At 39.5% G+C, this 72,089-nt stretch overlaps 2 long non-coding RNA genes across 2 annotated transcripts; one reads left to right on the forward strand and one right to left on the reverse strand.

The window, feature by feature from the left end:
• The first annotated feature begins 24,065 nt into the window (after positions 1–24,065).
• LOC148222638 (uncharacterized) lies at positions 24,066–45,098 on the forward strand. The gene is made up of 7 exons (XR_015805679.1): positions 24,066–26,985; positions 27,146–27,194; positions 30,292–30,386; positions 31,335–31,549; positions 37,100–37,194; positions 42,133–42,293; positions 42,424–45,098. It is a non-coding gene; the product is annotated as an uncharacterized LOC148222638 (long non-coding RNA).
• LOC148222639 (uncharacterized) lies at positions 29,126–32,702 on the reverse strand. Its single transcript, XR_015805680.1, has 2 exons — positions 32,098–32,702; positions 29,126–31,012 (listed from the first exon to the last, which is right to left on the reverse strand). It is a non-coding gene; the product is annotated as an uncharacterized LOC148222639 (long non-coding RNA).
• Positions 45,099–72,089: the final 26,991 nt, after the last annotated feature.

A 72,089-nucleotide genomic window follows, 5' to 3' on the forward strand; every position in this document is an offset into this window, starting at 1 on the left:
TGCCATAACGAGAAACACACAGTGTTTCCCAATTTGTGACTAATTGGGAAAAGAAAGTGGTTTCAGTGACTTACCAGGTGGACTTGACCCTGTTATGAGATATGGCAACAGCAAGACCTCTTGTCAAGGAGGGCCCAGGGTTTTATCCACAATAAAAACAAGATGTATATAAGGCTCAGAGGAGCAGAGAAAGAGCTGACATCTGTGGTCCTGAGGAAGCTCTGAACCACTTCCAGATATTAATTTTGTAAGCAAGAATCAATGAGTAGATCTTATTTTCACGAAGTGTTAGAGGAGTGACTTGGACCAAGGGTAAACACTCTGGAAATGGGCCTGGGGCAGCAAATCCCTAAAGGAACATAAAACAGGCTGGAAAAACAATATCCAGGTAAGAACTAGCCAAACAGTTTGCACTTAGATTTAAAAGGAATCTATATAAAATTGTCTGGCCCTCCTAGATTTCATCATGGTATCAGGCTTGCTGGACTAAGCAAGAATCCTTTTGTCACACACAACTTGGCGTGACTGAAATGCTGTAGCATTGCACACAGCACCCTAACAGACTATACTGACATGCAAAACAAAGGCATATACTATTTTTATCCTTAAGAAATTTAATTAATTAAATCTACACTCTTTGAATTTTGCTACTGATTGTATTATTAGATTACTTTCAAATATTGAGGCTGAAACAAGAATAAAAGTCTCGAAAGTTTTTCAGAGTGTGATAGAATTTCAGGCAATTTTTCAGTCAGATTGAAGGCAACAGCTCGATGTTTACCATTGTGAACACAATATTAATTCTTTGCCTTTTTGGGATCGTCTCTGAACTCAATGTATTTGAACTGTAACTGCTCAACACTAATTCATGTCATTGAACAAAAAATATGAAGTAGTTATTTTTTGAAAAAGAACAGTTCTCCCATCACTGGTTTTCTAGTGATGGAGTGTCTCTAATCTTTATTCTCCTTTATGTGAACTCAGCTAGAAGTTAACCGTTTTATGGCTCAAGATTTATTTTCCCTTTATTTTTAGTAGTGAGACAAGAGAAGTGACTGTCTGAAGTCATAATATACAAACACGAAGTGTAAGGGAAATTCAAAAATCCAAGATTGTTCTGTGCTGTGAATTTAATGATTATAGTATGAAAAACAAATTGCAGCTTTTTGATACTTTCCTTACAATTTTCCTTCCTATCCACTCACATTTTCTGTTCAAGTATAGACATTCTTAATTAATTATGGATTATTGTATTTACATGTTAAATTCATTGTATTGCTTAAGCCTGTAGCAGTTTGCTATTAAATTGAACATGAAGTGATAAATGGACAAGCAATTCCATTAAATTTCTCCAATGGAGATGTTATATTATGGAATGGAAATGATTCCTTCAGTTGATGACATTAAGGCTGGTGGTATGGACGAACACAATAGATATTTCTTCATTTTCCAAATATATTCAAATGTAAAAAAAATAGAGTAATCTTATCCACGAAGAAAAGAAGCTAGGGAGCTGAAAAGGTGTCTGAAAAAGATGAGACAGTAGCAATATGTGCAGGATTGCATTTCCTCTAGCCAACAGTACAGAACAGCCTCTGCTAGGCAGTGCTTCCCCAGGTGGGGCTGAGCCTGGCTTCTGCTGCAGTGACAGACACCTTCGGCAGCAGCTGGGTCCAGCCTCGTGTCATTCCCAGCTGCACCGCCCTTTGTTCCCTCTGCTGGTGGGTCTGGCCCCCAGAAATGGAGCCTTTCCTGGATGCACACCTCTCTAAAACCTCTGTGTGGCTCCTTTTTCAGGCTAAGTAACCCTAAACTGGTGTGGAGACAGGAGTGAGTTACCAGCAGCCTTGCTGTTTGATATGCACATTTTGTATCAGTGTGCTGCCATACATTGGAATAACAAACTCTCTTCAGCAAACTAAATTTTAACAACGATTTTTAAAGTTCAGTTATTGTTTTCCAATCTTTAAAGGCACAAATATTAGTAAAGCTATTACCTACTTGCTTGGCACCATCTTCCCTGATGATTAATGTATGCAATGTTTCTGCCACAGGCACAGCACAGCTTTCCAAGTAGCAGCAGGAGGTTGAAGCGAGATGTTAAAGAACATTTGTGCATGTAGCATTTAGTGACTACTTAGAAAAAAAACCCATTTTTTTCGTAATTGCAGAAAGTCCACTAAGGGGGAGGCCAGGAAATAAATGAAAGTAAGGATCGATCAATCTTTGGTTGAGCTGGAGTACAATTATTCATTCTTCTGACAGGATCTCTCCTGTGCATTTACAGGACTGTGTTTTAGGATGGTAGGCATGCATTAAACATGGGAAAAATATACTTAATTCTTTCTATAAAGCATTCAGTTCAGGAAAACATTAACTGCAATATTTTTTTTTAACAAAAAAGAGGCTGCATGGTGAGCATGAAAGGGAGTGAGAGGGCTGGGAAGCAAGATATGGCCTATAGCTGGGGTAGATGAGACAGAAGGTCAGGGCAGCAGCTCGGGAATAGGTAGAAAAACCCTGCTACAGCCTCAGGACAGGAGCTGGGGACCAGTCTAATCATCACCTAATGTCCACTGGACTCCCCATGTTTGCATTCCTCGTGCTGAGCAAGCAGTGAAGAGTAAATAAGGAGGGACTGCAGGCAGCTGCTTGTGGCAAATCCTTACTGATACTGGCATTCAGAGAGTATAGTGTGAATTTAGAACAATGCACTGAAAATACTAATCGTGCATTAAAAGTAATTATTTCTGTTTCTAGACACACTACTGAAAAAATACGTGTACTCTAAGCTATAGTAACAAAAGTACACAAGTACACATTCTCCAAACAGCAAGGCTCTCTGGTAGGTGCCTGGCTAGGTAATATGAAGGCACTCAAAGATGTATCTTACTCAAGCCTTAAATGTGACGTTGCAAAGGTGCAAGAGTTTCATGAGGCACACAGGCCTGAGGAAATTCAGTGCTAGGGAACATTGACCCATAGCATCACCATTTTATTACCTCCTCTCAACCCAAAAATGCAGCTCAAAAATCCTGCCAACAATTTGCAAAAATAATTGTCATGGACAGGACCATGCTCTGGCCCATTTTAAGTGATCATAAAAGCTGTGTTATTACAAACATGCCAGGAATTAACACATCAGCATTTTCCTGTATCTGCACAAGTTACCAATGTAATTGAGTGTTATTCAGTGGCTACCTGAACTAACTTGGTGTCATGGTTTAAGTGTCAGATACACAAAGTTTGCTGTTTCTGTTGCTTTTCACCTGTGATCACTCTTCTCTCTTGCACTGCTTCCAGCCTGACCTGGGATAGAAGCCACACCCCACCTGCAAGGTGCATCCCCTGCACACATCTGAAGGACATGAGGGGATTCAGACAGGACTGGAGATTTCTGTTAACAGTTCATGCTTGGAGACTCCTCTGGGCAGGTTTCTTACTTCCCTTCTACAGCAGGAGAGTTACATTTGGGCTCAGATGGTGGAAAATGAGCCCGTAGTGTTTGAATTGAGGCAGGTCCTTGTTGGCATGTTTGGATAGCTGTGTCTCCTGCTGGAAGTAGTTCCAGATAGGCTTGGACTAGAAAAAGCACAAAACTGCTTCAACCACAAGGAAAACGATTTATCAGTAATTCTTTGATATTTTCTTTCCAGATTGCTTCTACTTCAGGTCAAATAGACATAAGAGTCAAGCTCCAGTTCTGTCCCCCAGGAAGAGAGGGTGGTTGAGGGAGCTGTATTTTTGTGCGGGTCAGAAGCTGAGGAGTGACCAAGGCTTCTGTCCAGCTCTGTAGGAACGTGCCTTTATCGAGTGGAGAGCTGCAAGCTCCGAGCTTCCAGCACACACAAACAAGGGGTTTTAGCTTCCCTGGTAGGGAGCTGTGAGGACATTCCACGCCAACAGTGCCCTTGCTTTTTATTTCTGTTTGCTCACAAGCCTCTTAAAAGTGGCTGTGCTGGCAAGGCTTTGTGCAGGGCTAAGGGAGCAGAGAGGCAGGGCAGCAGTGCCAGCAGCACAGCTCTGCCCTGCCCAGCACAGCGTCTGCTCTGCTGCTGCCAGGACACCTGTAAAGCCCCAGGCACCTGTGGTGGGGCTGAAGGCTTCTGGCTCCTTTGACTGGCCCATAACCATGAGAGCAATCTCATATGTGCTGGATAGAAGCAGGCAGAGGTTGTTTATGTCTTCACAGGGAAAATAAAACAATGTGTCTGAAATTCAGTGCAACTAATGCACATTTGTGGGAGAATTTTTAAAATAATGATTCTGAACAGCATAAAATTAAATGTATTAAAATGAAATAACGTATTTTACTCTTCAAATTATAGTGCGTGACCTTAATAAGCATTTCATAAAAAGCATGTTTAAAATTAGTATTTTCATGTAAATTGCTCTGCTCCTTCACAATTAGCCAATTGAAAAATGAGTTAATAGCAGATTTTTAGTCATAAAAAATTCAGGTTTGTAAAAAGACTTGATGAATAACAAGTCTGTGGATCCCCTTTCTTTTACTCTGCACTCTGAGAGGATTGAGTTGAAGTTAGCAAATCCATTTCAACTTGGAGATAAGCCTTTCCATACCCTTTCATTCCTCCTTAATGATTAAAGGATTTCTCACTGATATGAACATTTCTTGTATGTTAAGTTGGTGAACTGTTATGTTACCTTTGATATGCATTTACGCTTCTTTAACTCACTCATATTTGTATCAAGATTATTTTAGTAGCAAAAGATAATTCATTGATATGTAGATGTGAATAAATGAAGAATTCTTAATAGCAAGAAAACAAGGAAATCTCATAAATTCAGTGGCATTCAATATCCTTTTGTGGGTCTTTTTACAAACATCATCCTTGACAAATATCTCATATTAGAAATTTTTTGGCTCAGAGACATTTGGGGTTCCTTTGGCAGAAAAGTTTCCCATTAATATGTTAAAATCTGATAGTAGAGACAGACTTTGTTTTGCAGAACTAATATAGACTTTTGTATAAGCTTTTTGTAGCATTGTCTTCAATATAAAATAGCAATATAAAATCATCTATGAAGGAGCTTCTTTGTTTTACCAGTCAGACTTTCAGACAGTTTCAAGAAGATGCCACAGAGGAACTGAACGTCAATTCTAAATGTATTGATATGATGGAAGATCCAGTTTGTTTTCTTGTCTAGAGCTACTGAGACTCTGATTCAGGTCATGCCTTCAGTGTTTCTCATTTTAAATAATGAAAACAGCAGTATTTTCAACCTAGCTCAAAATTTAACTCTTTCAAAAAAGTCTGTTTCAAAGGTCAGTGCTGAGATTTTCTGACCTGTCACAGTAAAAACAATTGAAAAATTTCAGGAGTATAGTGGACTATGAAGGTACTGCACAAATGGAAACCACTGCTGTAGGGCCTCCAAGACAAACATCTTGGCTTTGTTCTTACACACAGATAAGTCCAACATTCGGCTTTGCTCAGATTCTAAAAATGAACTGAGCAGCTAAATTTGACTGTATTTTATTTTCAGCCTAAATTGTGCAATGCCATTACAAAAGGAATTCCTACCTATGTGAAAAAAAACAAACCAAAACCACAAAAAGCCAAAACCTAAAATAAATTACTTGAAGTGAGACGAGAAAATGGATATATTTAAGAACTTTAGCAAAATGAGTCAGGGATGAATCAGCCACAATTCACTGATGTAGTTGTAAGAAAGATCTGCTGTTCCAGCTATGACACAGAAAGACAAAAGTTCCACATTAAAACTAAAAAAGTGAAAATAATAAGGATTTTAAAAAGCAAAATGAAAAGTACTTTCCATAGAAAATTATACTAGAATTTATTTCTAGAAGCAGTTTCCAAATGCAGATACTGAATTCCTGAGACAATTTGGTATCCTAAAAATAAGTTTAAATTCATACAGTTTCTGATGGGCACAGAACAGCTGAAGGCGTAGGACAAACCTATTTGTGTAGTCTGGGATGTTGGGATGGCAGCACCACTTTCTATATCTGTGCCATTTCAGCTGTGCCAGTGTAAGGCCTGAATGCTTCACATCCAAAGAAAAGTGTGGAAATAACTCTTATCATTGGCACACACATACTTGCTAGAGCACAACTGTCTTGTGGAAACATATTATTGCTGGAGGCTGTTTATTATTTCTTAATAAAATTGAAATGCCAGTACATTCCAGACGATTTCTTGCAGAATCATCTTGATTTATCATCAATCTTTTCAAATTTTCTTGTCTGCGGTTGAAAATATTCTAAGCCTGGTCATTGATTCTCTTTCTATGATGTTGGTTGACATCAGCAGTTGGGTAGTCAAAACAATGCCATAAATAAACTTGAATTATTTTTAGATATGAAAATAACAGTAGTTAGAGATCAGGCTGATGCTGCAAATGAACTTGAGTTATTTTAATGTACACTGGAAATAGATAGAGAAAATAGAAACCGAGCTAGGGACGATGCTGTGACAAGAGCCCTGCTCAGCAGCAGCTCTGGTTTATATCTGAACTGTGAAGTACAGAGGGAAAATAAACACAGCTTATCTAAATAATAACCAAGCCATTTGACGTGAGCCTGCCTCTCTCCTTAACTTATTTCCCTTCCTTGTCTGATGCTCAGTAAGAAGAATGAAACACAACTAATAGGTTTGGTCCAGAGGGCTGTGAGCTTTTTCCAGTTGGGGGCTCCCACACAGATATATGTGGGCAACCCACTGTTCCAACGTGTCTGCTCCTCTTCTATTGAAACAAAATACTTCTATCTGTCATTTTTCTAAGATTTTGTAGAAAGTCTTTAGTGGATCTTGCTTAACAGTTTCTATTGTATTTTAAACTGCTGGAGCAGGATGGGCAGCAATCACTTGTAGCTCTGGGCCAGAAGGTTTTCTCACTCAATCCAGACAGCTCAGTCAGTACATGTCTGCAGGGTCTATCATTTATTTCAATAGCTATGGAAGTCAGCCACCTTTAATGTTGTAGTTACTATTTCACTGCTGGCTATATTTCAAATCACACCTTTAGCTAGGTGGTTCCTCCTGCTGTGGAACTGAGGAGGTGGGTGAGGGGGGACATTGGTGGCAATAGACTGAGCTCTGAGGCTGCCACCCAGCCAGCCCTGACAGCTCTGCAGCTGCACAGCCTGGCACCAGGGCTGCCTTGGATCTGCTGCCTGCAGAGCTGGGAGCAGCCCTGGAAGAGCTCCCAACAGAGGCTTCATACAGGCACTTCTCTAACTCTGCTGCAAGTCTAGATTGTCCAGTAATGTTAGTACCTTTGGCATGATCTTCTGATTTATTTCATTCAGCACAGGCTGTATGATACTGGACTCTTTAAAATATAACAAACCTGTTTATTTAGGATATGCTGATAAAGAGCTCCAATTATCCCGATGTAACTCATGACAACACTTCTGGGAATGAAATCTCTATAAACACGTGCAGCAGTGTATGGCTCTTAGCTCAGTGCTGGTTTCAAGAGACTTAACAAAAGGTAACTACTGAACCTCATATCCTCATAGGAAAAGTTTGGTTATACTTCACTTTGAAAAAACAGATAATGTAAAGGAACAAAGATATCGTTTATTTTGGTGATATATAAAGGAAGAATGTTTCTACAAAATACTTTTTATAGAACATTGTGTATTTTTACCACAATTATGTGAACTGCTAAAATTAAACCTCTGCTTTGAGTGTTGTCTGTTCTAAATGGTTTGAAACTTTTTCTGTTTCCCTAGGAAATGGCAGTCTTTCCTACTTACTTTAATTTTTAAGCCATAAAGAAAGTTACTAAAATGCCTTTCAATCTGTAAAATTTTTAATGGCTCACTGACATTTTACAGCAAAATGGCAAGGAAGTATTCAGCCATTAGGATTTTTTTGCCTTTGTTTTGGGTTTTATTTTGAGTTTGTTTTGGGTTTTTTTTTAACATTAAGTGAACAGAAATAGCTAAGTTAAAGGGAGAAGTAAGAATTACATTCTTACCTACTGAGAAGCAAGGTTGCAATATTGGGAACCACTACAGATGCTAAGTTCAAAATACAGTAATTCCTCACTGTTGTTGTGGCGAATTGCAAATTTAATGATCTCAATCTAATCTTGCTTATTGAGGCAATGGAACTTCAGAACTCTGAATTTTTTCTCATGTCTAAATATCAGATCAGTTTATTTCTTTTTTACATATAGCTATTGAATGAAAAGCTAAAACCAAATTAGCAATATAACTTAACAAGTTTGAGAAGCTGGCCACCCTCATTGTCTTAGTTCTGCGTGGTTCATGTTTAGTTAGAGTTTCTGTTATTTGTTTTTATTCCCATTTCATCTGGGGATGAAAAGTCTAAGAATTTGTTCAGTTATGATGACCATTATTTGTGATGACAATAAAAGAAGATTATAAAAAGTAGAAAATAACAAAGAAATGCAAATTGGCCTTGGTGACTGGACAAATGTATTGAACTATTATATTCCGTATTCTAGAGATTTTAATGTCAGCTTTCTCTGAAGGTAAAATGGTAAAGTTAAAAGATATGTAATCTCCAGTAACAAGGAAAATCCTCAGAGCTTGTGTTACTGTTGCTTTTCATATAAGGACTTTTCTTACAATTAAATTATAGTCTTAAACATTTTTTATGTCTGTAGCTATTTGTCAACTCATCTTGTACCTGTAAATTGTTGATAAATTCTGAAAAGATTGGTCCACAACATAGTTCCACTGTTACTTTCAGTGAGTGGAGAATATTTTCTTTATAGTGGCAGTTGATTGAGCGTAGGAGACGTCTGGAATAGAATCAGTGTTCTCTGAAGGTTTACAGTCCAGTACTGTCTCACTCAAGTTTGTCATGACACAAATTTTTCCTGTATAAAAATTGTTGCATTTAAAAAAAATAGAATGTAGAGATCACTGGGGGGTTTTGGGTGGGAGGGATGTGTGTTGGAACCAGAATTCATGAAGGGTTTTTGTAAGACCCATTCAACATAGAACAACAGGTCCCAGTAGGGAATGCTCTTTGTGGAAGTGAACTGGTGTGCACATTGTTGTTCAATAGCAAGGGAGATTTAGCTGATACTATTTTTAAATGCCTGTGTATGTTGAAGACTGGAGGAAAGGTAATGGGCACTTCATATAAATCTTCAAACTTCACAACAAAGAAAGAAATATTACTCATTGTATTTGAAAGCAATCCCACTTTCCTGAGAGTTGAAATAAACGGAGAGTCCATTTTTGGTTTTGATTTGATGTATGTTATCCATGGTAACGCTAAGGATGGGGATGAAGTGAATTTTGTCACATAAAGGCTGATTGTGTGGTAACTGGCACAACTAAAAGACAGAAAGGCTAGATGATGAGGATTTAATTTTTTCCCCCTATCCTTTCAGAACATGGTTTGTCTTTTATTCCTACTGCAGTTTAGCCCCTCATGCCACCTTCCCAAGCAGCAGGTCAGACCAAGGGTGCTGAGAGGCTATCAGAAGGGCTGTACTAAAATAAAATGTCTACTTTAAAAAAGAGAAAAAAAAAGAAAAGAAATCTCTAACATTTCTCCAAGTTCTATAAGATAGCAGTAAGACAGATTGTTTAATTGAGATGTCCTAGATAGTTTTCTCCCCAAAGGGCTTTTGATACAGAGCTTCTGGATGAGAAACTGAATAAATAAATGGTTGAATTTTATCCATTAATCTCTGTAGAAGTTTTAATGTGCAATAGTCACTGGTGTAATATTTGCTGAATCCCAGTAACTGTTTAATCTATAGTCTTATAACGACCTGGATGTTAATTTTATTTTATGATTTTATTTTTGATTAGAGTTTCAGTCATCCAAAATTTCATCTGTGCAGGTTAACTGCTGAGTAGCAAGTCAAGGAAGGGAATGGTTCTCTATGAGCTCATTGCCTGAGATTTGTTTAAATAAATTGCTTGGTGATTATTAATGAGTTATTCATTTCCAAGAAAGGTCAGAATCTTTAACACTTTATTTGAGAGTCTAAAATGAACAAGAACCATATTTAGGAATCTAAAGAAGAAAGTATGTGCAGTTACAGAAAATGATCATTGAATTTCACTCTTGGTTTTTTGACAAGCATGTACCTTCAATTCTTCATTCCTATGAACATTAAAGATAAGATCTTCTAAGGGCTTAAAGTGAATATCTAAAAATTTCAAGAATGTATAATGATCTCCAAAGCATTTAAATTCATTATTAGCAAAGGAAAGTGCTTCATGCCTTTGTGATTGCAGTAGGGATTTAAATATAAAATTTTTCTGAGTTTCCAGGCTTGTTTTATGCCATAATATGTTCAATAATTTTGGTTAATTCTTTAATTCCCTTGAAATTAACTTCTTAAATGAGGATATTTTCCAGATCCTTAACTTCCAGTTTACAATGCTAAAAGACAATCGAAAATTTGACTTTTATCACTTTGACACACTAAAACTCCATTGACAGAGTGTTTTAGACCGTTAAGAAATTTATTAAGGAGATTAAATTATTGCCTCCAGTAACTGGTAAGGATAACAATACTCTTTTGACCCAGCAGTTCCAAAAGCACATATTAGAGTCTCCTTGGGCACTGTGAAAGTGCTCAGTGCTGTCTTTTAATTGTATTTTTGGAATAATTACACCATGAGGTGATCATTCTGTGCAATTTTACTTGTCTACTAAGAATCTTTAAATCTTCAAAAGCTCTCATTTCACTGCAATAAACCTTCTCTCATTATATTGTTACAGAAAAAAAAGGATAATATACAAAATTTAGCAAGCCAGAAATTTTACTTTTTAACATTGGAATAATTCATTTTTAATTATTGAAATACTATCTGCATTATTGATGCTTCAGGCAAAACATGTAATAGCTGTGCTATAAACAAAAAAAGGAGTATTAAAATTGTAATATACTTCAATTATGGTGACCCCGTTGGTAATCCCAGTGGGTTTTAGTGGGATCAGATAAAGACTGGGTATTTGATGGGCAAATGCTGGGCAGAAGGCTCACTGAATGTGCTCTCCTAGTTGTTCTTTGTAAATTAATTTCTAGTGCTCTTTTTCTGGCAACACTCAGCTTTCTTGCAGAATGGAACAGTGGAAGATAGGAAACAATTCTGTGAAAAATGTTTCTGACCTGATCCAAAGCATGAGCTAACATTTTTATATCCCAAAAGTTATATTAATAATATAAAACTAAAAATAGGGGGTTATTTTGTATTGATTGAGTTGGAAAAACTGGATTTGATGGAAGTCAAGTAGCAGAAGAAGTTTAGAGGCTTGCATTTGGCTCACATAAAACATGACAGTGTTAATGCCAGTGCAAACTACTGCAGTTTACAGGTGAGTCACTCAAATTAACGCTGAGGCTGTGACTGATTGCTGAACATTTGAGGTCTTGCCAGCAATTACTGGGTAGAAGGTAACATTTACATCTAAATGAATGCTCTGCTTCCATTTCCCTATCTGTAAGGTGAAGCTTCCTATGAAAGTATTTTTTTAAACTCATGAAATTAGGAGAATGTTTTTGTTCTTTGTCTGCTTTTTCGTTGTTGTCTCTATGTTTGTCTCTCATAAATTTGTGCCATTGGCCAATCGATGAGGAATGATAGGAGCACATGGCTGTGCTTGATAAAAGCAGAGATCCCAGAATCAAAAAGGCACAGACTGGCTCCAGAGGCACTTCTGGAACTCCTCTAATCCAGCCCCCTGCTAAACCAGGTTCACCTAGAGCAGTTTACACAGAATCACATCTGGGCAGGTTTGGAGTCTCCAGAGAAGGAGATTCTTCTGGCAGTCTGTTCTACTGCTCTGTCACCCTCAAAGTAAAGAGCTTTTTCCTCATATTCAGATGGAACTTGCTGTGTTCAGTTTGTGTCCATTGCTCCTTGTTCTGTCGCTGGGATGCTTTAGTCCTACTTGGTCACTCTCAGAAAAAAAGTGATTCATCGTGACTCTCCAAGAATAATCCTTTTCCTGTGGATAAAAGATTTCATTTTCCCCCATTATGTCGTTTGTTTGTAATCATTAGAGATTGGCTTCTGGGTGAGGAATAGAATTTAATATCCCTATCAAAGTTGCTATTATTCATTACATTTTTTCTATGACATCCAGCCTGAGAGGCAAGAAAGGCAGAGCATGGAAAAAGATCTTAAACTGAAAGCAGAAATCTAAAGGCAACAGAAGAATGATACTGCTATACATATACATCAGACCAGAGAAAAAGGTGAGCTAAAAGAGTTTAAAGTTTCCTTGTCTTTCTGCACCAAGATTAGTATTTCTTATAACCAATCTTTCCTTAATTAGAAAGAAGAAAATGAGATGTGGATTTATTTCTACATATTGATCCTGTTTAGCTTACTACAGTAAATAAGAAAAAAGCATATGATGAATTCTGATAATAATGGATGTTTAGATTAAAAAAAAATTACTTACATTAACACCAACAGAATGTACCAGTAGAATATTACATTCTGTTTTTCCATTAAAAAGGGAAACTTTTTTCATATCAAGACATTTACAGCATACTTTGTCATTTCCAAATGCTACAGTTTGTGTAGCTGAATTCCTTGGTGTCCCATGCCATCTTCTTTTCCAACCGTAGCCTCCTATGACAGATTTTCAAAGAGATTTCGTCTGTGTCTCCATCAACAGACATAAATATTTACATTTAATATCAAGTCTAAATTGAGGATAAATGTCTCCTTTCATTCTGAATTCAGTGGGGTAAAAATGACAGGCTGATATTCCACCTAGAATTTGTCTGTGAGGGCACCACCTTTCCTCAGGGGTCTGGTGCCCCTTCTCGGCCCAGTTCTGCCTCCCTGTGTGCCAGGCTCCTGTTGTGATTAGCACCCTGCAGACTTTGAAGAGAAGCAGCCACCATACCCCAAAGTACCTGATGAGCTAATTGCAGTGCTGAGAGAGACCAGCTAACTCCCTCAAAACACCAAACAAATGAGTGAAGAGTAACCCAGATGCTTTTTAAAAGGGGCTGGGGACTTTCAGTGTGCTTCTACCTCCCGGGCATTGCAATTTACAGCATGCAAGGTGGAGTCTGGGGGAGTCTTTCAGTGGTGTCAGCAGGGTCTGATGGGGCTGTGTTGAGTCTCTCAAGCACTTAGACCTCTCTGCTTGATGGTTTCTGTCTATGGAGCAGTGAGAAATGGCTTAAAATCTTTAAAGAATATCTTTGAAGAGAAGTAGCAGCAAGTGGCATGTGAGTGTCCCTGCTGTTGGGGAAGTGGATGAAGCAAGGGGGGAAGGTCCCTGTTACCCTCCTCACCAGCTCCTGTCTGCACAAGCTTCTTTTACAGAGAGGGGGTGCTGGGACACAGCACACAGCAAGTTTTGCAGGGCTATCAGGAACATCAGTCCACTCAGTTCTCCTGCTTGTCAATGGGAAAAGTAAATTGGAAGAAAAGTTCTTTCTCTCAAGTAATAAAACTTGGATAAAAGCTGGGGTAATGATCAAATACTTCCAACCCAGTCAAGCATTTCTAGTAACTGCTACTCATTCAAAGTGCTACTCATTCTTTAAGGAAGAAAGCATGTCTCTGGTCTCTTATCTATTTCATAGATAAGATTTGAAGTTTCTCAAAGACTTGCCTGTCTCAAAGACAAATTTTCCTTGCACTGGTTTTTATTAATATCAAAATTTCCTTTGACCCCAGTGGTGTAAAATTAGTCTTTAAGATTTCATTCATCAAGACCTTCTAGATTTATATATTACAAATTGCTGTAGTGATTCCTCAAAAAAATTGATACCAACAAAAATTTCACAGCACTCGTGAGAGAGAAAAGTAGATAACAAATAAGGGTAAATATTTTAGTCTTTAATACATAGCCTTCTCATTGAGATAAACTCAAATTCTTATTTCAAAAAAGCAGTATTTGGCCTAGTGGGACAAACTGCTTTCTGCCTTTTCTGAGAGAGCAGTGAAATGAGAAATCCAGTTTATATCTGCCTTTTCACCAATCTTGGGAGCACAAACCATTTTAAAGTGGACTGCAATTGCCCTTGGCTATACAGATTAGTGCTCAAAAATGAAGAAAAAGGCCTGTGTCCCACTTTCAAATTGTTGACATCTTGTACTGGCAAAGAAAAAGGGTCTGAAAGGAGACCCAAAATAAATTAGAGGCTTAGAGGAAGAGGCAAGGCCAGAAAATATGTAGCAGTTGAAAGGAGTAGCAGGCTGAAAGTTTCTATGAGGCTAGAAAAAGTAGAGATGAAAGGGTTTGGCAGACCCAAAGGTCACTGGAGTTCCAGAATAAAATTCAGGCTGAACAGAGGTGGGGAGAATAGTGCACCAGAGGCAGGAAAAATGTAGAGGCCAAAAGTGGCCTCAAATGTCAGGATGCTGGAAATAAACCAGTGATCCAAGGGGGTTGGAGGGTGTCAGTAGAGGCTAAAGGGGTTAGAAGGACAAAAACAGATGGAGGTTCCTGTGATTGAACAAATCTGTTTGTGCAGAAACTTCCCCTGGAAGTCGTCTGGCATGGGATGGCAGCTTGTCTTCCTTAATTCATTTTTTTCTGAAAACTAATCTACATTAATTCATCCAACTGCAACTATTTCTCACTTTGTATCTCACACTCCTGCTTTGGAAGATGTTCTGGGGAAGCCTCTGCTTATTAACTATTAGTATTTTTATGTCCCTAGAGAAAATTAACCCCACTTGCTCTTTAGCGTTAAAATTGGTTTGGATTTATTAAAAAGGAGATATATATATATGTATGTATGTATGTATGTATGTATGTAACAGAAGAAGTGATTCTGGCCTTCCTCTGAACAGATAAATGGTATATCTGAGCAGCCATTATTGCACTGTTGCTGCTATTTCATACAAAGCCCACTGATCTCAGTCTATTAAATGAATAATAGGCTCTTGAAATCCAGAGGAGATGGAATGAGAGACAAACACAAGGGTATCTCAGGTAAGCAGGGGATTGGAATGTCCTGTGTGTGTGTGAAGAGGATGAGAGAACAGGTTGTTTCAGGAGAGCATGCAGAGCTGTCATGACACCTTCCTGTCTGAATTAGTAAGACTCAGAGCCCTGTGCTGAAGGAAAGATGCAGATTTTCCAAATTTAGAAGTCCGTATAGAGCACATTTTCTTCTTGATGCTTTCCTGTGACAGTCAATTCCAGCTGACAGTAGGAAGAAAAGATGTGTGCTGAATAAACCTTATTATAGTAAAAGTTTTATCTTTTAATGTGCAATATCTGCAATTCTGGGAAAAAAAAAACAAACAACAAAGACACAAAAAAACAAATCAACCAAGTTTATAATAAACTGTATAATTGTAATGTTTTGCAAGAAATAATGTCATACAAAAACATTCAGAATTTCTGTATTTTAAAGTGTATAAATGCACTTTATTTTAGAGAACTAAAGATGGACTAATCAGCTTCTTACACTGCTTTTGTTTTTATCTCTTTATTTTCCACAATAAATAGGACACAAAAAATGGCTTTTTTAAAAATTGTTAAGGCCTCTCAGCTTGACCAGAACTGCCACTTTCACTCAAACAAAACACAGCTGAAAAAAGGAAAAAAGAATAACAGTGACAATTTAAAATAATTTCCAAGCCATCTTGTCTGTCAAATGAAAAGTGGATCAGTGTTTTCGTGTTTAAAATGTGTTAATAACATGGCAGGCTGCAAGTAAAAATAGTCCTTATAGTCCTTATCCTATGCCCAATGTGTATTTGTATCCTATTAACCTATTTCCTTAGCCTCAGGAAACCAAGGGATAGAAATGTAGCTCATTGTCTGCTTTAAACACATAAGCTGCCCACTTGGGCAAAAATAGCTGTACATCCACCTAAGCCCATAAAAGTAACAACACAGGCCAGTGAGCCAACCATCTGAAACTTAGGAAACTGAAAACTCCTTAAAAGATTTTTCTGGGGCAACTGTGGCCAACAAGTGCGTTTATGGAGACTTTAAAGCAATTTGTAAAGAGAGGAAAGGATCAAGTTTTCAGCCCAGGTCAGTGCTAAGGTATTTTGACTGGCCCAGTCCTTGAAGTAATAGCAGACCTGTGAAGAAAGCTGCTGTGAAGTCTGCAAAGCAACCTCGAGTAGAGGGTTGAGGCATATTCCTTCACATCCTTGAAACATATATTTAATGTTTCTGATGTTGAAGGATCTCTTTCCATGACAGCAATTTCATTTGACTAGTCAAGACGCTTGAGTACTGAGGGGCACAGGGGCGCCTTGAAAACTGGCTGTGTTTTATATACAAACTTGAGGAGTATAAACAACTTTTCAAATGTGTCATTGTTATTGAACTCACAGTCAGAGGCTGTGCTGATTATTGTCCTAATAAATCTCAGCTGTGCAAAGCTCAGATCAAGATTGAGCACCATGTTGCCATGTATTTCAACTGGAATAAGAGAGCAGTGCAGGGGGAAAAAGACTCATTGGAACCATCAGATTTCTCTTTAATATACATTGTCTTGGCACTATCCTAGAAAAACCTCACAGAGGGCTGACTGGCTCTAAACCATCTTGGATTAGCAGTGTGTCTTTACAAGATGCTCTACTCTTCAAAGAGTAGAACCTCTTCTTAGAGGTTCTCCTTCTGAAGCTGTTACAACTCCAGTCAAGTCTTATTGCAGCTTAAGAAAAGATTGCAGTGCTTTTATTATTGCAAAAGTATTCATTACACACATGGCTGCCAACTGCTACTGGAAATTATTGTCCCAACGGTAAATATTTAACTCTATTTTATCTCACTTAGATTTTACTCATTAAGATTCCACACTGATGTTACCAAAAGCCAACAACTGCTTATGTTTGGTAGTTTACATAATTGTAGGGAATAGAGATGGATGGATCTTATTTTTGTTTGTTCTTTTCCACTGTTTTGAAGAGATCGAGATTCAATGTGCTGCTGTATGTCCATTGTTCCCGAGTTGTGATAAAATACAACTTCCTCAAATGCAACATTTTCATGAGAAATTGATGAAAACCATGCAGCAGATGTACCAACAACAGAACCAAATTAATAGAATACTGCAAGTATTGGAAGTACATTTGATATAAAATCATAGTAATCTTGTTTGGTAGCATGAATTTCTCTTTACCACCAGGTTACCTGGAGTGATGTTTCAGAGCTTCCTAACTGAGGCCTTGCTCAAAGGCCATTAATGTAAGTGCTGTGGTGACATTTTCCATGTGAATTGGCTGCTGTGGGGAAGGCTGGATCTGGATCAGCACCATCAGCTGTTCTCATGACCAGCCAAGGACAGACACTGATTGAATGACTTTAACCCTCCTGTCTCCTACAGCTCCTCTTCTATCATTTCCATAAAGCACTGGCCATTTCTCCAACAATTAATGGGTACATAATAGCAATTTTACTAGAGTATAAACAGAGGTGTAGCACTTGAATTGTCACAAGAGGCCTAAATAATTGCCATAAGACCACTGACCTTTATGTTATTTTACTGTATGGCCTTTTACTGAAGTTAACTTTACTGAAGAGAAATAACTTGAGTACCTGGCTTCAGTTAATTGTCTAGTGAAAAGAAGTGCTAATAAATTGTCCTATTCCAAGGCCAGGCATTGCAAGAAAATCCACTTGTTGCTTATCTTGAAATGCTCAGTTAGCAGAAGTGGTATCCTTGACTTTAAAAAGATATCCAGCCTTAGAAAATTGTGTTTAAAAAACCATATGTAATGGAAAAGCTTGCAAACAAGGAAAGATGGATTAGATTAGATCTTTGCTGATACAATACCTTATTTTGGTAGCTATCTTTCCCTTGAATTCAGTCAAAAGATGTTGATCATATTAAATAGCTGTAATTACATCCTTGATGCTCTATTCCACTCTATGCCAGATATATATTTCCATGCAGCTCAAAGATCTGTAATAGTTTTCAGGCCTGAATGTACTTCTGCTGTTCATTTCTTTATGAGATTTCTTCTTTTGGGAAAATGAAACCCAGCAGAAGACAGCATACCAAAAATAATGATCTTTTCTCATTTTGGTCCTAATTATGTGGGTTTTATTTCATAGCAATTTTTAAATGCTACAGTTTAAACTATTCATTTGCTTTTTCCACTATTCTGACTCTCTCAAAATAAGTCGAATAGAAATGAGCCTAAAACACAACCACACAATATATTAAAGCCAAGAATAATGGAAACTGAAGCACATTTCTAGCTATCATTCCTCATGGATTCTAGCTATCATTCCTCAGTCGAATATTAATATGGCACTCCATAGTTTGTTGATGCTGGTCTTTATGGTTTCTTTTTTTTTAAGTCCCTGGTCTTTTTCTGAATTAATTCATTCAAAAACATTAATATTCCGCCTTCAGAGATACTATTAAGCCATAGAGCTTAAAGAAATTATGAAGGGTTCTGCTATAGCTTTCTGAATAAGGATTTCTGAATTCTTGCCTATATATTTAACACATTCTCTACTGAAAAGTAGCACTAGGAAAATATAGAGCAAGAAACACATGGAGCTATACACAGAGAGAATATATAATGTTGGTCTAATCTTCAGGGATTCACTATAAATAATTTCTTCTGAAGATGTGTATGTCTCTCTATTATCCAGACGTATTTAAATGCAATTCAATGAAAATCAAATGAAGAAGAGGAATTTCCAGCAGGATCTATCTTATTTGAAGGAATTATCATTGCTGCTATTGGTTTGTTGGTTGGGGGTTTTTTAAAGCAGGAAATACTGTTAGAATTCTGCACTGGAGAGAGTGTGGTAAATCTTCATGAAACATCATGCTGAACTCACTCCATTTTAATTCCTGCTGCAGCAAATAGTCCAAGGTTGATGCTGTGCTCTCCATGTCTGCTCATGAGCCTTATTATCCAAGTCACTTCTCCAGGAAAGGTTAATTTGGGGTGAGCAGTTTCCATTGCAGGGCTGATAGAAATGGCACCTGGGAGCTCGTGCCTTTATCCACACACAGGGTGTCAGGGCCCGGATTGTGCTCTTGGTGCACACAGGGCAAACGTATCATTTATTGAGCATCTAGACCCTGTGATAAGGACGTGACACCAAAACCAAAGAAAAACTAGTCAGATGTAAACTCTGTTTCCTTGCCCCTTACTCTGCTAAGAAAGAAAAAAAAAAAAAATTACTCCCGGTTCCAAAACTCAGTGATGATAAGAAGACTGTGACATTTCCAAACAGGACTTCAGTGAACCTGTATTGTTCATGGAGTTTTGACAAGCTCAAGAGTAATTCTTTTGATCTAGAAAAGCTTTTTTCAGCTTTTAAGGAGTAAAGAAAATTGAGTTTCTTCAACTATAGTATTTGTAATAATTGTCACAGTTTCTTGTCAAGGGACTGAAATAAGTGAGACTATGTAAAGCTGAACAAAAACTGGCTGATTTTCTCACACTTTCTTGGCCATGGCTCCTTTAAAATGGAACAATTTTTCTAAAACTAAACTGTCCTCACCGAGATCAGATAAAAATTGTTCTAGGACTTCCATGAATAACTTTTTGCCCCATACCACAGACAGATGAAATGTATAGCTTCCAGATTAACAGTGTAACCAAACCCTACAATTGACAGCAGGCTGCAGACAATTCATGATATTTAAAATAAAATAAATTAAAAGAAAAAAGCCAAAAGTCTGCACAATGTCTGCTTGCACACTGCCAAAGACCTTTTGAAAACAATGCCAGTTCATTAAAACAATTTTGTCTGGTGACATAAAATACTACTTATAGTATTTACTATAGTATACAGTTTATACTATACTGCAAAAGTATTAATGCAGACATCACTTTCAAATTTACAGGAAAAGCAAAGATGCCTAAGATTTATATTGATAAATAATCTTTTAGAACTCTAATTCCAGGTTATTGTCATATTTGCAGATTAAATTAACTTCTGTTGCTCTGTGAAGCTCTGTGTCTTTCAGAGGTTTTAAGTTGTGGGTCTTATTGACATTGAGTTAACTCAAATATTTCCTCAAGTGATGATAGTACAAGTCCTGAGAGTTTCCTTATACATAATGCAATTTGTTTAATATGGAAAGTTTAAGGGGCTGATTCATCCTGGGATTTAAACCTGGAGTAGGCTCATTTCAAGCCAGCAAGACTATCTAAATTGAGAAAACAAAGCAGAATACTTAATATCTGACATTGAGACCTAAAATAGGAATCCAGAAATAAATCTGTAACTGCAGTTCTCTAAAACTGTCTGCTGGATCATCAAAATTTGTCTTAATTAGGAATTAATATGTTATTTACTGAGGATTTGCCTTTTTTTTTTCTTTTTTGTAGTTTGTACAGTTTTTTATTTACATATTTTAAAAAACAAATCAAAATTTAGGTGGAGGAAATGCCCGCTCAGCATCTGTCTCCCTGTGCCAACTGCCCAGAGCCCAGGGTAAGGGCAAAGTGAAGACCATGGAGAAGAATTTGAGCACTAGAATGTACAGTCTCCATTTATTCCCTTTTTTTACAAAATTGCATATTATATTTGGGGGTAAACTATCCAAATATTATTCATTTTTTTCCTCAGATTGCCTAGATTTGACAAGCTATCAAACAAAAAGGATCACTCTTGCTAAAAAATGGTATTTTTGTAAAAAGAGATGCCATGATAGTAGAATAGATTTAGAGCATTTAATTTCTTACTTTTATTTCAATTAAAAAAAAAATTAAAAACCCAAACAAAAATTTCCCCACTCCATAAGTCTACCTGAAACACCAGTAGAAGTCAGACTTACTTTTAAGCTTTCCTTTTTTCACAGCCTCACCTGGAGTGTGTCTGCTCTGGGGAATCAGAGGAGAACAACACCATGAACCTCGAGTGTTTGCACCATGCAGTTCAAGCTCTCGTGGACATGGATGAACCCACTTGGACACCAGGGACCCTTCATGAAAGACAAATGAAGCTGCTCATGAGATCTATGCAGAATAGTGATTTATGTTTTTTATTCAATTCATAGTTTATTTACATTTATTATCCTTCATTGCAATGCTTGTCTGTGTGCATCAACAGTTCCCATGATGATACAGTGGGAGGCATAATTCCCATTTGTTTGAGTTGTGGATTTCTTTTCCAAAAACCACAAACACAGGACAATGAAAAAGAGTTACTCCATCCAGCACATCATGAGGGAATACAGCAGAATTAATGGAATATTCAGCACAGCAGTGTGAATGCACAGTGAATGTATGCAGCTCTCAAAAAGCCCTGGAAAACAAATAAGCACAGCTCCACTCTGGAGGAATATTTTTTGTGACTGGGGAGTCTCAGCATGTGGTAAATCCCTCAAGCCTGGGGTTCCTTGGTCAAGTTCCCATGTTGCAACTATTTTTCTCTTTTCAAACTGGTTGTCTCATGTAAGGACCAGATTTTGGTGGATAAGTCAATGTTTTTTTAATCATTATTAGAGTCACTCTAAGGGTGCATCTGTCAGGATGCATTGATGCAGGGATTTAAAACTAGGGATTAAAATAAATCTAGGGATTTATTGTCATTGATACAGAACCAAAGCAACCTGAAAATTCACCAACTTGTAGAGTTTATCAGTAAAGCCACATAAAGGCTTTCAACATCTCTCCTACATCCTCCAATTGCTTCTAAGGCTCTCTGTTAATTTCAATACTTGCTGTGGCTTCCTCTAACTTGAGGAATTGTCATTGACTTCCTATAGAAAGCTGGTTGCTTCCAAGACACAAAATCTCATTTAAAACCTATGAACCATCCTCTGATCCAATGAGTATTAGTAAAATGTCATAGAATTTTTACTGTATTAAATGTTAAGCAACTACACAGTTCAAAATCAAAAAAAGGAGATCACAGCAGAATTGAACAAACATTTCAAGTCTCTCAGGCACTCAGAAACCACCAAGTGAGTATTCTATTTCTGTGACACCTGTGAATTCCTTTTTAGGTATATTTGAGTATTTGTAAGTACACTGAAATTCAGATTTATATGGTTGTACAAATACAGCTATTTTATTCTTTAGATTCACTGGTAGTTTTGGAAGAAAATTATCCAGGAACTGAAAATAGCAGTGAGGCAAATCAGCCAACCCACTGATCAAATCTGTAGATATAGCAAATTATCCCTTTAATTTTTTATTAATTTACTAAGGAAATTTACAAGCAGTAGTAAAGCATCTGGTAGAACATGTGGCCATCAGGCTCCACCACATGGCTGAGCCATCCCTTTACCCTGTTAGCCACCTATCCAGAGGCTGTCAGGCCTGGAGTAACTTGCCATGCTCCATGTTGGGGGGATTGCAATCCAGACCAGAACTCAGCTGAAGTTTCTCTCCTGCCCCAGATGTGCTGCAATTATCAGCTGTTCTAGGAGGGAGCACTGCTGGTTAGGGGAGAAGCAGAGCTCTGCCTGTCCTTGTGTGTAGATGTTGCCAGGAAACAGAATTTCTTCTGAAACCTACGAAAGAAGCATAGTTTTGGTTTCTAGAGATTGCCTAGGGAAGATATTTGAACTTTTCTGAAAGGAAAAAAATGCAAATGAGAGGGTTGAATCAGCTCAAGTTTAAAAAAAATTGAAACTCGTGGAAGTGTTGACAAAGGTGATGGCTCTGGTTTGATTTTTCACAACTGTTCTTGCAAAAGTTAAATGTGCACAGACTTCTCTTCCCCAAAAACCAATAGACTGGAGCTGAGACTTTTAAAGACCCTCATTTCACTTCAACCCAGCTGATTTATCTCATCTGTGTGTAAATGAGAAATAGTTGTTGGGGTATCTTTAAAAAGCAGTATATTCACTTCTCTCAAACTCATCAGGTGGGTCCTAAACACTGAAGGCATTTGCAAGGGAGAATAATTGCTCACAGCTGATGAATATAGACTTTTTCTGCAGTCATAATATAATGTGTGCTCAGGGTACTGATTTATCCTGGTTAAAGCAGAAAATAAGCCCCTCCAAACATTAGTACTACTGTAACAAAAACCACAGAATGGCCACCATTTCCACCACAAGTGTTAAGTCCTCATTCTGGATTTCCTACAAACCTTTCCTATTCAAATACAGAGAGAAACAGGATAGAAAATTAAGTGGAAACATTTGTTTTGTGAATATATAACAAAACTAAAATAGGAAGTGTAAAGGAAGCAAAAGAAAAGAAAGCATTCCTTGAGTTAAGGCTGTCAAACATCTTTTGTTGGCTTGTAAATGAAAGCTTATTCAGCTATTTTTTCTCTAATTAAATATTTGAGGTCTCCATAGCAACAGCCATTTTGCAAGATGCATATATTTCATGATCTGGATACTGAGCACCTGAGTAGAGTGGAACAGGAAATGCTATAACCATAACACATTACTTCTTAGAGTACTTTCTAGGGAAAGAATAAATACCTACAGCCACAGAACAACAGTTTTCTTGACAGTAATGCTAATTTTAAAAATTTGGATTTTTTCTAAAGAAATTATGCATTTCCTTTTCTGTTCTTGCTGGCTTGTGTTGTGTGACACATGAATTTTAAAATATAGTTTTACATAAAAATTAAAATAAAACTTGAGATTTCTTTTAAGTCATGATGTTATAAATCTAGCTTTTCAGCAGTTCAAAGTGCTTTTCAAATCACTGAAGTCACTGCAGAGATACTAGGTTATAGGGGCTGAGGCTCTGCAGTCAGATATGTGATATGATAAAAGAAATCTTAAAATGCTGTTTCTCTAGCATGGCTGTTGGTCACAGCTCAGTAGGTTTTAGGCAATGAAGAGAATGAAGGAGTTACCTACAAAATAATTTTAAAACCTATTTTGATAGTTATGTTTGTTGTCAATTATATGAGGACTGAGCACTACACCTTTCTGCACAGACCCCATTCTTGTCTGGCAGAGTAGAAGGAAAGGGTTAATCCAAGCCCTTCAGTTGTGGAGAAGAGAGATTTGGCATAAATTTTGGCACTACATCTGTATTAATAATTTAAACCCCACCCAATATTGTATCATAGAATGACAGAATGGCTTGGGTTGGAAGGAACCCACAATAATCCTCTAGCTCTGTGCAAAAGCCTGGCCCTGTAAATCCAGTTGCAATATGAAACCGAATATAAATCTGCAGCAGTGGAGAGAGGCAAGAGTAGACATGGATTTTGATCAGCATTTCTGAAGGCAAGTTTCTCTCACAGCCTATCTTCCAGATGCTCTTTAGCATCAGGTTGATATATGCTGAGATAGTCAGTTCATCTTTCAGATTCCTCCAAACATCTGTGTTTACCTTGAAGCATTTCTGAACATGGCAGGTTTCTCTGCGTGTGGGAAATTGCCTTACAAGTGGATGGGCTCCATGTCCACACCCTTGGGATAAGGAGCAGTGCTCAGACACTGTTGGATGTGCTCCCTAACAGGTCTGAAAATAAGGACTTTAGTCTGAGCTGAATTCCTCCTCCTCTTTTTCATTCTAACAGAATCAACCACGAGGTCCTGCATACTCTTTTCCCCCTCATAATATTAAATTTTCTCAGAGTTCTCTCAGGTAGCAGCCTTGAATGCTCAGCTGGAATAGCTGATAGCTCAGCATATTTGTGATCTATATGGTACATATTTGTACCACATCTGTGTTCTCCATAACAACATTACCTCCCTTTCCTTCTGTATGAACAACAGGTCATCTTCTGCCTTATTTTGACTCCAATGTCAACAACAAATTGGAGCAAGGGGCAGCGCTGTTAAGCCCTGATAACTGAAGCGTGACTTTCTTGGATATGAAGCAAATGTATCTACCCTAGAGAAGATCTGTTATTTTCTTTTTCCTTAACCTAATTGGAGGTTTGTTTTGCATTGTCTCAGCATGGCAGTTCAGGCACTAATCCTGTCACACAGGTCCCATGGACTTTAACAAGAGCATTTCACACCTGAAAATACTGAGTTCGGTGAGTTTTTCTGTTTGAATTTCTGTTGGAATTCATGCTTACCACAGCGAACTAGTTAAATACAGAGGATTCAAAGTGAGGATTAAAATGTCCTGTCTGACAGGAATTGCTACAGGCACTTGTATTAACTGGATTATTAATCTTCATAAAATACTTAATAGCTAAATAGTGTTTTCGATGTTTTCAGAGATAGTGCTCTCAGAGATGTCTGATTTTCCAAAGGTAACTAAAAAAATGTCACTGAAGCATTTCCATTAGGGAGAAGACAAGACCCCCAGGATGTTAATCCAGCTCTTTGAGAGGCTGAAAATCTCAGGAAGCAGGCAGAGGACAAGCCACTGTCAAAAGTTCTGGCAATTAATTTTCTCTCCCTCGTTGCATTTTACTAACTTGGCTATTGATGATACTTTGATATTGATGTTATTTTGATTGTCGTGTCCAACACAACAAAACAACCATGAAGTATATTTGAGTTAGTCTTTACTATGTATAAGTTCTACAATTCTTACCTTTAAAAAAATATAAGATCTTTGGGCTATCCTTAGATACTGGACAGCTGTATTTGTTTCTATAATACATTTAAAAAAAGAGTGGCACTAGCTGATGCATTTACATCTAGTCAAGAACAGTTTTTTTAAAGAAGAGTTGCTTCATCATTATGAAGGACCCATCAGTGCAGAGCTGCTTGACCTACCTCTGTAATGCTTCCTCAGCCAGGTTTTCTTATGGAATATTTTTACTCAATGATTATAAAGATTTGGCTGAATAAGGATTGTATAGTCTGTATACTTAACCATGGAAACTGCCTTATTTATAATATTGTTGCATATTCAGATTGTCAAAAATATTGGTAACATGACAAATATTCCCACTCAGTAACTATTAACACTTAGGTTAAAGAAAGCATCCTGTTGAAACACCTGTACAGGAGCTGTTGAGATAAACTGAAGCCTAGATCAGCAGGATGCTGCTACAGGTAATGTCAGGGTTAATGTGAACATATTTGGAAAGATTTGCACAGTGTGGTCAGCATTTGAGAGAATTTCCAGTTATCCAACAGCATCTACCTGCTAATCTCAGTGTCTTACAACACACAGGCAGTTTTCTCCCACTGGAAGTCACAGCAGTAGAGTGGCTTGTGTGGGAGATCAAAGCTCCCAAAGTCAGGACAACAGGACCTCCATTTATAAATGAAAGGCAATACATTTTCCTAGATTTACTTTATCAGCAATTATTTTTCAGCAAGTGCATGATCCTCTATCCCAGTGTTTTAGTTCTGCTCAGACACCATGCAAAAGAACACGGTAAGGGAACATTATCAAGCTGATACTTTCAGCACGAAGCAAACAATGGCAGTGACAGGCAAAGGGCAGCAGTGGAGTTGCAGCTTCGCTTCCAAGGGCACATCATGCAAGGTAAGTGAGAATATGAACGGACACAGAACAGTTTAGTCGAATCAGATTAGAGCAAAGCCTGTCGATAAACAAGATCTTAGGAAAACGAGGAGAATTAACAAAAGGAAACAAAATATTCTTTAAAAAACAAAAAGGTATGATATTGTGAGCACAATAAAACAATAATCAAATCATGCAATTAGAAAAGGTTCTGGTGCTTTTTAGCTATGCAGCACAGATCCCATATGAGAGCAGTACCTCTGGACCTACAATATCTGCTATAATTTCTCATTAGTATCATCTTAGATTCTTTACTTCTTCAGTAATATTATTAGAAATAACAATAAAAGTAATATCATGTATGCTCAGTGTTGGTACAGGCTTTAGACATTCAACACTATGCTTTTTTGGAGCATTTGAAATTCCTATCCTAGTATTCACAATCCTTTTAGATCATCAAAGCTATGAGAATATTATTTTTTTCTTTTCTAGCTAGGGTTTGGTCACCTCCTGACAGATTCAGTCTAGTAGACAATATAAAGACAATTGTACAATTGTCAGACAATTCAGACTGTTGTATATGTCCTTAATATTTTGTGACTGCACTCTTATGTTTTGTCACTACATTTTATTTTTGCATAAACATTCCCTTTGGGCACCTGGACTTCATAGCAATGGGATCTTTTCAAAGTACATCATCCAAAGATGTCATGCTTGCTTCAAACTGTTTGTAGATGAAACAACAGCTGGATGAGAAATACAGTGAACAGGTAAACAGAGTAGATTATCTTTCATATGGTAAGCAGCAGCCACAGTAAAGCCAGTGATTTGTTAAAGGAAGGGTAGTAGTACTTTACAACAAATGATTCTTTATTTTACAAACTCCAGCCACTCCTCGTGTGTCACCAAATCCTATTTTCCCTTTTCAAGGTGCCTGGGGACAGAAGGTGAATGACATGTGAGCTAGCAGATAGATGGGGTAAGCCATGGTTCTCTTTCTTTATTTTGCTCTGACTTTGATTTTAACCAATTTTTTCCTGGGTCAGTGTATATCCTCAAATTTATTTTTGAATCTCTTCTGCAGTAAGGTGCAGTTTGACCTATTAGCTTCTCCTTTCAATAGATGTTTATGTGAAAACCTCAAAACATCAGCTGCACAGCACTCTGAGATAAAATATCCCTTGATGAGAGAGACATGTAGCAATTATGCCTCATAAAGTATAATAAGTTTCAGTCCCTGAAGCACAGCATGGGTATACAGCCCATTCTCCGTGAGGCCATCTCCTCAGCTAGGTTTTGTTCCCTGCTTGCAGACTGATCTCATTTTGTATTTGAAGTGTAAAGAAGGAAAAGGGATTCAAGTAATTGTGCCAGTGATGATTTGCAACCCATACCAGATAAGCCAGCCCTTTGGAGTTGCTGCTTTTGTGGTCGCTGAGGCAGAAGCAGGTGATATTGTAGGTGTACAATTTTGTTGTAGGGCATGAAGCAGGATTTCTGCTCCTGAGGTTTTTTCTTCATTTGGTGACAGCTGAATGTTGGTCCCTTCATGCCATCAGTCTCTCTACAGGCTGTTTGTCCCAGTGGGGACCAGCGACAGTGCAAAAATCTGAGTTTATATATCTCCTTTTTGTAATTCATTAAAGGTGAGAAATGAGGCCTCTGTGAATTGAATTACTCTGATGCAGAATGCTTTCCAGCAGTTTATAAACCTGTCCCCCAGGGTTTCAGTGCCAGCCAAAAAAGGACATGCATTTTTTTATCTTGGTTTTCTAGATTCCCAGAAAAAAAATTAGCAACAATAAATATATTCTTTCTTTCTGCATCATGGCATTTCAACAAAATATCCATGGCATTTGTACCAATGTATAGAAAATTATCTGCTTGCATATTGAGGTGAGAAGATATTTAGTAATTGCCCTTGTCTCCATGCTACTGAGTAATTTAAATCATCTTTCTTTATTGATGGATCATGTGAAGGCCTATGAAAAACATCACTGCTGCACCTGAATTTTTTATAAATAAATAACAAAAATTGAGCTAATGATATTGTTTCTTACAGTAATTGCATCAATTAAAATAATGAAACACAGTGGGAGCTTCATTTCTAAAGTTCTTATTTAAAACCTAAAGAAATTCACTGTGGGCCTAGGGCTCTCTCCCATGTGGTTTACATAAATTTGGAACATGGGAGGGTTTCAAAGCACTTATGCAACAGCAATTAAGTATTTAATTACTCCCTTCTATTAGATCCTGTTGTTAAATCCAGTTCATAATGCATGAACATTCTGGGCTACCAAGGCAGCAGCTTCAAACCTTGCCAGACCAAACAACTTGCTCAGGCAAAGGTCATTAACTGGAGTAGTAACCCTTGTGGTATTTACACATATGCAGTATATAAACTCCAGTGATGGTGTGCTGAGGGAGGATGGGGGTGTTGGTTGCTCTGCAGTCCTAAGAGCAAGTCCAGCTCCATCAGGCACTGCCCTGATCAGTTCTTACATGCACTGAGATCTGAGTTCACGAGTCAGGCAATTGGCACTGCCAGGCTCACAAAAAGGGCTGCAGAAATGGACTGTGCACCTTCTCCTAAAATACCTCTGACTTTGAAGAGCCCACCCCAAACACATCACCTTTCCTTCTGCAAGATAAAATACTCATCTTTAGTAAGCTCTAACATAGTTTCACCCTGAGGCCACTAAAAAATATAGGGCTCAGAATTTAATATATTGACCCATACCACAAACTAAATTTTTAGCTGAGTATTAACTGGAACATGGTAAGCTCTCTTCAGTAAATGAGATTTGTATTGAATAAAATGACTGACATGGAAGTAGCATGAATTTCTTAGTGAGTTTGCTTTAAATGTGCCTTAGAAGATCAGTAACATAAATCACAGGACTTCTATTATTTAACTTTTAATCTCAGCTTTTAATAGCTTCATAATTCACTGTTGTTTTTAATTACCATTCATATGTACAACAACAACAAAAAATGGGCTCAAAGAAAAAGAAATCAAGCATCAGAACATGATTTTGATTTAGAAACATTCATAGTATTAAAATAGAACTGTTGCTCCTAGCTAAACTGTTTGAATTATACATTTATTCATTTCCTCTGGTTTCCGTGGTGCTATTTTGGAATATTTTTTCAACCACTGATTTACATTTTATGTTCAAACTGAAATTCCACTTTTATATTCGAAGATATTAGGACAGCTATATAATTTATTAATTCGTCAAAGTAAACTCCATATTCTACACAAGTGTCTCGTATTGGCTGCTCACCGACCAGCAAGTGCCACAGGGACAGTGAATCAGAACATTTCTGGGGCATCTGCAGAAATCTAAGATTCAGGAAAGCAAATGTAAACCGCAGCGTGCTGTGGGTGAGAGCCAGCCAGGAGACATGTCAAAATCCAAATGGCATCCTGAGGCAAATATGCATGCTGTTAACTATGCCACTTTGGTTTATGGGAAGAAGTAAACTTGTGATAATAATGCTTTTTCAGTCATTTGTGTTTCCAAATCTAAACTGCAGCTGATGTATCTTACAGTGCTGTAGAAGCTAGAATGCATTGGAAAGATTTCTGATCCACTTCAGTGTGAGTACAGCCAAGACAAATTGTTCACTACAAAGGAATTACTTGATTTAAATTTTGCATTTCCTTGAGTCCAGTAGTGCTACACCTGCTTTCATCTCTCACTTTCGTATTTTCCAAGTAGCAAGATGCAAAGAGAAGCATCCTTTTAATTTTTTGTCCCAACCAGATTTCCCTTTAGCCTATCTCCCTGCTTTCCTGCTCTGGAGCTGGGCAAGAACCAGCATGGAGAAGGGTGAGGGACGGTGCCACCTTGCACATCCAGAGGAGTCCCCACTGCCAAAACACTGGGGCACCATCTCCCCTGGAGCACCCAGTTTGGGTCATTCTCCTTTGCAACACTGACTGCAGCTGTCTTTGGATCAGACACTCAGCAGAGACTAAACACAACTGCTTCAATGTCAGAAGTTAATCATGATGGATTAATTAAATAGAAATTAAACTGCTGTCATCCCTCTTTGTTGCTTCTCATCAGGACATCTTCCTCCTTCATCTGCAGCAGAGTTCAGCTGAGGCAGAGCAGAGCAGAATGCAGACATGCATCTTGCACAACTACAGTGGGAAGTAGATGTGAGTACATCTATGTATATACACAAAGACATATGTTTTAAATAGACGTATATACATAGAGAGATATATATACACACTGAATAGTTGTCACTATAAATAAATAGTGTAAAGAAATGCAACATTTACAGATAAATTTAAATCATAAGCTCTCGCTATCCAGAATCTAAGCAGCTTTTCAGTCAAATTCAGAGATTTAAAAAAAAAAAAAGGAGGAAAGTATGGCTGTATTGCCACCTGGAGGATCTATGTGTCCTCACCCGTGTGTTGTGACTGGCTCCCCAGAACGGGATGTGTGTGGTGTCTTCGAGCACAGGGGTTTAACTGCAGAGGAATGAAGTTCCTGGCATTGAGGTTCTCCTTAGGGGTAATTTGAATCAGCTAATGGTGTTGTTACACCTTTTATCAGTCTTTGTACGTGAATAAATAGCGCCAAAGCCTGGACACTTAATTTATTTTTTGAGCTCTAGAGATGACATGTCTCTGTCTTCAAAACAAACTCCTGGAGTGTCTCCTCTTGCTTAAAGGAAGAAGCAGGAGGGATGATGTTGGCAATGGAAGGGGTCAGAATTCAATGCTTCCTTTCAGCTTTATTTCCTTTGATTTTGACTTGCAGTTTTAGATCCCTCCTAAATTTTAAAGTTACAGAAATTAGTTCTTAGTGAAGAAAGCTCTATTTTAAAACCAAAGATTAATTCTAAAATTGAACCTGTTTCATTCACGCTGAGGAGATCTAAAAGCCTGAAATGAAATCCTGCCAAAGCCATTAAGTATTCTTGTGCAGACTCTTCCCCCTTCTCCCTGCTGGCAGAGACCACCAAAGGGAAGAAATGGTTCCTGTAGTGAAAATGATCCAACCATGAGGCATAATATCCCTTGGAGCACAGAAAGCATGATCATCCCAGCACGGGCTGCACAAAGTGGACTCATCTCCCATTTATATATTCACAGGGACCTCAGCAGTGCTGTCCTGAGTGCAGTGAGCATCCTGCAGGCACAGTATTGCTGCAGTCTCCAGGATGTCAGGAGGGGACAGAGCCCTCACCACACTGTTCTCCTCACCTGAAAGAAACAGCTTCCCCATTTCTCTGACCTGATGAAGATTTGCCTGAGGATGTGTACCAAGGCTGAGCAGTGGGGACCTGTGGCTGTCTTCTCCTTACCAGGTGTGGAATAGGTGCTCTGAGCCTGGTTAATGGCTGGTAAATGCAGTACACGGGGCACTCTGAGCCCCTCCCAGGCAGGGAAAGAAATGCCTGCCATGCCCCAGAGCAGGCATAAGGCTTTGCAAGCTTGCAGGGCTGTCGCAGAGTGCCACCAGCCCAGCAGGGCACGCCCCAGCAGGAGCACTCAGCCCAGAGAGCCGGGAGAGAGCGGCTCTGCCCTGCGGGCTCGGCAGCCGGGGAGAGAGCTCCTCAAAAACCAGCGCTGCCTGCTGAAAGCAGAGTGTGCCACAAACAAACAGCGCTGCCTTCCTTCAGCAGAGTGTGCCTCAAAAAATAGCGCTGCCTGCTTTCAGCAGTGTGCCATGAACAAACAGCGCTGCCTTCCAGCTCTGCGCACAGGACAGAGACAGAGAGAGGAAGGGCAGCGCTTTGCTCCTGTCCCTGTCCCCGGCAGCGAGCCCGGCTCCGGGGCCAGGGCCAGGCACTGCGCCATCAGCCCCACCCTGCTGTACCTGGGCGTTCACCTGTCAGCCTCCCACCCCTCGCACCTGAGCAGTTCCTGCCTCAGGATCACCAGTTCTGCAGATTCCTGGTCTCCTGTGCCACTGCATGGCCACACGCAGAAATGCAGGTCTGGGGAGGAACTTGTGTGCTCTTTCTTTCCCTGTGAAAACAGTGAGGAGAAAAATAATTAAAATTAAGGAGGTTGTAACAGTGACAGCAAAATGATGAGCAGGCGCCACTTGGAATTACAAAAATTCCTGAACCCACACATAGACAAATGTGTCGGTTTTCCCATTATAATTTTTGTTGTGTTGTATTGTATGTTCTTGCTTAGGGCAATTAGCCTTTTAACAACCTCTCTTTCAGAAGAAGTAGTAACTTTGGTTCCTGATAATTAGTGAAACACTTATTTTCTATATTGCTATGTCTGGACAGATGGCAGCCATTCCTAATATGTCTTTATAGGACTAAAAATAATACTTTAAAAAAAAAAAGTTAGCTGAAGATAATGCTAAGTAAAGCAATATCTTGTACTGTTATATTCTATTTCCCCAGAAAAGAGATGCCAGCAGCTGCAGCACAGTAGCTGAAGCATAGCATTTCTCCTTGTGTTAACCTAGACACTGCAAGGGGGCAGCCAGCCACAAAAGATGCTTCCCTCCAATTATTGTACTTATCTGGGAAATAATCTGAAAAGGCCATCTGACAGGCAGGATGCCATCTTTCTATTGCTAAGCAACCCCTGATATCTCTTTTCAGGAGGAGTGATCAGCTTCCTGAAGAGCACGCAGCTGAATTTAAAGAAGCCTTTTTTCCTTCTATATTTCTTTTATTCTCTCTCATTTTTCTTCTTCATTTTTTTTAACTACACAAAACAACTACTGATAGTCGTATAATGACCAAAAAAAAAATAGAACTGGGAAGAGCTTACGAGGCAAAAGACAAGCAAAATCTGAGCTTCAGGCTGCAGTCAATAAGACAAAGTTGATAATGATGGCCCAAATGACCTTTCACCATAGCTGGCAATGATGCTAAAGAGAATTAAATACACCACTCTATGCAGAAAATTTGGGTTGGAGAGAAAAAGTGAGAGAAAAGTGGGAAGTAGACGACATCTTCTTTATGTTTTGCTTTCCCATTCCTTTTCTCCCATTTGTTTTTTTTTCTTCTAGCTCCTTTTTGGCAACAATTCAGCAGCATATGTGTTGAGATTGAGCATGTAGTTTTACCCGCTTTTGGTGCTTGCTAAGGCCCTCAGTGTTACCTTTTTGCTGGTTCCCTGTTTTCCTTTCTCCTTGTCTCTGTGGTCACAGGTTTCTGCCATTTACTGCTCTTCCAACAGCTCTCACTTAACAAAGCAAGTGTATTTTAAATTGACAGTATATCTGTAGTGGTGTCTTGAAACCAGTAGTTTACACAGTGGTACTTTTCAGGGTGATAAACATACCCAGTTTGTTTAGCCAGAGTAAAGTGTTCTGTCTCATGTTGGCTGTTTTCTCATTGAACCTATGTGTTACAACATGCAGAAAGTGGTTTCTTGTGCATACAGAGGTTGCCTGATTCTTTTTTTTCCTAACCAGAGAGAAACTATGTGTATCCACACTAATCTTTCCAGTTGATGCAGGTAGCAAAGGACTCGGTCAAAATTTTCTCCAAACAGGTCCAGATCATAGGTCAAGTTTTCCCACTGGTGATTAGAGGGCATAGCACAAGATCTTCCTTTTCCTGCTTGGCCTCTGCCTTCTCTGTCTGGATACTGTGTGGTCAGTCCATAATCAACAAGCTCAGTTTAACTTCTTAAACTCAATGGCCACTCAACAGACATCCCACTATAAATAAGGATATTCTTTCCCAGTCTCCCAAGCTCAAGAACATACTGAAGACACAGTCTAGTTCAAACATACTAGTGCTCAATTAAATCCATTGTCTCATATTTATCTGTAGCAATACAGAAATTTTCAGATACCCATACAGATGTTGAGTAGAAGTTATTTCACTGAACAAGGTCAGAGCTGGAATGAAAAAATGCCCACACAGGATGTATTTGCAGTTGTGTTTCCAGTTGCAGTGAATACTTGGAGTGAGTATGGTTTGAGTTTTACTGCACTTTCTATTTTTGTGAATGATAGTAGCAAAAGCACCCATCAGTATAAGGGTGAATGCCAGTGTGGTGGGCAAGGCAACTGCTGAAATTATGGTCAGTTAAGGATAGTTTGAGAGTATATAACTGAGATAAATTCATCGGGTCAATTAGGCAAAGAAAGAATTAACATGTCAGAGAATTATGCAAGGGAAAATTCCTGGTGGGGAGGAATCTGTAAGGAACCAGAGGGTTTTGTGGTGCAGGGTTATCTCCTGGAGTGAATTGCCTTTATGGAACCACAATTTTCTCAACAAGGATCTCCCACAGGGGCGAAAGAAATCTTCCTTTTGTAAAAGACCTCAAAATAATTCAAGCTGTCTGCCAGTAATTAAATCCATTACACTAGCAACAGGTGGTAAAGCTGTAATTTTTTCACATCTGTTATCATTTTCATGAGTCAGTATGTATTCATTGCAAGAGCTGGGTAAACCACAGAGCAGAGAGGGCTGGGTTGATGGCTGTCATCCAGGCAGCCGCTGTGCTCACTCCTGTAGTTATCTGAAGAGCAGAGCAGAGGGGATGTGAGAATATCTGGTAGGCAGGAAGGGGTTTGGGCAGGATTCCAAAGGGTAGGAGGGAAGGGATTTAAAAGGGAGTGAAAAGATTTCATAGGTTCTTCATAGAGAAGAGTAAGAAAGAAAAAGGGAACCTTGGTTGAGTTTAGAGCATTACCTTGATATACCTTCCCTAACACAGACTTTCTGTGTGGCCTGGAATATATTCCTTGGTTGTTCTGGCTTAGTAAATTTAAAAACTAAAATCCCTGGGAAATTTTTCTGAGGACAACCAGCATAGGACAGCTCACATATATGTAAGTGAATTTACCTATCTCCAAATCACAATGCATTTGTGCCAACTGGCTGCTGGGAATAGGGTGCCATGATGAAGAGGTCTGGGTATGTTGCAAGAAGAATTCTATTGAAGAGCTTACTAAGACAAAAAAGTCTTTTTAATGCAAAGAGCATGTGGAAGGGCCACACCCCTGGGTTGCTCTGTGGTGCAGTATGTTGTCCCTATCACTCCTATGTAAGAGTAGGAAAGAATCCTGCTACTGGGATGTGTGCTGTGCTCACTGCTCTGGAGGGCAGCTGCAGCATTGTGCTGTACTTCAGGATTCTTCACTTCCCAAGAATGTTTTCCAAGCCTTTTCCACCTTCCTCCAACCACTCCTTCTTTAACTCAGAGAGGAAAGGCTCTGAATTTCAGCTGTCTTTTCCTTTCTTGAATACTGGCAATAAGTATGTATGGAGAGGTGAGAGAAGTTCACAATTTACATCCAACAGCAGTGACACAAGGTTTCAGGTTTTGTTTAGGACATGCTGCCTTTATACCTCTCCTCAAAGACTGGTGTTTTCTCCAGCAGCTCCTTGCATGGCAGTATTAAGGATACTTACTGCATTGAGCCACAGTTTTGTAGTGAGTAAATAATTGTTCACTTAAAGGATCTTTAAAAAGAAAGTTTAGAACAAAAATATGTGTAATTGAGTTATTGCTGGAGGAATTTCCTTAATTATATCTTGTTCCATGGCAATGAATAGATTACTGTAATTCTTTTTAAAGAATCATCATTTAACTCTACCGGAATTTGAACTAACAGAATTTTGCACTTGTTTAATGTTAATAGTTATCATTAAGCTGAGGCTTCTTGGCTGAGATCCATGGTAAGGGGCATGGTTTATCCAGCAGATCTTTGCTTTTCTGGAAGCTCTCCCATGGGCAGAGCCATGGATCACTCAACTCCTAACCACATCCTCATTGAATTGTGGTACTCTAAATTCCCATGTGCCCAAAAGACCATCAGGGACTACATATTTTCTTAATTAATAAATTTAGACACAGGAAATTAATAACTCTTAAACTGTCTAAACCTCAAAACAATTATTGTGGAGTTCTGGATGGAGATAGAAATGGGTGTAGACCAAGTCAGTCCAGGCATCCTTCCCACCCTCTTCTTCCTCCATTTCATATCCTTGACTTTGGAACTGGGCCCTTGCCCCCCAACTCAGCCGTTCTTGCCCAAAGGCATCCCAGAAGTGTCCAAGGTCCACAAACACTAAAGCATCACCACAGATCCTGGTGTGAATGCTGTGGGTGACTCTGACACCTCTGCCAAGGCAGCAGCAGGGCCTCCAAGCAGCCTCATGTCATTATTCCAAGGAGAAAATAAGCAGAAGAAAGGAAGGGCACCCTGATGTCAAGTCCCCCTATTCTCAAAAAAAACGGATAACTAGCCCTTATTTTGTGGAAGAGTGTTTGTCCAATGAAGGCCAAAGTCATGGTTCCAGTGTGGTTCTTCACTGAAATAATTAACTTCAGAGTTTCATGTGGTGGCACTGACTGATACCGGGAGTCTCCAGGTTTGTAAAGTAATGAACCAAAGCGGATTTAATGGGTTTTGAGGAAGAGTAATTTATTTGTGAGGTTTAGCATTTTTATTTGATTATTTGTCTAAAAGGCTCGTATGATGGATTTAGTCTTCCTGAGAAGTCATTGAACGTTGCTCAGTGATTTACTGACTGCTGGCCAGAGCACTCTTTGTAACTGATTTATCTGAATCCTTTTAAAATCCTTCCCTTTATTAACATTTCAGCAGTTCCTTTCCTATGTGAATTCGTGGTAGTTATGTGTTACTCAGGAAGATTGTAGGAAAATGGTTCCAAACATGATGATTACATATTGAGCAGATGAGCTGTCTCGGGTGTATGTCACAGCCCATCTGCCTGTTTGAAACAGGCTTCCTGCACTGTGCCATTTCCTCTCCAGCGGGCAGCCAGGGAAAAAGACTGCTCATGCTGCATCTTCATTCTGTTTGACCTTTCCAGAGTGTTATTTCACATGCACACTCTAAAGTTTGCATTTCCTTCTGTAAATGTAATTTTAATCTCATTCTATTTTGGCGGCAGATACCATTGCAACAAAAAGCTGTTCATTCTTTATCCCACTATCTTCAGTGTGGAAGCTGAAATACAACATGTCAGCTGGAGAAGGGCAGTCTGAGGTAAGCTTGGGGCACACACTTCAAGGCTGGATCCCACAGAGATCTGAATTGTAATGAAAATCAGAAATGTATAGGTCTTGATTCTGTGTTCAGCACTGAAGAGCATAAATACTTGGGTTTGGGCTGGGATCAGACTGAGATTTAAAGTGGATCTTGATCAATTCCCTTCATCAGGATCCCATTCACTGTGAGCGTTTAAATTATTTTCCCCACAGATTTTACATCTTTCTCACTCATTCCTGCTGGTTTGGGTGACTACTTTGCATTATGATGAATCAGCCACAAGGTGTCAATGTAGTGTAGCAGATTCTCGGTAAGGGTTTGTTACTACAGCATCCTTTGACTTTCAATGCAATTAAAATCTGCCTTCTGATAGGATATTTGTATCACTAATTGAAAAAATTCTGGTCAGATCACATTTTCTGTACCTGATTCATTTAATCAGTGAGGTCTTCTCGTGCTATGATTGCTGTGGGGAGAAAAATCAGTATAATTGACTGAAGTAAATAATGTGACAAATCACAACTGCTGTAGCACTGTGCTTTAGAAGCAAAAGCTGACAAATTGGAATGTAGACTGGTGGAGATGAATTAATTCTTGTTAAAATATTAGCAGTTACCATAACCAAAATCTACAATATGTGAATTTAACAGTAAGGAGTCAAAATATCTGGATGAACTGGTATGTGTTTATAAAGCCCCAGTTACACCAATATATACGATGTGTAATGACAGATGACACCAGATAGAGATGGAAAAGCAATATTGAAGAATCCCATTTTGTGTCTTCTAGACATAAATTATTGTGTGTCATTAAATATAAAAACAAATGCCTCAAAAGAACCAGAGCTAAAGCTGAGGTCTGAATTACAAGGGACGTGGAAGCAATTTGGTTTAGTCCCTCATCGGGGGGGCTTGAATCTAGGGAGGAAGGACCTGTCAGAAATAAGAATAAAAGGCTGTTAGGAAAATTACTCCTGGAATTGTGAATGTTATCTCTTTGAAGTATGCTTTAATGGATTTGGGCTAAGAATTTTCAAAGAGGTTAAGGACTTAGCTCCCATTGAATGTCAGTGGCTTTCGGACACTTTGCTGCCATAGTCTGCTTTGAAAATCCCAGCTTAGAATATTAATTTTAATGTACCCTTTTCGCTGCAGTAGGAGGGAGCAGATCCATGACAGAGAAAAGAACAGAGAAACTACAAAAGAAAATAAGTTTCTTTGTATGAAATTCTTTCTTTATAAATTATTGTACCTTACCTAATCTACTCAGTCAAGTACAAAAGTAAGTAAAATAGGTGGCTGAGTAGAGGATATTAATTTACGTGACGTCCTTCACTTGTGTTAATGACCCTCTGTATTGTGCTTTGCACAAAGTGGAGGGCATTGATTAGCAGATAATACCATGAAAATATATCCTTGAGTACATTTTTTAAAGGACAAAGGGAAGATGGAGGCTGTTTATGCAAAGAACTGGTTTTCTCAGGTTCTAAACCAGCTGTGACACCATGCTGTCCTTTGAGAGATATTTTATTGGGCAACAGATCAGTGTCAGAGGACAAAAGAGCAGCAGCAATAGAGGCATCATATTCCCTGGAGATCCCTGGGGAAAGGTTGGGACAATGGTTAGAAAAACTGCAAAGTCTGTGGGAATAGAACTCCTGCTGTTCTAGTGCTTTTCTCTTTCACATTTTCTTTTCATATCATATATCTTAATGAGAGGAATGACCCTCTCACAGTACTGGTGTGATGGTAAATAAAATGCTACAAGAAAGCATTCAGCTCTTCAAAATGAAAGTGTGTTGAAAAGATGGGTTTGCATCGCAATGGTGGCAGCCAAATATGATGGAAAAGCCAGTAGAGAAATGACTGCTAGGCCCATGTCAGACCTTACTGTCAAAGACTTGTTCTTCAAGTGGAGACAAAACAATATCCTGGCTCCCCTTTAGTGGTATAGTGACACTGCTTTTTAATACTCTTTTTATTTTGTCTCTTCTGAAATAAACACAAATCTGAGCATTTTTTTTCTTGTAATAAACTGGGCAAAAATTAAAACAAATTGCCCATGATGCAGGTGTATTAGGTTTATAATACAGAGTTTGGGTGTTGGGGTTTTTTAATTGCTGTTATGCTGAAGAAAATCATTTGTTTAGGCAAGTGCTGTTGGAAGAGTACAAGTAAAAAAGTGAGGTTGACTGGCAGCTCATTTTAGGAATAGGAGAATGAATGCTGAAAGAAAAAACATGTTGAAAGAAAAACAGAGCTGGGATATAAAAGAATGTCAGTGAATACATGATTTCCAACAGAAGCTTGTCACTTCCAGATTTTCACTATTACTACTGGTGTAAATAGCAAAAGGGTTTCTTTTAATAAAAAAACTCAGGCCCACAATAACCACAGGAATTGATTGCTGCGACTGGAGTGCTTGTTCCTAAACAAGAGCACAAATTGAAGGTTTAGATCTGTGTAAATGCAAAATGATTGTCTGTAGAAAACCAACAAATTCCCCTCCAGATAAATGCACAGGTTTCAAAGTGTGTATCTGAGTCAAGCTGTCACCAAGCCCATCTGTTCTATCTGCATCTGAAAAATGAACACCACAGCAGAGAAAGCACTGAACATGTGGCATCTCTTGTTTGGGTTTTGTGTTGTTTTATCCAGCCTGGACAAAGTAAACCATTGTGTTAGATGCTGATGTTAAAATATCTTCCTTTCACACTAAGACTGCGACATGTCCAAGACACAGAAACTAAATATTACCTGAGCATCAGTAAAGGGATTATTATATAGCAGAAAGAAATGAGAACAATTCCTGATATAAAACTAAGTAATGGATCTTAATTACCTGTTGTGTCCAACCTGGTCTCCCTCTTGCCAGCTTGAGGCATAGATACAATTTGCTCATGTTTGTCTAAAAAAAATAAAATCTTCTTCAGAGTGTTGATCGGCCTCTTCCCAATCTTTCAGGGCTGCTCAGGACATTCTTAATGTTGCTACATGAGCACTGGTAGTTTTGTTACTACTATACTTAGGAGCCATTTCCTGGACAATGATTTTAGCTTTTGGCTGTGAACAGAAATTGAGAGTTCCTGTAAATGTTGGATTTGCAATCAGAAAGATAACACATGGGTCTGTGAAGAGGGAGGATCACACAGAGATCATGAGCCAATATTTGATCAGCATGGATAGCAAAAGCCCTCATGCATTGGAAAATTAAGTGCCACTAGGCCCCTGGTAAGGAGAGCAGAGCTTTAGTGAAGGAGTGAAAGCAAGATGTTATGGTGGCTTTGTGGCTTCATTGATCCTCAATTGGAAAGAAAGCACGAGAATACTTGTGAGAAAACCTAGCAGCTGAAAGAACCAGAAAGCAGTCTGCCATCCATGAGGGGTGTTTGTGCTCGGGACCCAGGTCTGTAGCATCTTGAAAGAACAGATTTTCTATTGAAATGACATGAGGTGGAGAATTTCCCACATTGCATGTCCCCTGCACACACTGGCTTTGTGCCTTTTAGTATTTAACAGGAGTCAGCAATGAAGAAATTATTTAACTTCCACTATAACTACCTACTCCAGACTTTGAGTTGTCCTAGGCTTCCCCCAGCTTGGAGTGTTTGGTCTAAGAACATCTCTCTCAAAGCAGGACACCCACTTTAAATTCAGTAGGATGCTTTCTTCACAGATTTTAATGTTTTGACAGCTCAGCCAAGCACAGATCAGATGTGGGTGGCACTATTCACTGTCTGAATCATGTAAGGAGGTTTAGGAGCACATTGTCTTCTGCTGAATGGTGTTACCCAAATTGTGACCTTGAGATCTCAGAGACCTTCTTGCAGCAAAGCCATTTGAATGACTTTGTGTCTGACAGCATCTGTAGACATAGTTCACAAGAAAGGGGCTGTTCATGATTTCTTTCTGTTCATATTCTTTCACAGACATTTTCTACAATACCTGACTTACAGCATCATTTATAGTGTTAATGTGGAGTAGTCCTTAGAGAGACCAGAATCATTCCTGTGGTTATGTTGTAAAGATAACTAAATATGCAACGAAAGCTAGGAAATGAGTGTTTGCTGTTGGCTGGATCTCAGCACAGCCTTGGAGTTACCTTCACAATCCTTTTGCCAATTTGAGAGGAATTATACTATACCCAGTGGTATCAAAGACTTCTTTAATTTGGCCATATTATGAATAGTTAGTTCACTTTCTTCCTCTTCAGCTGGGTTTCCTCCAAGGTGTATTCTGAGTACCCACAGTTGCAGCTCATTATTCGTCAATCTCCTTCCTTTAAATGCCATTTTTCTTGATTTTCATTTCTTCTTCCTGTTAGAAAAACCTGCTTTAAGAAGCTTGGATCCCCAACGTGTTGTGCCAGTGCTGTCATTGCTAGCTGTGCAGCACACATCTGAGACATTGTCATTTGGCCTGTCTTGCACTTCCTGCCAGTCACACAAACCTGGAACATGTAGGGATACAGGTCAGCCTAGCAAGGAATGATACCTATACCAGGTTGCTGGTGTAAAGATTAGGGGAGTCTAAGTGTTGCCTCTCTGCTGATGTGTGCCCTGAGAAGCAGAGGAGACAGAGGGATAAAAAGCATTTTTACTGTTACTTGCAACAAAATATTTTGAGGGTACCTCATTTTGAAATTCTTGCTATAGTGTGGAACTGCTAGTGAGAGTTAGGGAGAATAGCTCTTTGCAAGTGCTTTTGAAGCACAGCCCTTCCTTGGCAACACGCTGGTTGTCTGCAGTAACAGAGTGCTGTGACCCCAGTGCACACCACCTTCACCTCCTGACCACAAGAAAAATGATCAAAAATTGTTGTTCCTGAAGGCATCACTGAGAACCCTGCCAGACTTGGTGTCATTAACCATGAGTCACAAATCTGATAATGCAATTTAAGATATTGAATCATATCCTCAACTTGTGATTCATTACAGGATTTAAATGCCAGAAGTGGCGTCTTGGACTCTATTCCAACGTATAGGAGTTCAGATACCCTTCCAAAATAAACAAGTGACTACGAGCAATAAATTCAGTTCACCTCAACCACTAATAGTGCCCAGAAAGATTATCCTGTAGCTTTTCTGGCAAGGACAAGGTAATAAACATTCCCCATCCTCTCTCCCTGTCCTTCCCCCACCCCCCTCACCCCATTTCACTCCCTATTTCACTTCAAGGATGTCAAAATCAAATTTTCAGCATCTCCAGGAGTGTTAATTCTTTTTCAGACAAAGAGAGGTAAAGTGACCTTACAGCTTTCATTACCCAGTGTTGTAAGACTCCATCTCTGGAGGCACAACATGTGGATAATAATGGCAAAGCACATGGGAGAATGGAAGTGATTTGCCCCTCATACTCTGCAAGGAACATGAGCACCTGAAGAAAAGACTTCTCCAGACATCTGACAGAGCACAGTGTATGTGCATGGTCAAAGTACTTCCTTTGTACTTCATCTCTTAGGGGTAAAATACTATTTGCTGGAAAGCAACCATTTCCCATTGGATTCAATGTCTCCTTCAGAGCAATAATCCTGAGTTTTGTTTATTGGTAAACACCAACACACTCTTGTTCCCCAGCAGGAAACGTCACTCATCCTTTGGAGTTGGTAGAAGTGCTGTTTTGAATGGATGTCTCTTACTACAGCTACAGCATAATACAACAGCATTGGGGCCTGTGTTCAACAATAGATGAACTAAAAATCAGACTCCTTGTGTCTGCCACTGCCACTTTTCACCTGCTGGATAACCTGTATTTGTATCTGCTCTGTGCAGTTCCTGTGAGCTGCATTGTTTTTACTTAAAGTTTTTCTATTTTTGATAGGCACTCAGGGAACTGTCTGCCTTCAGGACATAGATCCCCACATCACTGTTTCTTCTTTTAACAGCTCCAGTAATGACCCCCAATTACTCAACCTTGTAAGCAGACATGGAGTACAAGTGTTCCACTGATTTCACCTAGTCATGTTGACAGAGACTCATTTATCAAACAGCAAATAAGCAGAAAGTCCAAATGCTAAAGGTGGACAATCACATCAGAAATGAGGTCATCTGTACATACCCATAAGTCACAAAGAACGTTCATAATCCATGGAGATGGTACTTGAGATCAGAAACTTGCACTTCTTAATATGTAATAGTCCAAATATGATCATTGCAGAGTTGTTTTAAGCACCCCCAGTAACTGTTGCTTTATAGAAATGTAGGTTGTTTTAGAATTGTAAATTGATCTTGAACATATTCTAATACGTATAAATACAGAGCTTTTTTAATTAGAAATCTGAGCAAAATTGTGTGAGAGCTTAATTGTGAAGTAGATTAATATTCTTGCTAAAAGAAGATTTATTATTTTATTCTCTGATTACTATTTTTAATCTGTTAGGGGCATCTGCTTACATCACTGAGTTGTATTAACTGGTTATTAATACCTGTTAAAGAAATCCAGGAGTTGATATAAAGAGCCAAATCCTCTGGATGTCAATGTGATTAAAGACTCAACCTTGAAGCTGCAGTTACTCTTTCTCTTACAACTCAATGTAAGTAAAATCCCATTGGTTTTACAGCAGTTACTCTGAATTTGCACATGTGGATGTGAATGGACAGTCAAGCATAGAGAGTGTTAAGCACAACTTAAACAAATAAAACTAAATAAACCTAATAGACTTTTCCAAAACACCGTATGACAATTAACAGGGAGAATGGTTTGAATCAAAGCAAAATTTAATTTCTGTCCAGCTGTCACATTTCCTGTTATCAAACTGCAAACAGCTTCTTATTATTATAAAGCAAGTAAAGATACAGTTAGAGTTTATAGGATGTATTAACAACGAGAAAACAAATTCATACTAGTCAGCATCAAAGCAGATCAGAAAGACAAACTTGAACACCTTTGCTTTTGCACTACTTGAGGCAGAACAGTCTGTCAGTCTCTGACTGAAATGCCCTGGTTTGGTGTTCACCAGTGCAGCAGGTGTTGGGCTCAGATCCAACAGGATGTTTGTGAAACACTGCAGAGGGAAGGGAATTTCCAGAAGATCTGGTAATAAGAGGTTTCAGCATAAAGGGGAGGATTAATTGCCATGTCATTTGAAGGGCCGAGATGGATCATAGTCCACTCAAGAAGTTAACATCATTACCAAGGGGAATTTGGTGAATAGAGAAGGTGTTGCTAATGAGCTCACAATAACTGAGCTCAGCTCCAGAAAGCACAGCAATATCAGGTAAAAATGCCATTCAGGAATCAGAGCCTGTGTGAGGTACCAATGCTTATAGGAAAAATCACTGAAAAGGAAGGGAGTTTAAGGCATTTCTGTTTCAGAATAAATTTTTGGAGACACACTAGGAGGATAGCAATATCACCCCCAATTTAATGAGAGATGGAGACATTCACCAAAAGTTCTGACAGAGCAGCCCTTCCCCCAAGCCAAGTGCAGCAGTGCTTGATCAAAATGTCCAAGAGTAGCACAGTAATGAGATTTGGTAATTCACATAACCATTTCTCCTCACAGCACAAGCAATAACTGTTTAGTTACCTTCCCAGGAATCTTGCCTGCAATAGCTCACCCAAATGTTGACCTATAAATAAGTGCCAGAAGGAGCTTTCTGACAGAGGATCTCAAAGCACTGGCCAGCAGGTGAGTGAAGCCTGGTTTAGACTGCCCTTAGGCACTGCTCACAGGTGACAGACTGCAGAAGGAAAGAAATTATGCAATGAGATAAGGAGGCTCCAAAAGGCTTGAGGTAGTTACACCCATTAATCAGGTTAGCTATACAATGTTATCAGCTCTTAAAATACAGAGCTCTGACTTATGATAAAAACTGTAAAATTAACCAAGTGAGTGACCTGGAAGTGCAGTGGCTTGTGACTTGTCTCCCACTGCTCTCTCTTTCTTCCATGAAGTACATGGCCCAGGTGTAATGCTATGCTGCTTCCTGCTTTCCAGTAATGGCAGCTGGCACCCATTAATGCCCTGCACACTGTGGGGTTCCTTTCCCATTCTTCTTCATTAATTTCCTTTTCTACCTAATTAACAGCGTGTTTTTCTGATAAGAAAGTCTAGGGAAAATGCCTTGTGCTAAATTGCATATTTTCTTCGATTTCACCCAAAGTTTAGATCAGCATTTCAAAGGTGGTTCTTTTTTCTTGCAACTCTCAGTGAGAATTCCTTATTTTCAGTGAGTGCAACAAGATTTCAGTCTGTTTGCATTCGATCTTGACATTTTTCTGTGCTTTCCCAAAACTATTTGGAATAGAGCAGAAAACCCCAAATCACTATTTTTCAGTATCTGCAAGGTTTTTTGGTGTAAAGCATGTGTGTAAAGCCCAGCTAAGCTTTGTCCTCTCCTCTGTACATGCCCAGTTTTAAGCAGAAAATTCAGCTCAGGCTGTCAAGATGGAGTCAAGCAGATGCCAACCATTGGCTCAGGTGGATTGGAGAAATACCAATGGGCAAAAGGGAAAAGTGAACTGCAGAATTCCATGCACAAACCTAAGCCTCACTATCACGGCTTTTGAAGTTAGAAGCTAGCAGGATATCATTTGTCTCTTGTACTTGCAAACATTTCACTTGACTTACTTTTAGATCAGCTATTTCATTTTCAAAGGATACACAGATTCAATTACAAATTAGATTTTCCTGCAACTCTAACTTGACAGAGAAATTCTTCGTTTCAGCACTGACAAGCTTTTCTGTCTAACAAAATAATTCATTACAAATTATTTAATATGACCTGAGGAGAGTTGTAAGACAGTAAAAATACTGCCTTAAAAAATACAGTATAGCATTCTCTCCCAAAAGATTACAACAGGATGTGTTTGACAGCCTTGGTTTATAAAATCATTCTAGTAACACTTATATGTACAAGAATTGTCAAACTTGCTGTTACTAGAGGTCAATTGTCACATTCTCACTTAATACAAGTGTAAAAAGAGGTGACAAATTTCATTGTAGCCTGACGGTTTTAGATGTACAGTAGATTTAATATCAAAAATATGTCTTACATCAGAAGTGGCATTTTTAACATTTCTCAACTGAATACTCATCCTTCACAATGTTTTGATCTTTTTGTAGCAGGACATGAAAAATGCACATAAGAAAGCTGTCTCCTGCTCTAGCAAGCTATTTCCTATGAGCCAAATATTTTAAGTGCTGCATTCTTTGTTATTTTGGATCAGTGCAGTGACAGGAACAAGCCTCAAGAGAATTCTGGCAGATTTTAGGACAAAGAAAATTTTAAGAAACTATCGAAATACATGATTTTTATGTTAGTATCACTCTTTTTTATTTCTATTTTTTCCCTCTTGCATTATGCTGTAACCCTATTAAATGGTCACATGGTCCCAATTTCTTATTTTCATCCTAGCCACTGGCAAGGATGAGCTCAACTCTACCTGTATTCATTTTCATGATGGTGCTCTAGTTACCTAAAGAATCAGGAAATCCAATAAATTCTCAGACAGGAGGGATCTGAATAGTTGGCCAAGTGGAGTCCTTGCATGCCATATCTGCATAAACTCCCCAAGAATGGTGAAAATACCAATGATAAATAGATAGCTTCCCTTTGAGGCTTTTTCAAGGCAACACCATTCTGTGAGTGTAAGGGAGACTGCAGAGCTGGTAGCTGTGGCTTACAGAAAAGATTCTGTAACTTCATCTCTACTATATATTAGATAAGTTGCACATGTGTGCATATATACATATATATACATTAAAGATTACAGAATTATTGACACAGTTAATTATTTGTCATATTCTGAGTGTTTATGACTTGGACAATAATATTGTTTCTTAGAAGTTTAACATATTCATTAAACATTCTTTAACTATCCAGGGATAGTTAAAGAAAAAAAGTTTGATATTTCACCTCATGGATAGATGGAAATCATGCTGGTGCCCAAATTCCAAAATCTTTTAAAAGTTTTAGAGGGATAGAAATGTAAAATCAGTACAGCAGCATGGTGTTCTGTTTTATCTCATATATTGTATTTTTACTAGCAAACTGTGAAGAATCTTCTTATTTTATTTTTGTGGTGTTTTTGTATCTTTCCCTTCCTCCAATGAATATATTCCAAAAATACAGGGAAAAGTTTTGATTCTAACAAAGTAAAATTAATTTTTACTGAATTTTTACTGAGTGTAAATTATGTCAGAGCGTCTTGCAGTTGAACTAGATGATCATTGTAGGTCCCTCAAATCACTTATCCTAACAAATTATTTTACTGGCTAGTCAGTAAAAGCCTTAGGGTCCATAAACATTTGTGATGGCTCTTGGCACACCTGAGAAGGGAGATCTCTGTATCAGGGAGGTTGAACACACAGCCTCAGCAGGGCATTTTTCTTACCTGCCCTGCCAGTGAGGATATAGCACTTGTGTCGATTGAGATGCAGTTGCTTTGGAGACAGAGAAGTGAAGAGTTGTTTTCTGCACAGGGACACAGAAAGGCCCAAGAAGCTGAATTTCACACACCCTGGACACTCAAACCCTCTGTGTCTGGCTGATGCTGATTAGACAGGAAAGGATGAGAGAAAGGGGCTCTTCCCGAAAGAAAATGTGAACACTGTGAGCATCTTTCAAATGGGTGACACAGCCAAGATTTACAAAGGATTGCTGCAGTCTTAATGGAGACAAATCAGGAGTTTGGAACTGTGAGCAGCAAGGGAAGGCTTGGAGGCAGGCGCACCTGAGTCTTCAAGCTGCGAGGCACCAGTTTTAAATGAAACAACTCTCTTGTCTAGATTATTGCTGGATATCAGGAAAACATCACACAGAATGAATTACTTCAGTCTAGAATCTGGGAAGGATTATTTTTCAAACTACAGGGTTTTTAGCTAAAGCTACCCATTAAAATTTCCAGCTTTGCTATTAATTACAATATGTCTTTGTTATTAACTACAGCACGTGGCAGCAATTTACACTGTGGTACATATATTTTTCAGAGAGGAAAAGAAGCCAGATAATCCAGCAGAGGAGTGCAGTCATGTGCCCAGCCAGCACCACTGCCTTGAGATTGTCTGCCTTGGTGGAGTATTAGGGACCATCGTTCAAGAGTGACACAGTGGCTAAGCAAAATCTTTTAATCTTGTAAGAGCAAAGCAGACTGTTCAAGCTAATATTTGAAATAACTTTACAGATAAGGAAGAAGAGGCAACAAGAACGCATCATTTTTTTGATACATATTTGCCAAATGAATGATTTATCTTCATGCTTCTTTAAAAAGGACAGTGATTACCACATCCCATTTTCACATTCAAAAAAAGTGAAGCATAGAAACTCCCCTTTGCAGCACTGAAATGATCCATTAATACTTACAAGACTGTTTTCCTAATTTTATGGAATACTATTCTATAATACTTAGCAGTTTTTCTCAAAAGAAAAGAAATTCCTTAGCCATTCACTGAGAAATTATCACACCAAGGAGAGTCTTTCTCCAAGCAGCCCTTCCCCCTCAGCCCCTGAAGCAGCTCAAACCTGTGCTCCTTTTCAGCAGCCCAGCTCACTCGTCCCTCCCAGCTGAGGAAAGCTCTGTGCTCTGGACTAAGGAGTTCAGTGTATTTTTCAGTGTGAGCATTTATTTTCTGGTCTGTGCAGTTCTAACCTGTCTGCTCTCACGAACATTATGGGACTCTGACAATTTCTAATGATGACAAAGTAATTCAGCACTGTCTGTGTTTATTCCTCCAGGAATACACTGCTTTAGCAGAAGCACATTTGCAATGTGCATGACCCCTGCTCTCCTTCATAAATCTTTCTGACAAAATGAAGAGATGGGGTAGCATTTGGAATAGAAGCTGTATCAACTGCTATCTATCATCTTCCTGCTTTAGGAACTGGTAAAAAAATCTCAGATGTTTTTAATCCAGTATAAAAGACATTATTTCGATTTTTTAAAAATCTCAGATTATTTAATACAGTCTAAAAGGCATTATTTCATAAAGCTACCAAGCAAATCAGAAAAGCCCAAGAGAGCCAGTTCATTCAGGAGGTGAAAGCTAAAGGCAGGGCCAATTTCTGAGGGAATTGTGGGTCCGAGGAGGTCTCAGAAGAAACACAATCACTAGTACAAAACTGATACTTCCAGAAACATTGGCTCAGGTCCTTGGGGCCACTGTGTCTGCAACAGGAGGGGAAGAAAAATTTCCTTACCATGATATGTCTGTCTTTCATAACTTCTGGGGTGGGGCATTTCATTCCTGGTGCAATGTGGAATAGCCCCAGGACAGTTCTGCCTCTCATGGTCCTTTTAGGCTTTATGAGCAGCCAAGAACAACTGAGGGACTGAGTAAGAACCAGTATTAACAGCAAAATAAAGTTGGATAATGTAGGTTGAAACCTTATACTAGTGAGTGGTACATGCTAGGAAATAATGGTTTTTCATAATGGCCACCTGCCATGAAGATCCAGACTGGGTCAGCTTTTACACATCTGCCTCTGCCACAGCAGGACAGGGATGCAGCTGCTGCTAAGAGTGTTAAAGGCAGCTTCTCTGATCTCCTGCATGGAACTTCAGCACCACTCCCTGAAGGTTTCTGACATAATTCTACAAAATTTCTTTTGTATCTGCCTATTGAAAAACTGAAAGGCTGAAAAGAAAATGTAATTTTTTTTCTTACTTTTGCATGTCCGAATTTTGTGAGGGTCTTTCCACTGCTCCTGGGGGCTGGAAGTCCTCTCATCTGTTTATTCATCTAAGCAGAAGCAGCATTCATTGCTTGAGCATGACCCCAGCCTCCTGCACTAAAGCAATACAGTGGCTTTTCTCTGCATCACAGAGAGATTAATATTTATTCAAATTCATACTTATTTATTTATTTTGCTGGTATAATTGAACTGAGAGAATAAAATACAAATACAAATCTAGAGCCTGCAAAGCACTTCTTAACTGAGGAGACCCTCTATTTGTGTTTACACAGAATTTTTAAAATTACTTGTTATTGGTTTTAAAAACTACTATTGATAAAAATTAAAAACTAAATAATTAGATCTGAGCACATTTGTGATTTTAGGGAAGCATTATCTGACAATGCAAGATGTAGGCTGTCAGACCCTGTTTCCTTAAAACATTCTGAGAAGTTTGAAGTATAAAAGCACTTTCAAGTTTGGAGTTTTACATATTGAGTTCTGAGCTGAATTTTCCTGTGTGGATTTATCACTAATTGCTATCCTGGTGGGAGATTTTTGGGGGGAAAGGGAGGAAAAATCCCCATGGATATTGAAAAACCAAATGCTTTTGTGTACAAAAAGAACTGCAGTTCTTTAGCAACTCCTGCTCTTACAAAAGTATGGGCTAATAGTGGAAATAATGTCTACACTGTGGTTACAAAAGCAAGCTATTTTAATTGTTGCTATTGGAAGACAAGTATCAGCATACTACATCTTAAATCATCTGGAAAAATGTATTCCTTGGCTTTTTTTCCATTGCATGAAATGTTGTTTAAAACAGAGAAAACAGTTCTACTTCCTGATATGTTTTTAGTGTGTCTTCAGGGTATTGCTATTTATTTTGCAAGTTCAGAATAACTGAATGCTATTTATTTCCCTGAATTTTTGAAATGGGGCCTAGTATCTATCAATTAAAGTGACAGATGGACTTTTGTCTATTGTAAGCCACAATCACTGATATTTCAGAATTATTTGCTTTTACATCAGTTCTCTACTTGGCTATTTTTCTTAATTATGGCTTTAGAGACAGAAACTTATTTAACAAATTTTAAAATTCAAGAAACAAGAAAAGGTCCAGATGAAAAAATAACAGTTGAATAAGAATAATTATAAAAAATAAATAATGAAAATGATCAAAACAACATTCTGGTTCACTCTATTGTCCAAATAGCACTAAAAAACTGGATTTCTCAGTTAAAAACATCTCCAGGCTTCTGATACCTGACTAGTCTTGATGGCTGCACACTGAAAAATGTATTTAGTTCAGTTTTTGGCCAGGTTGTGTGCATACTGGAGAATTACTGAGCAAATGTTTAATGGACAAAGACTGGAAAGGCCATGAAATCTTCATTGCATGTTATTTTTAAACCTTTGGTCTTGCTGTGTTTGCCATCACAGATATATTCAAACTGCTATCCTGATGTTTTTGTTCATCCAAACCTGCATCCCAGTTACCATTTTCAGGTTCACTATCTCAGAGTTATGACTAAGAGAGAACAAGGAGCCAGTCAGGAGCCAGTGACTTGGTGGGACATTTCTGGAAAAGCAGTCTCAGCATAATTTTATTGTGCACATTTGGAGGATGTGGTCACTGCCTACCCTGTGGCAAGTTCCCCTTTCACATCCTCTGATGTGGATAGTTTGAACCATTTTAAGAGCTATTTCAGTGTTTCTTCCCCATCCCTAGTGCCAACAGCCCCCCCAGCCTTCAGTGTGTGACAATTCCATAAAATTATGTGGCCTTTGTGTGTGTATGAAAACAGGCACAGAGGTGTGTGGGGAAGTCTCATGGGCAGCAATGCTGGGCTCACAGCAGCCACACGTCTGCCCTAGAGCCAAGAGCAGAGGCATTGCAGTGGCTCTGGACTCCTCTGAGAGTCAAGCCCATATCAGCACCCCAAGAGAGAGCAGATTGCTGGGCCTGATGGGCCGTGTGTCCTACTCACACCTATAAACTGCATTGCAGAGTGACACCCACACTGCTGCTGGAGTTAGCACTACCCTGAACAGCAGCCCAGTTCTGCAGTTCCAGCTCCTCCTCCTCTCTATGGACACTATTTCCAAGCTTAACTCTGGGAAAAGATGAAACAAAGCACATTTGAAATAACACTTCTATCGTAAAATGAGATTTCTTTATTAGCACAGCAGATTCTATCCAATATCTGGAGGCTCCATTTTCTCCAGTGTGGTGAAGGACAGCAAGGGAGTGGGAACTGGATGAAATGGGAGGCTGGGCTCATGTAGTTCAAAAGGCTCTCCAATAACAGCCTTGCACAAGTCCCACCTTCTCCTGAAAACTTCAGCCCAGTTAGGATGTTTCAAAGTTATATTTAGTGTAAAGATAATTTTAGAGTGGTTTAACCACCTGTGGTTTAAGCTCTGTTAGCCAGTCTAATAACTAACACTGCTATCACTGATGCTGAACATTTAATTAGGAGCAATTTCCGATTACTTACTGCAGTATTTGGGACCATGAAGAAGGTGATGTGCCTGCATTCCAACACGATACTTTAGGCAGTTTGGAAGCTGTGGGACCCATCCTCCAATTACACAAAGCAGGCTGAGCAGCAGGGTGTGAGAGCAAAATCCCCAGACTTGGCTTACACAGATCATGGGTAAAAGTTTGCAAAACAATAACCTGGATAAAGAGACAGAAGAGATGGCAGGAGAGCAGGAAACATCCTGGAATAGACAGATGCTGCAAAATCCATATTTTAGTGTGAATAATATAATAAATGGAAAAAGAAGCAGACTGACAGGAATAGAGCAATATAATGGAGACAGTACAAAGTAAATAAGGCAATAAAAATCCCTACCAAAAACCAAACTAAGACCTTCTAAAAGATGATCTGTATCTGACAGCTACTCAAATGCACAAGATATGACAAGCATCTGTGTGTAGCTGTTGGGATTAATCCCTGCATCTAATGCCAAAAAAGATTTTTTCAAGTATGCGTTGCTTTTGTACCAAGGTTGCCAGTGCGTGACTAAATAAGTATTCACATGTTATTTAAAAATAATTTTTCTCTCTTGGGTAGTTCTATCCTGTATTACCATATGAATGTAAACCAGCTGACATTGTGATGGGTTGGAAGAAGTTTCATAGACATTTATTAGGTATTTAGTTACATTTCCTGTTTGAAAATATTTTCACTGTTGTGCTGGATTTCTAGATAGCCAAATAAATAGGCAGAAAACTGAGTCTGAAAAAAACAGTCCACAATAACCTGTAGAATCTAAAGTACTGTAACCTATGAAAAAACCTTACAGAATTCGGATGCAAAAGAAAGGATTATTTTTGATACTCAGGATCTCACAAAACCAGCCACTTTAAGCCTGCCTGGGGAGGAAATTATGACCTTAATCACCTTAACATTTCATAAATGGTATCAGTGGACCCTGCCAGGGAGTCACTACATTTGTAACACTTTTCCTTAGTGCAATATTGAAACTGAGATTTACTGCAAAAAACACTGCTGGACTGGCAACTGTGCAGTACTTTGATGGATTTAGATGAGATTTAGATTTAGCGAGAGCAAACTGGGAAAAGATGCCTGTGTAATTTAAACTGTGTTTGCTAAGCAGAACAACATCCCAGCTATAAAGCTGTAAAAGGAAAAACAAAGGTTTGGTTTTTTTCCCTCACTAGAAATATGAGTAGCGTGGGACTGAGGCAAGGAAAGAAACTAAACAATCAATTCAATATTCACCCAAAGAACAAACAAATTAAAATTACTCTTTTCATGACACAGAGCAAAATTTCACAACAAACGTGCTTTTATTATCTTGAAGTGATTTGAAGCCATAAGGTTCATGAGGATGAAGATGAAAGACAGTTATCACTGACTCTCTGCCCAGAGCAGGGGTTACTTTTGCTCTTCTCCCTCCCAGCTCCTTGTAGCCTTCAGTCAAGCATGGCCAGCCTGGCCATGTTCCTGCATGGAAAGGTGGGAAGAGCAGAAACCAGCTCAGACTGAGGAATTTTGCAGGTTACAGGGTTGTGTCAGCAGCCCAAGCACACTAAGCAACTGTTGTTGCTAGCTGACCTGGGAACAATAAATCTCTGTCTAGCTCCACACTTCTAGCCATTGCCAGCCTGGATTAACAGATCCATCAGCAATTTCCATGAGGCACATCCTCTGTTCCAGCAGAGGTGAACATGTATGCCTGAGCTGGAATTCTAGCAACAGTGGTGGTGGTGGCACAGCAATACAGAGGAGGCTGAAGAGCAATAAAATGCTCTTTATTTCACCCCATGCAGTGCCCCAGGCTCTGATCCACAGCAGTCACCCTTTGCAGCACGGCTCACAAAAGAGCACACATTTTTGGCCTGTGTACTGTATACTTGCAATCCCAATTAGATTTTTTCCTCTGATTGCGCCCAGATAAAACATCCAAGATGCAAACCACCACCACAACAGCAAAACCTCACTAACTCAGCAAATGGTATCATAACAGTGGACAGAAAAATAAAGAAATAAAATGAATTACTGCATAGCTTCCTTGCACAAAGACTGGGGTAAAAGTGCAGCTGACCAGTCTGCCATGGATCCTGGGTTTTCTCTTGGCAAATTGGAAAGAGGCTTGCTGGCACACATGCCATGCCAGGGACTGGCTATATGCAGGCACCCAAGCTATTAAATAAAATTCTCATACACAGAAATCAATAGCTTCAAGCAGTTGGCACTAGTCACAATTTGAGTACATGCTGCTTGACAATGAGAGCAATGCAACAGCGATTTATTATCACAGGAAATTCTGCCTCCATGTCTCTTTCATTAAATAACTTATTCTGTCATTCTTTCTAGCAAGCAAAATAAAGTAAGATCAAGTTAAATAACTTCTGAGGCAAAAATTTGCATTGAAGTTGGGGGTTTTTTTGTAAAGTGTGGAAATGGCCACTGCAAAAACAATTGTTTGTCTGTCCAGCACCTTCTGAAGAAGACCCACATTCCTGCACAAGCCAAACTAGCTAAGACAGTGAGGATCTGGTGAACCCTAAAAGAACGGAATGTCTTGTTCATTTACATACAGTAAACACATGTTTCATCCAAACACAATTGTGAAATAGTTTTGAAATCCTTCTTTCATTGAAGTTTGGAGACTGTTGGCTAACAAGACTCCCAGAAGGTTTTATTGTCTCTTGTTTACATGGGAGAATCAAATTACAAAAAAAAATGTTTTGGAAATATAATTTGTGGTTTTTTTTCCTGAGTACTTTATTTCTGTTGAACTAGTATTTCTAAGATTAAGCATCAGGCACCTCCAGGATCCTTCCAGCATAAACGTATGCTTTAAAGAAAGACATGCATAAAATCTGGCACACATAATGATTGTCTTTATCACCACAGTCCAGATAAAATTTAGAAGCTGGAAACACAGTTGTCTAGAAGTCATAATTCTGTCTGCATTTATCTGGCACCAGCTTCCCTTACTCTTTATTTTGATTCATTCTGTATTTTATACTCCAAATATTTTCTTAGATTGGGTACCTGTAGTACTAATGCCTGACATGCTGAGTAATTCTATTTCTGGCTACTTAAAAGAGTAGGTGTGGAGGCTGTGCACAACTTCACAGAATCAAATCCAAAAGACAAAACTGGCACAGATTGTAAAGTCATCATGGCAGCAGCAAAATGAGTTTCCATGAAAAGATATCTCGGAGAAAAGTCTGTGTACGTCAGGGAGCAAAACCTCAAAGTTTTCCAGCAATGGATGCTGCGGAGCATTCCAGGAATCAAGGCATGCCCAAAGGAAAACCAAAACAAACCAAAACAAATCAGGCTAGATAGTAAGCTTTTACTTATAAAAATAAAACAGAGTTTAGTTTTGAAAGAGATGTAAGTGTAACAAGCTTGGTGGTCTCTCCCGGATGCCTGGGGCTCAGGGAAGCCCACACCATCAGGAGCTGGTCCCACTGGGCCACCCTCGTGTACTCTTCTGAGAGTATTACAGCACAAAGAGAGTAAACTGGGAAGGAGGCAGGAAAGGACAACAAACAGCAGGAGATGCAGCAAGGCACAACATTTTTCATCTTCAGAAGTAATGCTTTGTAATTCCTGTAATGAGTTTCACTGATGAGCTTGAAGAGATCTGTTAATGAATTCCTTAACTCACATAATGTCTTTCTGTCATACCAGTATTAAATTGATACATAAACAAATAAACTGAGAAGCTGGGGAAGCCCATTCCTGGCCAGGCATGAACAGCCCAACAGAACGAGGGAGGGATGCAGCACCTCCCATCCCACAGCACAGCCTCAGGAATGTGCTCACCAGGAGAAAGACAACTGGGCCAGTGCTCCCCTCTCCCCTTCCACAGCTCTCCTGCTCATCTGCTCCCTTCAGGTCCTGCAAAATTCCAGCTTTTGCTTTTGGTTAGTGGTAAACCAGAGTAGGTTAGAGCACCCACAATATGGATTAGTGAGAATGGCACCAAGCCTTTGAGCATCAATGGTCTCTGAAGTATGTGCATGATTAGGAGAAAATGACCCCAGTCTAGCTCATGGCCACACCAGCCAATTACCCTAATCAGAAATCATCCAAAAATCCAAAACTAGAGCAATGTCAATGTGGAAAAAGAAATAATTTTATGATTTGCCTTTACCCAGAGACTATGTCATAAAATAGGCACCAAAAATCATTTGTTTCTACTTAAGTTTTACTCCTGTGCTTCCTTTTTTTTTTTTAATAAAACATCCATGAAGTATTTAGGGAACATCATGAGTCAGAGGAAGCTTGCATGGGACTCAGTGTGCACTACAGTACTATTGTTTTAAAGTCATCAGCTTGGGAAGGATATCAACATGGAGAATGACTTCCAAAGCCACAAAAGTAGAATTTAGCCATGACTAGTCCTCTCTATCCACTAAAAATAATAGCAAGACTGGAATTTTTTATTCTAATAGTAATCAGGAAACCAAAGAAATGATGGAAGCAATAGCACAGTTATGGAATATGCATAGTCATGGATGGATCAGATACAAAAATAATTCTGTTCATTCAAGACAAGTGGGAGCCAGGCAAATAAAAAGAAATATGAATTTTCAACACTTGGTCTGGATGTGCAGGTCCTTACAGAAGAATGGCAATTTAAACATCTGTTACTCTCTGCTACAATTTCAATCTTGGGAAATCGGTGTCATGATATTTTTTTCTGGAAAGGACTCTGTGTTGTGACTCAGTATTTGGTTCACATTGTACTTAATTAGAGTAAATCATTGCTGCAAATGTCAATGAGTTGTAATTCAGATAGAAATAATGAAATTCAAAAGCAATTTGATTTACAGCTCATGATCACCTTGGGAGGTGCTTTCTAGAAGAGGTCATTCCAGGAAATCCTTAGGGGAGCACTGGGGTTAAAGATAGTCTGAGAAATTCTAAAGGGGTTTTTTATTGGCAAGAGGTAGAAAGGGCAAATAAAAGAGGCACTTTTTGTCATAGAAATATTCTCAGTACAAAAGCTTCACTCAGAGAAAATAGTGTGGCCATGTATTCATTCTGTAGCAGATCAGATGTATAGAACTGGCTCTATTGTTACTAAAAATCCAGTTTCATGACAATGGCTGCAATTTACTTCTTCTCACAGCCAAGAAGCCACATGGCCAGAGGGACCATTATAGGCAGATGGAGCCCCTATGTACATATTTTCAAATTATTATTTTACTGCACCTATATTAAACAACACCAAAATTTCAACCCTCATTGTAGTCATATTTAATAGATAAAGTTTAGGCCCTAAATTTAAAATTATTTTCGAAGAAAATAAAAGCTGGGACCTTTTTTTAATACCTCTCTTGCATTACTTTTTAGAGAGTGTTAAGACTGTACAGCCATTTCACCATGGACTTACTGAACCATGGACTCATCTGCAATGCAGCAGCTCAGTAGCAATTCATTTCTGCTTTACTTAAAATCTAATTTTTTTTTCTTTTGGGCCTAGCAGGGCAGAAAAAGATCCCCATTGTATTTTAGAGACATAACAGAAAAGGCCAGTTATTGCACATGCCTCAAAATCTGGCTAGCTTTGACTGACACCATAATACCTTACTGGAATAATTTCAGTAATTAAATTAAATTTAAAAATAATCTTTAATTACCTTTAGTTGATCTACCACTCTTGGAGCCTTAGCTGTGCAGATAGTTGTAGCATGTGAGCAAAAATATAAAACAAGGTGAAACCTTCAACTTCACTTACCATGCCTGTGGCACATGAGAATACCTTATCCCTGAAGGGGGTATGACACACACCAGGTACACCAAAGCCAAAGGCAGGTCACCCACTTGGTTCAGAAATTGAAGAGGCATCATATCACTGCTGAGTGCTCATGGTCACTCCACAAAAATCTCTGCTCAATATTATCACTTTCATTATTTTTATTGTAAGAAAAAGAGAGCACTGAAGAGGGAGCACTTGCAATATCCCATTTGGGAAACCCATTCCCCTGGGTGCTGGGTGCTAATGCTCACCCAAGCCTGGGCCTTTCCAAGTAACCCCTGCCACAAGCTTTCCCTGCCCTGCTTAGAACATAGAAATGTTCAGTTGCTCCCCTTCTTTTTCAGTTTCTGTTTTGTTTGGTTGAAGAGCCAAGCACCCTAACCCAGCTCAGGGACAGCTGTGTTTCACACCACTGAGGGGACACAGAGCAGTGGGGTGACAGAGCAGGGGGAGACCAGCCAGAGCAGATGTGCAGGATCACTCTGTGCCTGTGCCCTGGGGAGGCAGGCTCTGGTCAGTCTGAGTGGACCAAAGCTCTCACACAAAGGAACTCATACCAAGGAGCATGGGCAATTGCTTTTCTTGGTACATGATGCTTGCTTCTTGTGTTTTTTGGGTTCAATACCTACTAATAATCTCTTCAGTAATTTGTTAGAGTGGCCTCTGAATTCTCTAGTTTTTTATGGTTTTACTTGTTTTTCCTCTAACTCACACTGCCTTTTCTCTTTGACTTTCTGTTTTCCAGTGTTTGTTATGGTATCGCAGGCGTCACCCAGAAATCAGTGTCTCACTCAGGCGTTACATAACAGTTACACCAGATATTGCTGAGGTTTCCCACTGTTTACAAAGCAAACTCGGTCTGCTCTTCATGTTTTCCAGTACACAATTGTCAGCTTACAAACGAGAACTGAGTCATTTTTGCCAAGCCATCGTCTTTCCACCCGCTGTATCCTAGTCCCAAGTGACAGGGAGCACACAGCAAGAACAGCCTTACCAGAAAAGGCAGATAATCTGCTGCTGTCAAAGAGGGACGTTGTTTTAACCTGATGTAAGTGGTTATGAGGTTATTTCAATGCTACTAATAGGTCTTTTAATTTAGCAGTGTTTATGCAGGGTTATTTTTTTTTAACTGGTTGTTTTCCTTTCAATTTCCAACGTTCATTACTAAGACCTAAATCTTTGGCCAAGAGAAAGTAAACTCTCACTTCTCTGACTTCCCTAAAATTACATTGAATTACACATGCTGTGGTCTCCACCCCAAATCTGCAGCCATGCATTTATAAAGGGTGTTTGCAATTAAAGTTTAAAAGTGAAAAAAGTTGGTTTGGTTTTGCCTCCTGTGCCCTAATCTGAAGGTGTCACAGAGCAGTGGGGTAGTGATCCTGAGCAAGGCAGACCTAACTTCAGGGCTGAATCCCACCTTTTCCCTGTAGATTTCCCTCTCTAAGTCTGTCCTTTGCCAGCCCTGGCATGGTGCTTCTGTGTGCATTTGCTTTGGAAAAGGGGCCAGGTAATATACAGGGAAAGAAATGTGGGCTATGCAGAGCATTATTCTCTTGCTGTCAGTATTCCCCAATGTAAGCTGTAGAGACAAGTGGACCTGCTTCTCACACATCACAGCTCTCCTTCTAAAAGTTGAAAGCCACAAGCAATAATTTTCTTATGCAATATTTTTCCAGGCCATGCTAGAAGAGTCAGTCCAAAGAGCCAGTGTGTGAATCTGCTCTCAGACAGCTCTTCACTGCACTCCTGTGTGTTTCCAATAGGCACAGAAATTATGCAGCACCAGCACCACTACCCTGCCCCTTGGGTGATGGATGTTAGCAGTCATGAATAATCACTGAATCCGTGAGAACTAAGAGGAGGTCATTTCTTTGCAGCCCCAATAGTGTGTCACATCATGATCCAATGCTGTGTCTCAGAGAAATGAATTGGCCTTTTCTCTTTTTGTTCCTCCACATTACCAGCCATTAGCATTTCCCTGCAATGGATTTTATAACCAGGTTAGGTGACTATTCTTCACAGAACTGGTTTCAGACTTTCCAAGGCACAGTGGAGGAGAAAGGTTGTCACATAGACAGCTTCACCATTGCTGTAATGCTTTCTGGGCTGCAGGGAACTGAAATGTTTTCATTTTAAAGGCTCGGCTTTGAAAGAGCGATTTCACCTTCTGAGTTGCTAATGAAATAACTACATTCATGCCAAATTGAGACTGGTACTCACACTAAAAGGAGACAAGGAACAGCTGTGTTTGACATGTTGGTGAAAGGGTTTCCTTCTCAGCTCCCAGATCTTTGCACAAATAAGCAAAGCTGCAGTTGCACAGCTTTGAGACTCCCAGTATCCTTGTCTGTTATGCATTTTTCTCAGGGTTTGCCCTGAGCTGCATGGAGGAGAAGTAAAGAAGCAACAGATAAAAATAGATGTCTTAATTGATACTGTTCTTGAAGCTGATGACCAGATGTTTGAAGTTAAATGTGACCAGTTCAGGCACACTGAACATTCACTCCACCTGAGTGCTTTGTTGGTTAAGTGCTTTGTTTTCTTTACTTTCCAAGAACCCTTGGATGACTTCATAGGATCTTACAAGGAAAAGATAATCATAAGTAAATAAACATCTCCAGTTTACACCCACACAATGATAATGGTATTAATGAAATTGTTCCTTTTTCTACTATAGTAAAACCATTCAGCATCATGCTAATCAATTTCCATGTTGTAAAAAACTACCATAGAGAAAAAAAATTAATTGCTCCTAATTAATTAATCAAGTATTTTGCCATTAAAAGCAACCAAATGGGGCTTCTGGTCATAGCAGTGTTTTATCTGGGTGACTCATTTCAATCTTCCTAACACACACTTCACTTTCTTCTCTGTTGTGCCTGAGCATCACTATTAATGGACCTTTGCAAAAGGCCTTTAACATTTCCTAACATATTACCCCTGCTCCTCACCTCATTACTGTTCATTTTATTCAGCTTCAATTTATTTCTTCTCATACATACTGAGAACACCCTGTGAACTTCTGGTTTTTGTGTTCATCAGTGACACACGTGGCTGAAATGCACTCGTGACACTCTGCCCTGACCACTAACATCCAAGAGGCTGCCATACCCTGCTGCATGCAACTGTTGGAAGATGATTAAATTGCATTGCCTAATCTTTTCTCATGGTCCATGTTGCAATTTTATTTGTGCCTCAGCCTTCCCTCCAGCAGCACCACCTCTGTAGCCATCCACAACAGAAATTGTTTTCATGTTTCATGAACTGTGGTCAAGCTGTTTGCTGGATGGAAATGGTGAGCCAGCATTGGGCAGTCTCTTTAGGAATATTCAGGAACCTGAATACACTTGGATTAGAGGGTGGCTTGAGTTATGTGACAGTCATGTGGGCACTTGCTGCAGTCTATCACCCATAACTGAGTGTGTGACCTCATAGCAAATGACTTTCAACTTAGTCTTCTCCTTAACTCTTATCAAGTCATCCCCTGGTTGTTACCAGTATTTCCTGAAAATGAAGTAGTTCAGTCTAACAGAGCAGAGACTTCAGGCAGGGAAAAATATACTACTCTTTTTGCAATGGGTTATTCATCCCTTTACCTGCTTTCTTTAGGTACAATGATGGTCTGCAGAGCAGGGAGTGACACCCCCAGGTTTGGCAGAGAAGGCAGGAAATATAACCCCTGGTTTCCTTAGAAAATCCCCACTGGGAGCTGGGCATCAAAGCTGACTGTCCATTCAGGCTTGCAGGCAGAGCCCACCCCCAGACTGTTCACTGCATTGAGCCCACGTGGAGCAGCTATTTGATGTATACAAAATGGAAGCCCTTTTCTGAGTTCTGAACTTGATCTGTGAGTCTACATTAAGTATCTTTCTTTTACAAAGGAAATTTTTTCTGAAGTTTGCTGGATTTGCTTCACAGTAAAGTGCTTTTCATTTAAGATGTCTTTGTGTGTTGACAACCTTGTCTGAAGGTTATTTCATTGTATTCTCCTTGATCAAGTGCTATTCACAATACAGTGGATGTCATAACCCAGTAATCCCATTTAATAAAATTCAAAGTCTCCTGACTAGCTAGCAAAAGGAGGTCCTACTCAAATAATTACCAGACCTTAACATTGAACTTGTGACTAATATCAAATCGGAAATGGCTTTTACTTTTCCCCTTCTTCTCACCTTTGGGTTTGATTAATAGATCTAGGTATCATCAAAGTTCTGAAAATCTGCATACACTCTATAATAAAGGCAGAAAATAACTTCTGATGGGTACATTAATTCACCTCATAAGGCATCCTGTTAATTCCCTTGTCTCTTGAACTACCTAAAGCTGATGATGTTGGCACATTTGTCTCCCTAAAATAATTAATTCTTATCAAAATCCACTATGCTTCATTTACTCAAGCATACCAAGCTTGTTGCTCACAACACACAGTTTGTCTTTGATATCAGAAACATGAAAATAATGTTAAAAAAAAGAGGCTCTAGATCATAAAGGGCATGGGTCTTTGGAATGTTATCTCCTTTTTCCCAAGGGAATAACCTCAGCTTGTGAATTTGTCCAAGAGCTGAAACTCCTTATTATGGCTTGTGCAGGACTAACCTGACTATACTGGGAAAAGTGGAGCAGCTTCTGTGGAAGAATGAGTACCACAAGATGACCTGTAAGGAAACACTCTTCTCTTGAAGCTGCTGCACTTTGCTCAATATTAAATACTTACGGAGCTGTGTTGAAAAATGCAATGATAGCTGAGCTGTAGGACCTCTGCAAGGTGGGAGGTGGGGGAAACTACCTGATCAGCAGGATGCTCTCTGGACTTCAGCAATAGCATGTCCAGGCTACAGAAGAAATTAAGATACCCAGACATCCCTTTTTGGACAGGAATTTAAGCATTCCAACAGGTGTAGGAGTTTTCATGTGAGTTTCATGCTTACCCAGTTAAGATCTGATGTGGGTGAACCATCTAAGGACTAGAGAGCCTGACCAACTCTTTACCATCACCACAGCAAGAAAGCCTAGAGGCTGCTCATGGTGCAGCCTCTGAAGTGAGCAAAGGCTGCTGACTTTCCTGTCAACAAAGGCTCCAAGCATTTCTGGACAGGGAAAATTAGAAATTATGACAGCACAACATGTATAATTTAATGCAGCCTTCCTTAAATACCTTGAAAAGTCAAAAGAAAAGGCATTTTGCTCTTCCCTTTCTCAAGGATCACATACAGCTGCTGTGTGTTTCCAAACAGCTGCAACATTTGTCTGAGGAAGATGCAGGAATCTGTTTAGTGTCTGCATATTTTTCTGAAGAGTGCTTAGCAAACCATGGGGATCATCAGCACTTTAAAAAAGTACCTTCCTATGGGCCAGTTCCTCCATGTCACACACTGCAGAGACCTCAAACCCACATCCAGTGTGATTCAAACCTAAACAGGCACTTAGGATAACATATACAAATATCCAGGAATACCCAGAAATACACTCACCACTGTGGTAAAAGCTAGTAAAGCAATAAGGTTACCATGGGTTTTAATGCACAGAGGTCACAAATATCAGCAAAATAAAACATTCTTTCAAAAATTAAATAAATCTAAATGTGGGAGGATTGAATACTTAAATGAAGACTTCCAACCACTTTCTGTTTTACCCTTTGGGTTATGTAACTGACATCTATGTTTTACAACTTCAACAAACCTTACAATATTATGGTAATACATAAATGCAGCACATAATGTAGATAAAGAAATAATGAATGGGATGGTTTCTAATGGATTCACAAAAGACCTCAGTGCTGCAAAGCAGCTTACTGGTTTTGCTACTTAGCAAAGCATTCTAGCAGAATTGAACACTCCTTTAGGCCTCTTTCCTTACCCAGCATCACATCCTCACCAGCTGGCTGGAAGCTGCAGCCAGCAGTGCTGGTTACCACCTGATGGTTCTCATGGCCTGGATCCTTCCAGAGCTCCCTGGAGAAACCACTGCTGCTACAGAAGCACAGAATGGTTTGGGCTGGAAGAGACCTTAAAGATCATCTCATTGCAAGCCCCTGTCATGGGCAGGGACACCTTCCACTAGACCAGGTTGCTCAAAGCTTCATTCAACCTTACCCTCACAGTAAAGGATTTTTTTCTAATATCTTATCTAAACCTACTCTCAGTTTGAAGGTGTTCTCCTTTGTCCTGTCACTGCATGCTCCTGTAGAGTCCCTCTCCATCTTTCTGTCAGCTCCCTTTATGTACTGGAAGGCCACAATCAGATCACCCCAAAGCCTCCTCTTCTCCAGGCTGAGCAATTGCAATTCTCTCCCATTAGGAGAGGTGCTCCATCCCTCTGATCAACTTGGTGGCCTTCTCTGGACTTGCTCCAACAGGTTGATATCAGTTTAATATGGCTGAATTCTGGTTGCTGTTGGAGGAAGGGATGAGACAAACTGACTGGTGTGAAAACAAAGGCAGCCAGCCAGAACCAACCCAGTCCTTTCAGCTCAGTCCCAAGTCCTGGTGCTGAGCTCAGGGAGCTGTGCAGCACACAGCAACCCATGGCACAACCCTTGGACATCCACTGCCACCATTTCAGGGTGTGCTGAGAGCTCCCAGCTGGGCAGGAGGCAGGGAAAAGCCAGGAGTGAGCATTTGTCCAGGCCAGCAAACTGTTCCTTGAGCAGCTCTAACCAGAGCCAACCCCACAGACAGAGGAAAGCATCCCAACTATCCCAGCTGGCAAACATTACTTTTTTCCTTTTGAGGAAAAGTGAAATACCATCAATTAAAGCATATTTAAAACATCATTCAGCATTTGTTTGGGTTCATTGTTATAGCAGCACTGTGTGGCTGATGGATCCCTGGAGTGAATGCTGCTGTAGAAAGGTATTTCTGCCCAGCCATGACTTCCTGCTCTCTTGAGTGTGCTGACAGATCTAATCAGATATTTAATTGTGTTCTTTCAAAAGTGAACAGGAAAGGCGTTCAATGACCAGTAAAGATATTTCCAAAGGAAAACACTCACTTTCTCCTGAAAAAAATATAAAGGATTAGCTCTCCTTGGAACTATGTTATTGAGAATGAATGGCTGTAAATGTGGATTGCAGATGATTCACTCTATATCCCAGGATTTGGGGGATGAGTCGTATTACTGTACCAGACAATGGCTGGACAAATTTAAAAAAAAAATCTGTTTCTACTGGGAGAAAGAAATATATAGTGGGGGAAAAAAGTGTTCTCCAGCACAGTGATAAAAATAAATACATATTCAAAGAATTGTAAGACTGCATTTATTTATAGTAGAAAAAGAAAAAAAGAAAATGCTGTCATATCTGGATTTTTCATACTTGTTTATGTAGCAACTACATAACATTATGTTTGCATTTTATTTGTCTGTATGCATATATAAAAACAGTACAATTTTGAAAACTTATGTATTGTCTGGCATGTCCTCAAGCCCTGGATCACTTCTGGACAGAAAGAAGGCAAACCCTAGAAATCTGCATAGTTTGGATCTGGCCTTTGACACTCTTTGATGGATAACAGATAAAAGTGTCATTTTTAAGAGGCCTTCAGCTGAGATAAAAACCTGGATATTAACTGCCATATTTCTGTGCTACATCAGAGAATATAAGAGACAGGTTTTGGCTGGGGAAAAAAAATTACCCCCTTGGCATGTGCTGATATCAAGGAATATCAAGTATTTTCTTCCAGCTCACTGAGCCTTCCCAGATTTAAGGCAGACCAGTGTAGCTGTCCACAGCAAGGTAATGTGTAGTACAGCCCTTTCTGGAAGAAGTCAGAGAGCCAGCCAGCCTGAGGAAAAATGCTGAGCTAAATTCAACACAATATTACTGTTCATTTCTCTGCTCATTGAAACAGACTTGGAAAGGAAAGTGAATTTAAGCTCTACAGTGTTTGAAGTGTATATTAAATAAGAAGTTGAGTCAAGTGACTGTTTATTAGAAAGTACAGCAGATTCTGAGTAATGCTATGTATCCTAAAGCCAGTCTGAGTTGTAGGAATGCCAGTTCAGGCAGCCACTAAAAGCAAAACCTGGGATTTATATTTCAAAATGTGAAATCTGGGGGGGAAAAAAAGAGATCAGGATGCTTATAAAAGTGGGGTCCTTAGTATGCAACTAGTTGAATTATTCTTCCCCAATGCGAAAATTGCCATGTCATTAGATGTGATACAGATTTGTGAACACTGCCAGCCATGCTTTGCTCAGGGTAAAGAAAAGCAATGCAGAATCATACTCCATTTTTCACCAGACTGCTTCAGCTCTTTTATTTAACTAAGAGCCCATCATAGTATTACAGAATACTTTAAAAATGTTCTGTAATTAGTTTCCAGAAATAAATTAGCTAACAGTGAATGAATCACACTTTTTTTCCTGCACACACCAGGCTGATCAATCCTCAGAGATACTTGAACCTGGAAAAGTCACAGCTAAAGGCAGTGTTATAGCCTTGTCAGCCCTGTACAACTGTCAGGTCCTGGCTTTCATCCCTTCTTGCTGTCTCCAAAGAGATACACTCCCACTGGCATGATGCTTGTCTTGCTTTTTCAGGAGTGATGTGGAAGTAGAGCAGAGTTGTGCATGGCTGAACTGAGCTTCCAGCTCCCTTTGAAGTCAAGGGAACAACAGATTATGTACGAGTATTTCTTTTATTGCATTTCCCAAACCAGCACTGCTTGTGAGCTTGCCAACGTTAAACAGTTGTTAGTTTGCTGCACAGGAGAGCAGCAGCTGCTGGGCACATGCCAATTCTTTTTAAGATCCACAGCACTGCCACCAGAAGCCACCAAAAGCACAGCAGAGCTAGGGAGGAAAATGCCACAGACTCATCTATACATTTATATCCTGTGCTGCTGTGGGCAGGCTGCAATAACCACATACTCAGCCCTTCAAAACAGGGCTGACAAGAAAGTAACTCCAAACATAGCCAGGAGCAGGGCAAGGATAAACTTCCAAGTGATTGTCTCCCTTTGGGGTTTGCTGCAGGTTTTCTACTTTACTTCTCAGATAACTTTGCTGTCGCTTTGAAAATCTCGTTGGAAAATCTTGGGCTGTTACAGCCGAGGCAGTAACCAGCAGATCACTTGTTAATGTCACAACTTGGGCCAGCACTGGAAGCACCAGCTGGTTTGCTTCTGACAAAGGCAGTAGAGAAAAGGCTCTGGGCTGGGAGCACACAGCACTTCAGCTCTGCTTTGGAGAGCAGTGAGGATTGCTTTCTGATGTGTAACTGCTTCCATCACACGGTACCTGGCCTCCAGTGTGCAAAGCTGCCTCCATCGTTATGGAAGCAAAACCACACAGGACTTCTGCAGCACATCTGAAAGCATTGAAGTTGTCACCTCTCTGTAACAGGACAATGGCTGCAGAGTTATGCATTTGCTGTTTATCTCAGCAGATATTGGGGCAATAAATACCAAGTTATCAAATGAGAGTCTGCAAGATCTGCAGAAAGTAGTTGTGTACTTTCATTGTCTTTTCTTCATTCACTTAGAGTAATGAAGTCATTAAATTGTTACTTTAATCCCACTCCCATTTTGTCCCATCTTGCAAAAAAAGTAAAGTGTGTGGGAGATCTCATGCCACAGACATTCCTTGCACCTTGTGCCACTGCTGCCAGACATCCTTCTCAACACAGTGCCCACCACTATTTTTCAGTATGAAGTGCTCCAGTCCTTCTGTCTAAAGCCAATTCCTCAAACCCATAGAAACTGAAGGAATTCAGCATTGTATTCCTGGCAGCAGGTCTGACATGGCCAGTGCTGAGGGCAGAGGGGCAGGGCCAGCCTCCAAGGCAGTGTCCTCTCCAATTCCTAAAGCCTCCACAAGATCTTTCCACCAGCAGGTGTTACAGAACAAGAGCAAACAGCTACTTACAGTACCAGGGGCTCCTTCACACTGCAAGAACTTGCCATAGGAAATTCCTGTACATGCTGACACCTGAAAGCTGCCCAGGGCTGCCTGGGGGACACCAGAGCCTCCACGGGCTGCTGGCATGGGCAAGATGCTTCTAAGACAGAGCCATCTCTGGGGAGCAAAGGCTGCCTGCTGCAGCCTGCAGAAATTCCTCCTTCTCGTGGTAGGAAACAGCCAAGACCACAGAGTCTACATTTGGATAAACACTGGACAGAATGCACTTAAAGGTGGCTCTGAAAAGCCAAGCCCAAGTATTTCAATGGCAACTTTTTCCCTGTTGTTATACCAGCACAGCTGCACTCAGAAAGCAGGCATTTCAGATTTAGGTGCTAAGCACAAAACTTACAAGCCTGAACATTGCTGGGGCAGGGAGAGGGGCCAAGAGAGATTTCGGAAAGCATTTATGTGCTTGAACTTAAAGACAGGAAAATGCTACTCATCTGGGACATGCAATTCTTGGGAAAATCCAGGCTTAGTTATCTTTCTTCTACTAAGTTTGAAGATGTTATTCTGACTATTTAGGGGTTTTTTAGAAATAAGGTCACATCTTCTATAAGAATTTAAATTATCTGTGTGCCTAATTCGTTTTGATTATCTGTGTTATGCCATGAAAAATGGATTACACATTCAAAACTCCCCAGAGAGGCTGCAGAGTTTTATGAAGGTACAGCTGATACGATGCTGCAAAGGCCAGCTGGTTTCCACAATAAAAGATGATCTGACATGAAAAAAATATTAGTTTTCCTGAGCTCATGCCTATTTTGAAATAACTATTAGAAGACAGCTCCAACACTGTGTTAGAAAAGTGGATGGATGAGTACCAGACACTTTCCTGTCTTTATGAAAGTCTGTTAATAAAAGGAACATTTTAAGCAGTGAAATATAATACAACCTAAATAATATCCCCCCCCACAAAAAAAAAAAGTGTTTCAAACTTACAGACAGGCATACACAGGTGAGGTTGGATTTATATGTGGATGTCATGATGGTACAAAAGAAATGCTATACAGAGGAGATGACCCATAGGTTAAGTAGGCCATTCCTTGAAGGGAATTAAAAATTGAAATGAAATTGAAGAAGATATAGGAAACAAAAAGAGTAATAGGTGGTAGAAATGCCATAAGTGAGGGTAGCAAAGCAGTAAGAACAGAGCACTGACAGCCTGTGCACTGCTGACAGCAGCAGGGACAGAGGACTGGAGTCCTTACCTGTGGCATGAATGTCCATACCTGTCATGCAGAACTCGAGTGGTGGGAGTGAGGAGCTGTGCCAATGATAATTTAAAGTTTAAGAGAACAAAGAGCCTTTGCAGAGGTGGGGTGCAAGGGTCCATCCATGGTGTGTGTCCACCCATGGCTGCCCCCTGTTCCTCCAGCCCCCATCAGGAGGGTGAGTGGGTGCTGTGTGTCCCCAGCCAGCATGATCATCTCCTTTCCAGAGGGGAAAAGCCTTCATGGAGCCACTGACCCAGGAGAGAGAAGGTAAATATGTGTTTGCATCCCATCCCCCAGCATTTTTCATCCCATTGTAGGTAATTTCTGGCCATGAATGTTCAACTAATTAAGAGAAAACAACACCTGATTTGAATTCCCAAGCTGAGACTGCAGCCTTGTCAGATTTCTTCAGCTGCCGGTAATTTCTGTTTTCTTTTGGGTTGTTTTATTCCTTTATCTGGTTTGAGCTGTCTGCAGGAGGGAAAACAAGTCCACTTGGAGGTTGTGTCTGAGGTATTGCCTCTAATGGTGTGGATTCAAGTCTGTTACTTTACACTGAGGCACCTGCTCTTGTTAAAAAGGCTGGCACGTGCAGCAGATAAAATCTTAACTAAAGCCCTTAACTCTCTGAAAGTTTGTCTACTGTGGTGTTGAATTTACTGTGAAGTTTCTGAGGTGTTCTGCCAATGATGGATTCAGGTTGTAATCTCAGCAGGGGAGATTTTTTGAGCTTTTTTCTGTATGTAAATTGCTGACACTATCCATGGCCGTCAGCAAGGAACAAATAATCTTCATTATGCCACTGCCAGTTTCCTGTCTTCATCACCATCCATACTTAGAAAAGTATTGTAAACTGAATAAAACAGCCTCATCTCCCCCCCCCCATTTATGTAGAAACATTCCTCTTGAAGGCTTTACTCCAATTAAATGCTTTTTTTTTTCTCTTTGCAGAGAAAAGATGTTCTACCTAGGGATGCATGTGCATTATCAGACTTGCATATTTGCATGTCTTTGTTCTTAACTTCTTTGATTAAAAAAAGTTTTTCCAAAATTACTCCATTTGAATAGGAATTTTAGGCTCTAGAAATACAATTTTTACATAGAGTTGAACTCCAGAAACAGTGGCCATGTGGTCATATGCACAGCTGGACAGATTTTTGTCTCACAGCACTCACTCTCCTCACTAGCTGGTAATGCTTAAATCCCTGCCCATCACTAACACTCCCCAGCTTGTGTCACTGATCTGTTTTAATACAAAGGCTCACTGTTTCTCTTCATGGTCCATCAAGTTTGAAGGTACCACACTGAGACTACAGGAAAAATAACACCCTGCACTAATCCTGCTCACTTAGAGAAGATTGCTCTCTGGGAGAGAGACTATTGGCTTTGGGATTATGCAAGTAAGTAAACCCATCTGCTCTCACTAGGTTGGTAATATTTACAATAAATAATAGTCGCAAAAAAATTTAAATGTCCAGAATTTGATACATCTTACTATATTTTCTATGCAATGTTCACAAATATTGCCTGTTTCAGGTAATTAATAGTGATTTTCTGAGAAATGGGTTGAAAAGGTTATGTTTTATGGCAACAGGCTGAGTTGCAGTGATCTGATTTCTCTGTGTGCATTTCAGCACTGCAGTGGCAGCTGAAGGATAGAGTGAATTCTTAGGTGGCTGTTTTGGTACCAGCAGCAAGGCAAAATTTATTGCCTGCTGTCATCCATTAAACTATACACATTTAAATAATAGAAAGTACCTGAAGATGATTAGCAGAGTAAATTACCTAAAGTAATGTAGTTAAAACAGTTCTGCAGTAGCTCTACAGCATGTCAGTGTCACTAAGGAGAGTGTTATGAAAAGGAGTGGAGTTAATGAAATGCCACTTCACTGACAAGTGCTGAAGCACATGAGAGGAAGACTTGTCAGCACAAGCTGTGGTGGTGGTGGTGAGTGGGAAAACAGAGAATGGCACTGGCAAACAGAAGCCAGCTCTGGCTGGGATCTGTGCCACCAGAGAAGCTCAGATGCCACTGCAGCTTCTTGTGGTGGCCTTCAGCACATTTTACCAGAGCACCCCAGGTGACTCTCAAAGCCCTCTTTGGTGTCAGTGGTGGCCAGAAAACATGGCTAAGCATGGGGAAAGACTCATCCATATCTGCAGTGGGCTTCTCTCTCCCTGGCAGGGCTTTTGTCCAGGATTTCTGGCCATATGGGCCCCATGGACTCCCACAGGTCTGCAAGTTTGGCAGTATCATCTTTTATACTGTTTGCATTGGCTACCTTGTGAAATGAAGTCCATGAAATCATGTTTCTGGGTTTATGTGTCAGTGAAATACTGAATAATGACACAAACTTCTCCCTGTGTAACAATCTCAGGCTCCTCCAAGCCAGCAGACAGTGACTTCTGCTCAAAGCTGACTTGCTTTTCTGGCAGGTAGCAGAGAACTCCCAGTGTGATAAAGAATTATTTCTGTGCTCCCCCCAAGGGGCTTTCTGAGACTCAGGGAAAACAACACCACCACCAGGGCTCTGAAGGTGTTGGACCATGTTATCACAGATCCCTGGAAGGGCTCAAAAATCCCTCACGGAATCTCCCTGCATCTAAAAATATTTCAACAGCCTGTTCTTTACTCTTCCAGAATAAAACTCTCCATCAACTAATTTTTGAGTACACACTTAGGAAATGTGCACCACATCCCATCAGGGAGCTGACACAACCTTGTTTTTATCATGAGAAAATGATTTATATTAACCCAGAGTGGTGCAGCACCAGCAAGGAGAAGGATGAGTTCTGCAGGCTGGGAAGGAACCTTCCTAAGCTGTGCTTCAGCAGTTTATTCATTCTACAGATCATTTAAACATTAAATTATCACAGGCTGTAACACTGGCTGTGCTATGT

The sequence above is a fragment of the Sturnus vulgaris genome, chromosome 10 (genome assembly GCF_052056855.1).
Source record: "Sturnus vulgaris isolate bStuVul1 chromosome 10, bStuVul1.hap1, whole genome shotgun sequence".
In the NCBI taxonomy this organism is placed as follows: domain Eukaryota; kingdom Metazoa; phylum Chordata; class Aves; order Passeriformes; family Sturnidae; genus Sturnus; species Sturnus vulgaris.